We start from the raw sequence: 67,181 nt of genomic DNA on the forward strand, positions 1-67,181 counted from the left end.
TTGAGTCCTCCACATTATAGGGCTATTAGTCATGTACCAGTCATTCCACTCAACATACACTGTAGCATCACCCAATCTAACACAACTAAGTGGTTAAATCGCAACAATGGACACATCATTGGCTCATCCAAGAGTGTCCAAGTCACAATTTGTATTCATGTATTGGATTAAATTGGTTTGGATTTATCTTTATTAGTCTTGCAGTGGAGAAATTAAAATTTCGCAGCAGCAAAATTATGAAAGGAAAAGGAAAGGAAAAAAAGAAGTAGAAAAACTTAATACAAGAGCTGCTGGAAAGGCAGTCATTATCGCAGCGCCATCATGAAGTCAAAAGAACAAAATAATATGACAACAAAAAGACACAGTCATTCAATCTTAAGCACTTTCTGCACCCTCTTTGTTGTATGAAGCAGTTCTAGATGAAATAGGAGAGGATCAAAGTATCCTTTTTACCAGTGGATCAGGGACGTCATGGTGGAATGTGCGCGTCTACTACAAGCTAAATGTTGAAAACAAACACGAAGCTGTAGAATCTATTGACAAAAAGTGATATAATTTCCCCTAGCTTTTTCATGAAATAACAGTTGACGAATGACTCATTCTAATAATTTCAATTCCGGAAAGCATTTTCCTGATTACTTGTTTGGGGTTCAGACCAGCCACCTGCATGACTATTAATGTAATATAGCAAACGCGATTAACAAGTTCAAGTGGCAGTTCACCTCCAAGCATGTGGACTACCTACACAAGTGAGCTAAATTTTCTGTGCGTGTATGTGTGTGTGTGTGTTTTGTCTAAAGCTGTCTTAGCGATCTGTCTTGTACACATGTGGTTCCAATTTAAACGATTGCACTGTTCCAATGGACTCTGCGGCTCCAGTCTCTGGGCAAGACTTTTTGGAGGGCGTTCGGCGTTATATGCTGCAGGCATCGTGTTAAAATTAAAAAAAGGACCACAGTCAGAAATTTAGCTTTTTTTCCGCTCATAAACGACGATTCCATTCTTCAAGCTGATTGACCACGGCTTACGATTTGTTTCTTCATCCTTTCAGAATGTATAGTCCAGAATGATGTCAGCATGATGTCAAGATCATGAATCTGACTTGGAGTACAGAAGTACTTTGGATCTACACTAAAACGCGCATTAAGACCATCACACACACCTTCCGTATGTACTTGAATTTTATTAGATACCCTCATTCTTTCCCTCCGTGAAAGTACATGTTTTAACATGTGCCTTATATCGACATCGAGTGTAATCAACCAAGAAAAAAAAAAATCACCCCAGGCATAATATTGCTTTTTTTCATTATAAGGGCATGAGCACTGTTTCCTCTGTTATTCATATTCTGGCAATTTAATTTTATATATTTGTTTAACAATTATTATTTCAAGTGAGCCAACTGAAACCAGATTCTCATTTGAAATGCTGACCTGATTGCAGAAAGCAGACAAAATCTGCGAATACTAAAGATAATCCGACAAACATTTACCCAATTCATAATATGATATCATCGCAGATGGTTAAGGTTCATGGCAGGCTTGAAACAGGTGCGGCATTCACTACAAACAATAGTATTTGGATGACTGAGGTGAGTTGTACTCTTGGGACAGAAGAAGATCAACCAAAAAGTAAGGTGGACTTTATGAACGAAAGGGTCAATAAAACTGCTGGAGCGGAGAGTGCAGGTGGTGGTCTGGATGGGGAGTCGAGAACAAAGTTATGGGGAGTCTTGTAATCACTGTTAATATAGCTGACCACAGACCTTTTCAAAATCAGACAGTTGGGATACTGCCGCAAGTAGGACACTTATTTTCAATGGACTGAATGTTATTATTGGACTGACAATGTTTGATCATAACGCTTTAGCTCACAAACTTTTCGTCTCTGGAACATTGAATTCGTAAGCATATAGTCTTAGCTGACGAACTAATATTTGGCGGACGAACCAAACCACACGACGCCACGGTGGCTGGCGAACTAGTTTTTGGCAGAAGAACAACAAACCACATGGTCGAACAGCACTGCGGTGGCTGGCGGACTAGTTTTTGTCACCCCCTTTCTTTGAGTGCGGACGTGGTTTGTTACCGAGGATACTTTCACTATTATTGGACCGAAAAAGACCCCACCGCAGGCTATTGTTAAGAGGACACAAAAGAAAATTATGGTCGAGCAGAAGAAGGAGAGCATCTAAAAACTGAATGAGGTGTGCGTTTATGTGACTTAGTGTCCCAGTACCATTCCGCTAAGTCGACCATTGCTACCATCCTTAAGAACAAGGAAGCTATTAAGGGTGTTTCTGTGTTGTCACAGCAGCGGTCTCAGGCAATAGAAGAAGTTAAAAAAACTTCTGTTGATTTGGATCAATGAAAGGCAGCGAGCAGGGGACAGTGTGAATTAGGGTATTATTGCCGAGAAAGCACGGCAACTTCACTCGGATGTCATCAAGAGGCAACCTGGAAATAAGTCATCCATTGACAACTACCATCACAAAGGTAAATGTATATACAGTAAAGTCTCGTTATATCGATATTCAAGGGAGTCCGAAAAAATATCGATATAACCGGGACTATCGATATATCCGACCCTGTTTGCATGTAATTTTCTCCGTGCGTGCATAGAAATAGTATCGATATAACCGGGACTATCGATATATCCGATATCGATATAACGAGACTTTACTGTATATATACAATGAATCAGAATCAGAATACCTTTATTCGTCCCGCAATGGGGAAATTTGCAGTCCACTGCAGTTTATTTATTTAATTACAATACAATAGCACATTTATTATACATAAAATAAGGTAGATTTTGTGTAGTTTTAAGGCTTATTTCATAGAAATTTATGTTTTATGGGGACCTAGGAACCGATTATTCTCATTTTAATGGTTTCTTATGGGAAATAAATGTTTGGAAGACGAACTTTTCGCCTTACACACACTTTCTGGGAACTAAATTAAGTTCGTAAGATGAGGTATCACTCGATGAAAAGGTTTCTTCAGCCGTCATCTGTACTTCTTTGAAGGTGTCGGACGTTTCACTTCTTATCCAAGATGCTTCTTCAGCGAACCAAGCCCTTTCAAAAAGGGGAAGTAAAAAGGGGAGTAAAATAAGCTATTTTCATAAAACAGATAAATCCTTCACTAAACCGATATGGTGGTGTGAGGTTTAATTTGGATCGTTCGTACAATCGACTGCTTAGGCTTAGTTATGCTGATGCGGTGATACCAGAACAAATAGGGCAATCAGGCCAGTAGTCAGTCAGGACAATAGAAGCAATCAGTGGAGCTGCAGGGAGTAGTCCTCTGCTCCCCCCAACCTGAGAGCAGGGACCTATCATCGTAGAGTCCGGTACCACCACGTCTGGAAAGTAGGGATATATATATATAGAGCCAAAACTACCAGTAAGACTTTAGTTCGCTGAAGAAGCATCTTGGAGAAGAAGTGAAACGTCCAACACCTTCAAAGAAGTACAGATGACGGCTGAAGAAACGTTTTCATCGATGGATCACTCCTGTACAACTGAGAGCCTACACAAACCTCAGGTATCACTGTATTTACTTTATAGGAGCGTCACTGCAGAGCGCCGATGCGTATGTGGAACTGTCGTGGCTTGGAATTGAAGCGGATTTACATGACACAGGAGACAATCTCTTTTTCGTCAATGGATGCGACAGCTTCATGTCTGCTTTCAACATTTAGCTGGTAGCAGACGTGCACATTTCGTCCCTGATCCACTGGTGAAAAGGACACTTGTATCCTTTCCTCTTTCATCTAGACTTGCTTAATGGAAGAAAGAGGGTGCAGAAAGTGATTAAAATCGAATGACTGTCTGTGTCTTTGTGTCATCATATTATTTATTTAGTTATTTGTTCTTTTGACTTCAAGATGGTGCAGCGAGAGTGGCTGACTTTCCCGCTGCTCCTGTATTTTGTATTTCTACTTCTTTCATTGCTGCTGTGAAATGTAAATTTCTCCATTGCAAGACTAATAAAGGCTAATCCAATCCAATCCAATCTTTAATGATTACCTATTAAATACCACTGTAGAGGGACAATTATTTTATTGCACTGTTCTGCTTTATTTTACAGGGCCAAAACCACACGCACACGCACGCACGCGCACACACACACTCGCACGCACGCACACACACACACACACGCGCACACACACACACACAAACACAGGAGCGAACACTCATTCATCCCTCTTGAACATCTCCCTCCTCGTCAAAGCCCCCAAGCTAACATCAAGTGGGCGTCAGCAACCCCCCCACCCCCAACCCCTTCTCTCCCTCCCCTCTTGGTCGGTCGGTGTGTCCGCCACTGTGATAAAAGTCCGAGCATCATTTCCGACACAGAGGCGACAGAACTAGTCCATGCTGCTATTGGAACCGTGACAATGATGATTGAGTTTGCTTTTGAAAGGAGCCCAAACAAGGAGAAGCGTTAGGGCAGAGAAGTGAAGTGGCTGCACTTGTTGCTGCTGCTACTGGAGCGCTCAGGTGAGGCCGAGGGCGCCCGTGGACGCGCTCCTTTTCCTCCAAATTTGTGCGCGTCATGGAGCGGCACTCCGGACAACCACGCGGCACCTGACTTTACTTCCTAATCGTCGAAGACTCGCTTTATCCGACGTGCTTGGTGGGGAAGGGCTTCACCATGTTAGCTTTTAACGAGATTCTAAACACACGGGCAGCCTGGAATCAGCGTCGTGAAGGGTCCCGGGGAGTCTCATGCAAGTCACCACAACATCCCAGAGCCGCTTCCAGCTGTGCGTGTGTTTTGCTGCTGCTGCTGGTCACCCCGCGAGTGGATTCTTCATGGTGGTGAGTCTCTTCCCATTGATCAGATCTCTTTGGTCAACAAAACGGGTGTATAAAATATTAGGTACAGCTTTTTAGTGATTTAGCGTACGGTACTTTGCAGTGTTGTATAATTAATTGCTCTACGAGTCACATCAGACGCTCCAAAATGGAAAAACATTTCAGTACGAAATACTACAAAGCAAATTAATATATGTACAAAGCAGAATCGGTTAAATATTATATATATATTCATTACACACACTCATTGGCACAGCCCTACCCACTCTCGAGGACTTGCACACTGCAAGAATCCAAACTAGGGCGCGGAAAATCCTACTGGACCCTCCGCACCCTGCCCACCACCTTTTCCAGCTACTCCACTCAGGCAGGCACTACCGATACATGCGCACCAAATCCAGCAGACATTTAAACAGCTTCTTCCCCCAAGCCATTAACTCTTTGAACTCTTTCAACAGTAGCCAAAATGAACTGTATAGTGCAACTTAGCAGTTTTTTTTGACGACGATACTAGTGCAGCGTGTTCTACCGGAAACAAATTCCTTGTGTGTTTTACATACTTGGCAATAAAGATGATTCTGATTAAAAAAGTATATATTGTAGCGGGCATATATTCATTAAGTACACTCACACACACACACACACACACACACACTCACACACACATACATACATACATACATATCTCATTTTCCGTACCGCTTATTCCTCATTAGGGTCACGGCGGTTGCTGGAGCCTATCTCAGATTATATATATATATATATATATATATATATATATATATATATATATATATATATATATATATATATATATATATATATATATATATGACGGGTGTCACAACAGTGACTGTCCTCATCTCCACGATGCTGCCGTATTAATAAGACCAGACGCGTGGATGTGTCTTTTTATTTCTTTTATTTCTGCAACACAGTATGGCAGAAGGGATGGGTAAAGTCGCATGGGTTTCGTCTTGTGATTAACCAAAATCTCCTCGAGATTGTTCTCGATATGCAAAACATTGTAGATAACAAATCAGAATGAACAACGTGTGATCGTATAGTGGTTATTTACAGAAAAAGAGAAGACAACACAAGTTCATGTCATTTACATGATGTCTCTGAACGCATCATACGCGGAGACTCGGCAGAACACGCGGTGCGCTTGCAAGGGCGCACAGTTCAACCAGCCACGAACATTCACGGGCAAATGAAACACGACACAAGAAACTAAATATTGTACAATAAAAACGAAATGAAGCAATTATTACCTGCAACACAGTATGGCAGAAGGGATGGGTGAAGTCGCATGGGTTTCGTCTTGTGATTAACTGCGCAATAGAAAAGCACTATGAAGCACATGTGCTTCAAAGTTCCACTCGACAAAACGTGAAGTAAATAATGACACAAAAAGTAATCTGGACTCGAAATGAATAAGGGAACTAATTAGATAACACTAGACAGTACAAAAGGGGAAACAAAATAAGATATTGTCATGAAAATGCGCGTTAATCGAGACCAACAGAAAATTGCGACTCACCCTGAATCTCCTCGAGATTGTTCTGGAAACTATGGGCAGGACATGGTGCCACACCGTGCGCCGTTGCGTCACTTCCTTCATAATTTAATAATCTATGTGCACAACTCCGTTACACATATATATATATATATATATATATATATATATATATATATATATATATATATATATATATATATATATATATATATTTTTTTTTTTTTTCTTTTCCTGACAACTTGTCCGGAGACGTCGTGCTGAATATTCAGGAAGTCTTGTTTTCGAGTGACATCACATTTGGAACGCCCTTGACCGAGAAAGCAACACACAATGCATTTTGGGTACTTTGTTTGGTCTGAAAACATCATGTTGATCCGTGTTGATGGCGAAATTAGAAGGAAAACTACATAAATAATCCGATGGTGAATTGTTGTGTGTCGCGGCCAATTGCGGTTAACACGTGTCTACTTCTTCTTTTCCTTTCGGCTTTTCCCTTCAGGAGTCGCCACAGCGAATCAATGTCCTCCATCTATCCCGGTTTTGTGCATCCTCTTCTCTCACACCAGCTACCTTCATGTCCTCTTTGACCACATCCATAAACCTCCTCTTCGGTCTTCCTCTCAGTCTCCTGCCTGGCAGTTCAAGATTCAGCATCCTTCTCCCAATATAGTTGTTCCCTCTCTTCTGGACATGTCCAAACCATCTCAGTCTGGCCTCTCTGACTTTCTCTCCAAAGCCTCTAATATGAGTTGTCCCTCTAATGTCCCTATCCACCCTATCCAACCTGGTCACTCCCAAAGAAAACCTCAACATCTTCAGCTCTGCTACCTCCAGTTCGGCTACCTGTGTTTTCTTCAGTGGCACTATCTCCAGTCCAAACATCATGGCTGGTCTCACCACTGTTTTATATACTTTTCATTTAATCCTAGCTGAAACCCTCCTATCACACATCACACCTGACATTTTTCTCCAGCCGCTCCAGCCTGCCTGGACATGCTTCTTCACCTCTTTTCCATACTCTCCACTGCTCTGGACAGTTGACCCTAAGTACTTAAAATCCTCCATCTTTTTTTATCTCTTCCCCCTGTAGCATCACTCTTGCACTTGGATCCCTCTCATTCACACACATATATTCCGTCTTGCTGCCACTGATCTTCATTCCTCTCCTTTCCAGGGCATATCTCTAAACCTCTAGTTTCCGTTACATTGGAGTTCAGGCGGCTCGAATTGATACGGAAGGACTTCTTTAATCGATTGCAATCATTTATGCTTCCCTCTTCAGAACTATTTGAATCATATCCATAACTGGATGAGTAACAAGAAAGCATCTTCTCCGTGTCACGTTTTGCGAGGTGGTGATGGCGGGTGCGGATCCCAAAAAGCAGGCAGGAGGGAGCAGGCGGTTGTATTTCAGAAATTGTATTCAAATAAAGTCAGCAGGAACAAAATGTAAAACATCAAAATCATCTGAATGGAAAAAAATACAAAGTATCAAAAGAAAACCAAGATTAAAAGTCCGCCAAGATTAAACAAACATATGCACTGCACACAGTGCATACAATTGCATCCAACAGCATACAATGTGTTCAACAGCATTCAATGACATTTAACAATTACCCGACACTGAATGGTCGTGCTAGGTGTCCTTTTGAGTGTGACTGATTGGAAACGACCGGCACCTGTGCAGGTGCAGGCGGGGCTGACAGCGCCACCCGTTGGTCGCCAACCAGATCATGACACTCCGAATCTGAACTCTCTGAAGCCATTGTTTTGATAATGGAGCAAGGCAGTGACCAATAGTCACGTCACCAACAAGGGGGCGGGACTTTCTGAATATCCCCAGTTCCGAGCTCATTTTGTGGCAATTTTGGGACACTTTAAGTCATTTGTATTGGTGTTTTGCATTTGACTAAAAAGATCAGCCTGCGTGTTTTGGGTATTTTAGATGGTCTAAAACGTTTTTCTGATGTCAGTTAGGAAACAAAAAATGGTGTCTGTTGTCCTTTAGCTCATTTGTTTCAGTAGATGCCATCTTCTTGGCCACTCACCGTGGCTTCTTGCTCTCATCATTCAGAATGTGGCAACAACACAAGCGAGGTTTATTTTGGTGTGCCGATGATGATTTACAAGCCAATAAAGTCCACTTGATGTCAAGAGAGAAAGAGGAGAAATTAAGGATGAGTTGCTGCTTGGCTTGTCCTGGCCTTTGATGAGCACTCTCTTGGTCTTCCCCTCATCTAATTCGTCTCTTGGGGGGTCTAGAGCCGCTGGTCTCTATCCTCTCTCGTAAAAGCACCGCAGAGCTACGCACTTCCTGACACCTCCTCAATGACCCACCCGAGCGCTGGCTGCTCTTACGCCCCCGCGTGCGCACACACACACACACACACACACACACACACACACACACACACACACACACACACACACACACACACACACACACACACACACACACGCGCGCAGACACGCACACACGCACACACGCACACCCATATCAATTTCAGACATTATTGCGGAAAAACTTGGCTGCGGTGTTTCATGTCTGTTTTATGAAGGTTGTGTGCAGGATTGGACAGAGAGCGTGGGAGAGAAATGAGTGAAAAGAAAATGAAAGCTAAAGGGGGTCTCCGATGGACAGGGTTGATGGAGGCCCCTTGGTCTGATTTGTGACTCTGTAGTTTTTGACCGGCTCATTGGACGATATGTTAAAAGGCACATCCAGGTGCAGAGAGGTTAAGTGTCTATTTATTTGCGTGGATGAGTAAATGGATTTATCCTCCCTCCAAGACACAAACCTTAAACTGTCCAAGAAGAATGTTTTTTTTTTGCTTTTCTTTACTGCATGCTATCTACTGGGCCACCTTGAACACTGATGGGTGCTCTGTTGATGCTTGATATGTGTGTTGTACACCACACAGAAATATCCAGGCAGGCATGGAATACGGTCTGAGTGGAATGGGTGCAAAAACTCGACTTCTTAAGTTAGGAGGCGGTAGGGTTGCTCAAAGACACCTCGGCAGGAGTTTGGAAGCTGACGAGTATTTTGGTAACTACCACAGTGGTGCTTTGACAAACAAGGAGCTGAAACTTTCAAGATTTTTAATACAAAAGCCGTTAGGGCTCATCCATCATTCCATCTATCCATCCAACAATCCAATCCATCCATCCAACAATCCAATCCATCCATCCAAGTCAATCCATCCATTTATCCATCCAACCATCCAATCCATCCATCCATCCCATCCATCCACCCATCTATCCATCTATTCATACATACATACATACATATATCCATCCAATCAATCCATCCATTTATCCAATCCAATCCAATACATCCATCCACCTCAATCTATCTATCTATCTATCTATCTATCTATCTATCTATCTATCTATCTATCTATCTATCTATCTATCTATCTATCTATCTATCTATCTATCTATCTATCTATCTATCTATCTATCCATCCATCCATCCATCCATCCATCCATCCATCCATCCATACATACATACATACATACATACATACATACATACATACATACATACATACATGCATACAATCAATCCATCCATCCATCCATCCATCCAACTCAATCCATCCATCCAGTCCAATCCAATCCAATCCAATCCAATCCAATCCAATCCAATCATCCATCCATCCATCCATTCATCCATCTCCATTTGTAAAATATTTGTGTGACAAAGAGGTTGGCTTCTTTGTTTTATTTTGGCATTTCACATTTGCTCAACGGCCTTTCTGTTTAGAGGGAGCATGTTGTTCTCACGCCCGCGTGGGTTTTCAGCGGGTACTCTGGTTTCCACTTACATTCCAAAAACATGCATGGCAGGTGAATGGAAAACTCTAAATTGTGATTGTGAGTGCAAATGGATTTGTGTGTGTTCATAGTACTCCGAGATACTGTTATCTGACTGGATGGTGATGATTGATCAGTCAGTTACACATGAAACTTTTTTTTCAGGATGCATGTCAGGCTGATTGAACACTCCAAATTGTCCCTGGGTCTGAGTCTGAGTGTGAATGGTTTTTTGTCTCTGTGTCCCCTGGCAACCAATTCAGGGTGTCCCCTGCCTGGTGCCCGAAGACGGCTGGGATTGTCACGATCTGGTTGGCGACCAAGGGGTGGCGCTGTCGGCCCCGCCGGCACCTTCACAGGTCGTTAGTAGTTCCAATCCGTGGCAGACAGATTTTTACTCATTGTTTTCTTTGATACTTTGTACTTTTCTGTTCAGATGACTGATGTTTTAAGTTTTGTTCCGGCTGAATTTATTTTAATACAATTTGTCAAATACATCCTGCTGATACCTCCTGCCTGTTTTTTGGGATCCACAACCGCCATCACCACCTTGCAAACCGTGACAGGGATAGGCTCCAGCACCTCCCGCGACCCTAATGAGGACAAAGTGTCTGTGTATGTTGTGTTGTTAGCTTCCATCCATCCATTTTCTGTACCACTTTATTCGCACAAGGATCACAGGGTAGGCTGGAGCTCACCCCAGCTGTCTTTGGGCAGTAGGCCAACCAGATCAGTTTTGCTTTTTTATATCTTCATTCCATCAAGCTAATTATACCAGAGCTATACTATGGCGTCTTAGTAAAACAATACAATTGCCTACCTTCTAAAAATACGTCAAATAAATATTCAACATGAGTTGCATTGCCCATTGTGAAAAATATGACTTGCAGAATGAGAGCCTGTGATCAGCTACCTTAACCGGCACAATTTTCTTGGGAAACTGTCTTCGATCTGATTATTTTGCACCAGAGGTGTTTTAACATTCGGACATATTTTGAGGGAACTCCGAAGTCGCTGTGCAGCGACAGAAATAACCATCTGTCCTTTCTCTACTGCATGCGTTTGGCCGATGTCACACCTGAATGTGGCATTTGCCTCGTCAAGAGATCCGCCAAAACGGTTGTGGATTGCAACATGCTGGCAAGGTCAACTTCAAAATAAAAGCAAAAAAAGTCCTTCTGTATATGGACAGCGCTGCTTCAGCTACTGCTGTGTAAATCACCGCTGGTCACTCACTGGTTGAGCGGATTGGTCATTGTAGTGTCAATGCAGTTGAGCTAACATGACAGGAAATACCAAAAACAAACACACATGCTAGATGCTCAATCACAGTAAATAAAATAAAATAGCCCCTTTTTGTGCCCCATTGTTATCGTTTGTTCATGTGTCTTATTCTAATCATGGTGACCCCACTGAGTCCATCTTATGTGTCTGGCTATATTAAGAATACATTTCCATTTGTGACTCCTGATTGTTCCGTACGCAGGTACATAGGCGCACTGGGTGCCCGTGTGATCTGCGACAATATCCCAGCCTTGGTGAATAAGCAGCGGCAACTGTGCCAGCGACATCCAGACATCATGCAGGCCATCGGCGAGGGTACAAAGGAATGGATCAGAGAGTGCCAGCATCAGTTCAGACACCATCGTTGGAACTGTAGCACACTGGAACGTGATCCCACTGTGTTCGGCCGAGTCTTGCTGAGAAGTAAGTCCACATCTAGCAACGTGTCGAGTACTTCTTCTGATCATTGGATTTAATCATGGCATTTTTAAATGTATAATTGGGCCAGCATTCTCATGTGTCGTTGACTCATTCACTGCTATTCACGAATTTATTTGGGAAATTAAAAATATGACAGAGAGCGCCATTCCCGAATTTGTTCGGGTTTTGTTTTTCATGCTTGGGTGCCGATAAAGCGCTGGCCATGGCCTCTGGGAATGTTTTCTCTTTTCCACAAGGGGGCAGCATTTCCCTTTTTTCCCACGCTAGCGTTTTTTCCATCTTAAAGCAACCAATATGTATGTATTGCATTGTATTTTCGACAGCTGCCCTTATTTCAAGTTCATATAACTCTAGACCCATATAATTTAGGAATTAACTGTTTTTTTCTGATGAAACAAGAACGTCTAAGGTTTCTAATAATAATAATAATAATAATAATAATAATAATAATAATAATAATAATAATAATAATAATAATAATAATAATAATAATAATACAGCGGGACCTTGGTTTACGAACTTAATTGGTTCCCATACAGAGTGTGTAAGGCGAAAAGTGTGTATCCAAAAAATGAATTTCCTATAGGAAACCATTAAAATGAGAATAATCCGTTTCCAGGTCCCCATAAAACATAATTTTCTACTTTCTAATTTTCTAAGCCTTAAAACTACACAAAATATACCTTATTTTATGTATAATAAATGGGCTATTGTATTATGATTAAAGAAATAAACTGTACAGTACAATAAAGTCATTTTATTTACCTTTGTGATGGTTGTTAATGGCTTGATGGAATGGAGTGTCCGGTTTCCTCAGCATTAAACACTTGATGAGGAACATAGGCTTCGTTCACCATCTTGAGGAATGATCCCTTGTAGGTGATTTCTCTGTGATAATTGTATCTAGTTCATCAATTGTGATCTGTTTAGCTGGGTTAATAGCTTTTTGCATCAAGCATACAGATGACTTGTGCGGGTTATTTGTGGAGCCTGATTGATTGGATATTTCACCTTCCAGTCTACACTCTGCTTTTGAACTATCAAAGTTGAAATGGGTCAAAATTTCACTGTTTTCTATCCATTGTCTCACAATTTTACTCGTTTTTCCCCTTTTCTCTTTCTTTATTTCAAGCTCTGTCCTCTCCCTTTCGTGTGTGTGTGTTTTCTCTCTCTCTCTGTCTGCCTGTCTCTTTAATGTTTAAACCCCCCCCCCCCCCCCCCAACACTGCTGGGTTCTTGACCAATCACGTGGCTTTAACCAAAGACGCCATTTTGTTTTTTGGAGAACCGCCTCATTCTCTCTCTGTCTATAACACCAAACTCCACTATTGCGTTCTTGACCAATCACGTGGCTTTAACCGACGACTGGGGGCGGGGAATAGAGGACAAAAAAAGTCCGCTGCCATTTCCTTGTTTGGAGGACTGGCTCATTCACGAACGACACATCACTCATTGTGGCAGCTCCGTGTGTATCCCGAAAAATAGTTTGTATGCCAAGGTAAAATTTTCATATATGTAACGTTTGAAAACCGAAACGTTCGTAAGCCAAGGGGTTCATAAACCGAGGTCCCACTGTACATTTTATTTTAAGTGCCTTTCAAAGCTCTCAAGGACACTTTACAGTTACAGACAAGCATAGGTACTGCGGAAAGTTATGTCCCCTGCATTGAATGTTTATGTAGTCCAAAATTTAATATTATGCGTGTCCTGGAATTCCAGTTACAATGACAAAAACCCTGGCACTGGAGTGGACACATTTTCACACATGTATGGCAGTGAATGAGTTAAAACAGCTGATAACGCTTCCTCAGAATTTCTACGCTCATTGTTCCTGTCTGGGGCAATTGACAACGGGCCTTGGTCAGTATAACAGGCCTTCCATTGGGTGACTTGCAAAGTAGATCATGTCTTGAGAAATGTAAAAGGCATGCTGTGATTTATTCTACATGATGTAGCAGTGTTGTGGCCATAAAGCTTCTCCAAATGCTGCACTGCAGCTGAGGACAACATTCAAAGCATTGCACAAAAAGCACAAAAAAACTGTGGATGATGTTTATTGCTTCAAGAAGAGCCCATACTTTGGGGTGCAATTCTGACTAATGTTTTGAAACATAAAATACAGTAGCTTGGGCGGAAAAGACAATCATTATTGGAATGGTGGTAACTTCCCCCACACTAACCTGTTGGTTGACAGAACATTTTCCGCATTCAATACAGAAATACAACCAGTGTGTTGTGGAGAAGGATAAGCATTATTGAAGATGTAAATATTTAGAAAGAGATATTGATTATCAGACAAACGGCTTAGTTTGAACGATGAACAGCAACGCCCGCGTTCAGCCTCCCACACAAAGACCCCCACACGCCAGCCACTGCCCTCATGCAATCACCCCCCCCCCCCCCTACACACACACACACACACACACACACACACCTCACTGATGAAGTAAGACATTCCGGTCAATGCACAGTCGACAGGTTGGTTTACAGAGCAAGGATATTTGGCTCTTATTTCTTCCTTTCATTTATTATCAACAATGTAAAAAGGATATTTTGCAGAAGCACAATTTGTAAACAAGATTTGTCAGGTTGTCTTCGCCTTGTGTCATTTAAGTCTCACTCTACCGAATGAGACATCATTGTTGGGTTGACCAAGCTGAGACATTACATTTCATTAAATTACATTACATTATATATTGGTTTATATAGCACTTTAACAACAGCTGAAGGTGTAACAAAGCGCTTCACATGGACGGCAACATATACAGGAAATAAAGCAGTGACAAATACAGTAGAAAGCACCAGTGAGCAAAACCAAGACACAGTCAATAATCAGGGGAGGATTAACACACTCATTGCATCATGGCTCACCGTGTTTTCTTCTGTTTTGTCCATTTGAGCAATGCCTTAAATTCGACGTCGACATCAAACACAGGTGTTTGTTCTGTTTTTCCATTACATTGTACCAACGACGTGGGGGTCAGGGTAGGGAAGTGAGGCAGTACGAATCCTGACTGTCGCTTCTCAGAATCAGAATCAGAAACCCTTAAATAGTCCCACAATGGGAACATTTGCAATCTACAGCAGCAAAATTGAGAGGGGTGGGCTGGGGCGGGGGTCAAAGATAAAACAAAGTACTGTATTCTATGCACAAAAGAAAATGTCAGGTGACTGAAATGTACAACTGCACACAAAAAAGAATCATAAAAAGAACTGTACATAGTGCAAAATATAAAGATAGATAAAAGTATAAATAAGCATAAAAGCTCCTGCATCTGAAGAGTCATTAAAATAATTAAAAAGTTCATTTTTGTTCCATTTTAGTACAATTGTGCATGCTTTTCTTTTTCATCCCATAATTATCAAGAATGTCATAATGAAATTATATTTCCTGTCCGAATATGGGGGAAGGAATGAAAAGGGAGCATTGCGCATTCCACGCCTCCAGTGACCACGTTCACATTCGTTGATGACTGCGAGCACGCACAAAAGAGCCGTTGCTGTTTGTTTTTGTACCTCTAACCAATGTGTTTCATGACATACATGCTGCACATGCCGATGTTCAACGGTCTGTCTAGGTTCTTACATGAGTGTGTGTGACATTTCCAATTGGTCAGATAACCAAATGAAAGTATACAGTGGTGACAAAGAAGTACATTTCTTCTACCAGCTATGCAATGCATAAAAGAAGCCCATATAAAAGAAGGCTTTGGACATGCAGACTTACTTTCCATCTTAAAGAGGGAATCTTTAACTTATCCACTGCAAGATGTGTGAAATGTGTTTTAGGACTACATAAACATTCAATGCAGCATAAGAAATCTTAGACTCTCTTCTTTCATTAGAAAAAAAAGAGTTAATTCCTAAGTTATATGGGTATGGAGTTATATGAGCTTGAAATGAGGGCGGCTATCCAAAATACAATGCAATACATACATGTTGGTTTATATATTGCTTTAACAACAACTGAAGCTGGAACGAAGCTCTAACATGCAAAAAATGCTACCCCCTTGTGGGGTAGCATTTCCCACAAGGGACCCACAAGGAAAAAACATCACCAGATGTCATGGCCAGTGCTTGATCGGCACCCAAACAAGCAGAAACAATGCCTGAACAAATTCGGGAATTGGGCTCTACGTCATATTTTTAATTCCCCAATAAATTCATGAATTGCAGTGAATGAGTTAAGATGGCAAATAAAATATACATGTTTTATTGAAACATATATTTCACAAAAAGTTGAAATTGAGGCTAATTCTTGTATTTTGGGCCGTAATTCTAATTTGCAATGAAACAATACAATGAATGAAATAGTTAATATTAGTGGCACTTTGACAAGCCCCATGCTAAAGTTAGCATCAATATACTTCTGTGAGAGACAGCAGAAAGCAAGCGTGCAAGCTAATCAGCAGTGTGCAGGCTTGCTAGGAGTAACTTTGCCTCTGGACCCGGCAAGTTGACTTTCATTACGATCGTTTGGCTGGATTTTTTTTACCAATCATAAGGAACGGATAACTATTCATATTAATGGTGAGTATTATCACAAAGTTATTTTAAATAATACATTCTGATATTTAGTAGAAATCACGTGCATGTTTATTTGCACGCGTATTTGCGTGTGTGTGGCTCTCACTGAAAAACATTTCTAAATGTTTTACTTTTATGACTCTCTGAGTCAAAAAGGTTCCCGACCCCTATTCTAGGCACTATGAAAACAATACCATTACAAAAACAGGTGTGGGCACATCATCAGGTGGTTTCTTCATGCTGGGGTAAAACTGACAGTTTGTCAGTGTGGACTGGATTTGCAAGAAATTTTATGTATCTTTGTGCTCTCTCTCTCTGTTCCAGGCAGCCGAGAAGCAGCATTTGTCTACGCCATCTCCTCTGCTGGGGTGGTGTACGCACTTACTCGTGCCTGCAGCCAAGGGGATCTTAAGATGTGCAACTGTGACCCTCAAAAACGTGGTCGAGACAAGGATGAACGAGGAGAATTTGACTGGGGGGGATGTAGTGACCACATTAACTACGGGATCAGGTTTGCCAAAGCCTTCATAGATGCCAAAGAGAGGACGGTCCGTGATGCACGGGCGCTTATGAATCTCCACAACAACCGCTGTGGAAGAACGGTGAGTGTGCGATGTGGCATATTAATAAAGACACTTCTTTTAATTTTCTTTCAATAGTTTTGTCTGCCTCTGCTAAGTGTGGAAGCTGAAGGCATTTTCATAGTCTTGGCTTTTATTTTCTACACACATATAGCACTACTTCTTCAGTAGTGCTATATGTGAATCAATCCAGACTCAAAAGTGTGGTGTGATTCACTACAAATCTACTCGAGGGTACCATTAGCCAGGAAATAACTAATCGACCTTTCTTAATGATGTCCATTTTTTTCTTGTCTCGAAAATGGCTTTAACAGTAAATCTCCAACCAAATCAATTTCTTCTCCTCACTCAACCATTATGCGTTCACAAAACTGATATTAAATCAACACAATACATTTGCTTAAGCAGCTTGCTACAGATACTGCATGCTAACTTTGGTCAGCAAGTTCTTATCACTAGTGGCTAGTGATACAATGATTGGCTAGTGACTAGCCAATCATGTGCATTGGCCAACACTTTCCAGCAGGCCTTGGGTTGCCAACTCAAACTCTGATTGGTTGAAGCAACAGTTTCATGGACATTGATTTTTATGCTCCAGAACTGATTGCGAAGGTGTCCAGGTAGATTTCTGACCCTGGTAACAAATGATGGCAACATTTGTGATTGGTTATATGCTTCAATATGAAAACACTGGAAGCAGCATAATGGGGGAAACGTAATGAAAGGAAGCTGAAAGACAATTTGCAATTATTTCATAAGAAATCATGGACAAAATATAATAAACATCAGTCCTTGATTCAGATATTTACAGGCCAGAAGAGAAGGCTTTGCAGGCCTTGACGCCACTGACATTGACATTTAATTTGTTGCATGTTCCATTGTTCGTTCCGGAAGAACCGTGAATTGGTGTAATTGAAAGTCAATGTATGTAAATGTACTTTTTTCATGTAAAAGAGTCACAGTCCTTCATTGAAGTCAACAAGTAAAAACACAAATGTACTTCGCACCACTCTTTCTACATTTAGGCAGTGAAGCGTTTCATGAAGCTGGAATGCAAGTGTCACGGTGTTAGCGGCTCATGTGCGCTGCGGACGTGCTGGATGGCCATGTCGGACTTCAGAAAGACCGGCGACTACCTGAGGAGGAAATACAACGGGGCCATCGAGGTGACCATGAACCAAGACGGGACAGGATTTACCGTAGCCAATAAAGCCTTCCGGCGGGCCACCAAAAATGACCTTGTCTACTTTGAGAACTCACCCAATTATTGTCTGCCGGACAAATCAACAGGTAATCTGCTTGATCTTGTTGATAGATGAGCCCTGCCTGTATTATGTGTGTGTATATGAATGTCTTTGTTTGTGTGTGGATGTCAATCGTGGCAGTCAGATAACATAGTTGGCCTCCTGTCTGATGTCTGTGTCAGTGGAAGCTAATATCCTCGTAGCCTGGGGGACACGGTCATTCTGTGACCAACCTGACCTCTGTCAGTCTCTGCCAACACAAACACACACCTACGCACACCCACTGCTTAGAGCCTGTGTCGTTCCACCTCTGCCTAATGCAGGCAACTGCTTACGATGGCCTCCGTTTGGTCAATTGAGAGGAGGAAATGCTTGAGCAATCTTGAGGGATCAACACCTCTCTCCATCTCCCCCGAACCTGCCATCTTTGTCGATTGGTCCATCATCCCCCCCTCTTTTCTCACCTTCCCAGTGGAATTCGCAGCCTAGGGACACAAACAGCTAATTAAAAAAAAGTCACTTCTGTTTGTTGGCCAGTCTTTCTTGCTCTCTGTCTGTCTGAGCTAAGCATAGCTGGAGGGCAAAGTGGGCCTCAGTGTGAGAGCCTGTCTGTCTGTCACGCTCCACTGTCCATTAACCGTCTCACACCATACACATATACACACGCACACACACTCACACACACAGACACACACAATGCAGCTTCAAAGGGAGCAATGGCTTGGGAAAGGCAGTGTAACTATAGGCTACTCTACCAACAGTGCATAGCTGTCTATGTGTCTCTGTTGTCTATGGGCAGCTTGTTGTGATAGTTGGCAATTCAAACACAGAGCTTCTCCAATCAAACAGCGACACTAATCTCCATGTGGATGACATTCACACACCTCACACACAAACACACGCTCACACCAAGACAATGGATCATGCAGTCTGTGTATTCAGGCTTTTGATACTGCAGTACCAATATCAATTATCCATTTTCCCTTCCGCTTGTCCATATCCAAAACTGTAACAAACATATCATGCAACCAAATGATGACCCTGTTATATTTTCTTTGTTTTAACTGAAACTTTTGTATGCTCTTCAGGTTCTATCGGGACTTCTGGGCGCTTGTGCAATAAGACATCGCACAGCCCAGAGGGATGTGAGGTGATGTGTTGTGGGCGGGGCTACGACACCACCAGAGTTGAACAATTCACCCAGTGCGAGTGCAAATTTGAATGGTGCTGTGCTGTGGAGTGCAAGGTCTGCAAGGAAACTGTGGATGTACACACATGCAAGGCACCTAAGCAAGTGGAATGGTTGGACAAGACCTGATCACAAAAGTACACACCATCATCCTAGGATGGGTCTCCACCCCTTCCTCTTTGCAGGCCATCCTGCAGAAAATGACATTCTGGGAAAGTGTGTCTGAATATGCTCTGCATCCTTGCCACACCCCTGACCCCTTCTCGGTTCGTCATTGCATGGCTTATGTACCTGTTTGTGTCAAAGCGGAAGAATTCAATGCCGGTCAGTATACAGTAAATGAAACCCCTTTGGCTTCTGCTTGCAAACCAGTGGGGTCAGAGGATCAATGGTAACAAGGAACAACCAAGGGGTTCAGATGGATATGTATCAATGTTTCAGTCCTTTGGAATGTTGTTCTAGTAACCGGTTGTGAGTATAAAATGGTTTGCTGCTTCAAGAACGCTTTACATATACATTCGTACATGAACTGAGCCCTCAAATCAGTATTATAACAAAAACATCATATACTCACATATTTTCCTTTGTTTTTATTATTGTTTTGTTTTGTTTTTTTAACTCCAGCAACTGTTTTTGTCACACTGTGTGCACTTTGACCAGTGGATATTGAAGCTAAAGAAATCTTTGGCAAAAGACTCAAGGAAAATATAAAGATGGCGCTTGTCTGTGTTTTTTTTAAATAAATGGATAATAAATTGAGTCATTGTAATACTATAGGGGAAAATAGATTTTTTACATGTGTTTATTTACACATTACGAATGATCGATTCATGTCCCATCATTGGATGCAATCAGTGGCGGGCCGTGGATTTCATCGCTATGCCTTCAGTAGTGCTACATCTGAATCAATCCAGACTGAAAAAGTGTGGTGTGATTTATTACAAGTTCACTAGAGGGTATCATTAGCTAGGAAATAACTGACTGACCTTTCTTAATAATGTCCGTATTCTCTTGAAAATTCTGTCCTGAAAATGGCTCTCCAATCAAATCAGTTTATTCTCCTCATTCGGCCATTGTGGGTTGACAAAACTGCTATTAAATCAACACAATATATTTGCTTATGCAGCTCGCTACCGATACAGTGTGCTAGTTATGGCCAGTATGCTCTTGTCACTTGCGGCTTGTGATCAGAGCAGTTTTCGCAAACTATGATTGGCTAGTCACTAGCCAATCATAGTGTGCGAACACTCTGATGTTGAACAGCGCCTTCAAGAAGACGTTGGTCCACCTTTTTGGTTGCCAACTCGAAATCTTATTGGTGAGAGCAACGGTTTGATTGACACATTTGATGCGACTGTGAAGGTGTACAGGTAGATTTCTGACCCCGGAAACAAATGATGGCTGAAATGTGATTGGATAGCAGAGAAGGCCTTGCAGGCCCTGATGGTCCGCCACTGAATTCAATGGACTATACAATGACTGACAGGCAGAGTACAAAGGAGGATGGTGGGTTTCTCACACCAAAGCCACAAATCCCATTACCAGGTTAGATAAAGTTTGGACTGTACATCGATCCCAACACAAGTGGTCAATCCAGTTACATTACAGTGCAAACATACCACAGATCTTTACAAGTAGTCAAAACCAAGACCAGATAAAGGCTTTTGCAAAATGTTTTAAGGCACATCGAAACGTGAGCAAAATTACCAGGTGTTAAATACCATCTCAAGACTTTGTTATGTAACATGTGATCATGGCATTGAAAACACATCTAAACTCACCACAAACCAGAATCATAAATCATAAACAGTAGCAGTAGTAGAACAAAATCATGGGGCACTGTTCTGGTCAACGGCCGCATATGCGCTTGGCGGAAAAAGTAGCACATCTTCATTTTTGTGCTGGGAAAAATTAAGTTTAGCATGGTTGGGAATTTGAAAGATAGACCCTGTGTTTTCTCTTAGAAGACCATAACTTACCTCACAATTTAGCGACTTCTTCATCTTCAAAAGTCAAGCAATTTTGTTTTGAGGGCCCCATTGTCATACTGCTCCAAAGTTGTGCATGACGTCATTGAGGTCAGATGTAAACATCGCGGAGTCTGCCTGTGGCTCGGAACCCATGCTTCAAGTTCGGCTTCATCTCGCAGAGTCGTAAGCAAAGTCTGCAAAATTTACTCCAGTGCGCCACAAGCTAACAGCTCCACTCAGAACAAGAGACACAGATATCCATTTATAGATATTTAGCCGTATAGAATGCAAGGGCTTCATATATCTCTTCTTCATGGAGCTGAGGTATGAAACATCAAATATCTTGACAGCATTTTTGCCTTTTTCCATTTTTGAATTTCACTTGAACAGCACTTGTGAAAGGCAACCCCACCTTTCTAAGAACATTGCACTATGCCTGATTGCACTCGCCAGGTGTTGAAAAAAGTACATTTGAATTGAAAAAGAAATCACTTTTAAGCCGTTACTTTGTGGTGAAGAAATCATCATTCATTCATTGAATGAATGACAGAATGAATAAATAATCAAACACATTGGATTACTTAGCATCGTTTCTTTGCGTCGTAGTACCAAACCGAATTGGATCCGATCACATTATGTTGGATGAAATTGTGTTCAATCGCACTGAGTCCTGATGAGGAACTGGATTTATGTATGTGTAAATGATCCAACCCAAAGCCCTGTAGATCCTCAGCAGCACCATCGTTACAGCTATCTTGATGTGGTCCACGTTTTCAAAAGTGGTCCTCATGATGACTTAATTGATTTGGAGAGGAGGAAATTAAGCACACAGAGCTGTTTCTGCATAGTCAGGTTTGCCAGGAACTGTCACATATTCAAGGCATTGTGAACAGACATCCTGTCATGGTGTCCTGGCACAACTCCCGCTTCTTATTTCGGCAAAAGATTATGACTGTAAATCGCCTGGATCTCACGAAGATGTCCCCATTGTGGGACTATTAAAGGCTTTCTGATTCTGATTCTGATTCTGATTCTGAAGGGGGAAAACTGCAATCTTTTAGTTTCAGTTTGAAAGGACCATTTTGTAACACGAGAGCGTAATTTTCTTTTTGTCTTCGACGCACCTTGCATATTCCAATTAAGCAGGGGTCGGGAACCTTTTTAACTAAGAGAGTCATAAAAGTAAAATATTTAGAAATGTTTTTTAGTCGCACGCACGCACATGCACACGAATACATGCGAATGCAAACATGCATGCACATGATTTCAACAAAATGTCAGAATGTCTTATTTAAAATAACTTTGTGATAATACTCACCATTAATATGAATAGTTTTCCATTCCTCATGATTGTTAAAAAAAAATCAAGCGATCGGAATGAAATTAAACTTGCCGTGTCCATATGCAAAGCTACTGCTAGCTAGCCTGCACACTGCTCATTAGCTTGCACACTTGCTTTCTGCTGTTTCGCCCAGAAGTATATTGATGCTAACGTTAGCATGGTATATTGATGCTAACGTTAGCATGGGGCTTGTCAAAGTGCCACTGATAATCAACTGTTTCATTCATGGCATTGTTTCATTGCGAATTAGAATTTATACAATTTGTATAAAATTGTCATCACAAACCATCAATACACAGTAGATTTTGTGGGAGCACAATTTCTGAGCACGGCCAATACTGACAATTGGGACACGTTGGCCATTGATGTACGAGTGTGAATCACACATTCAACCTTTAGCCAGGGCAGCTAATTTTTCAGTGCTTACCACCTCCAGGATAAGGAAAGGCCCAAGACACAGGAGCACATGCAAACTCCACACGAGAAGGCCAGAACTGAACCCACTTTTGCAAATGTTTCATCTTTTTGCAAAAATATTTGCAAAAATGTCATCTTTTTGCATGCCATTTACTGAAAATGTCCTGCTAAATACATTTATGCCTTTCCAGCAGCTCATGTATTTTGTTTGTCCACATTTTTCAATCCTTTCATCTTCCTTCCATAACTTTGCTGCTGTAAAATGTAAATGTCTCCATTGCGAGATTAATTAAGGTAAATCCAATCCATTTTTTTCTCCATCTAATGCACAGCTAGGACAAAGATGCTGAGCCAGAATCAGATACAAATTAACGTTTGGCCTGGAACGGGGGGCTGTGACGCAATGAGGATTGTATACATACGTCATCGTGTGAGCATGTTTATCTCTCTCCTTGTGTGCGAATTTACAGACACACCTAGCAAGGTACAAACAACAGTGACCTGGAAAAATAGTTGAAATTCCACCAACATACCAAAGAATCAGGGTGTTTGAGCTGGCACGCAAGGAGTGATGGAGGAATGGGAAGCACGGGGCTAGGGTCAAATTGTCTTGTTCTCACACACGTAGACACCAGTGAGTGAAACCAGCTGACAAACGTGCATGCCGACCCAAATGATGATGCTGTGATGCGGAGAGATAGCTTAGCAATGCCGCTATATGGTAACAAGATCAAATGGGGGCTCTTTTCGACTCCTCCAACTACTGATAAACAATGCCTGAGAAGCGCAAATTACAACAGATGCTCCTCGAGGCTACTCTCAAAAATCTATTCTCATTTGCGGCCCGAAGTCAGTGGGGTTCGGCTCGTTGTGATCCAAAGTGTGACAGGCGCTTTCAAAAATGAACATTTTGCAGTCACGTCAAAAATGTCAACCATGTAACATCGCAGGAGAGATAATGGCCGACGTCAGATACCACACTTGTAAGACACATCGGGTTGCTGAAAACATCCTCGAACTATATTTGCTTGATAATTGTCTCGGTCTCTTCTGATGGAACTCTCTCCTCCAGCAGTGAGGCTGCAAGCGAGGACACAGTACAGTAGCCCCAGTCTCTCAGTAAACAGAAGTAAACAGAGCAAGCGCTCAGCATGAAATGGAGGAATACCGTGTACAAAACATTTACACTGAGCTGACATGGGAACAATATCATTTCACTTTTACAATAAAGTGCTGGCAGAACAAAAACAAGAGATGGAAAGTCAACTGCCACTTATGCCACTGAGATAGAACTTGTTTACGCTTCGGTCTCGTTCGCTCTGTGAGTTCGCGAGAATTCAATAAGCTGTTCCGAAGCCAACTACTATGAAACCCATCCAAATCTGAAATCACATTGGAGATACTGAATCTAGAACTTCTTTTCATAAGTTCATTCTCTGAAGCACATTTCTTCCAGGTAGGTGTGCCTGTGCTGGAATCTATCCAGACATGGTGCTAGGACGTTTTCTCTCCGGGAGCTAAGAGAGGACCTGACCAATAAGTGTCATTTTAATGACGTCACTTGCTTCATTCAGAAATTCATTTGTTTTCCATGATGGGATGAGAAACAGAACAGGCATGGTCAAGAGAAAAGTACTTTGGACAGTTAAGAAAATAGTACAGCCTAATAAAGGTGACCAAAGAGCAATGGCAAAAGCTTGAATGGAATGGCCAAGTCACCAAACGATTCCCCCGATCTTACCTCACAATCGCACATGGGTTCTATTTTAGCAGTACAGCACAGATGCAATCCGCTAAACTATCCATGAGCTCTCCGTTCCGTGTTGTTGGATTACGCTCGTGGACTTGAAGGCAAATTTTGTAGTTGTTGAAAACCAAACTGTAACCACGACATTGGCACCGCCCTTCCCACTCTCGAGGACTTGCACACTGCAAGAATCAAGAAAAGAGCACAGAAAATCCTGCTGGACCCTTCACACCCTGCCCACCACCCTTTCCAGCGACTCCCCTCAGCTAGGTGCTACCGATCCATTCATATCAAATCCAGCAGACATTCAAACAGCTTCTTCCCTCTAGCCATCAACTCTCTAAACAGTAACCCAAATCTAAGTGTATAGTGCCTCTTTGCAATTCTGCACAACCCTGTGGAACAGAGCATTTAGTTAGAATAATGGTAGCTCTAGCTCTGTACTTGAACCACCGTTACTGACTGATATATCTCCAGCATCAGACACTTTGAGGCGCTCAAGGACATCTGCATAATTGCACACTTGTTTTACTACAACTATGGTGACTGATCACTTTAAAATGGTACACTGATTTTCTGCACCTACTGTACAACTGTTAGCATATTTTATTCTACCACTGATCACTTTAGCTTTGTTTGATACCTTGCACATATATTCATTTGTTCGTGAGAGGTATCATTTACATTAATGATTTAGATTAGATTACAATATATTATCTGAAATTAGATTACATCAGATTAGATTGGATTGGATTAGATTTGATTAGTGGCCTCCATACTTATTTTTCATGTCTTTTTTATGATGATACTAGTACAGCGTGTTCTACCGAAGACAAATTCATTGGGTGTACTAATATACTTGGCCAATAAAGATGATTCTGATTCTGATTCTGTTTCTGATTCTCTGACATTTTCCCATGTGTTTGACGTTTGGTTTCACAGTAAACTTCAGCTGGGAATGAAAATGGACTTGAATACTCTTTTTCGGATGACTTTTTCGGATGACCACCACTGCATTTCGATTCGATCCGCAAACAGGCAGCAGCAACAGCGCTTGGTCTGCTGGTGACACAGCGTTTTTATTTGCGCCTGTCTCCAGGATCCAGAAGCACCTCCTGACAGTTTTTGATCCAGCTCAGACACCTCTCATGACTATGCGGGCCGGCACGAGATTCAGCACAGCACGATGCAGAACTCAGATGCTCGCGTGCAAAGTGTACATGTGTTCAAACATTTTCTTCCACGCATGAAAGCTGTAAAGTCATAAATCATCAATAGATGATTGCTGCTTTTTTAGGACTGCATCGATGGGGGAGCAAAAGCAGGCCAACATGAATTTTTGTACGTGCAAAGATCCACTTTGGATGAAATCCAAATGCTCAATAGATGCCAAAACACAAGGATGCTTTGGGAACAACCTCCAAAATGTGTTGTAAGACTTTATTGTGATGCAGGCGTTTGAATCGTTGGCTTTCGCCGTCATTCGTTTGACCTATGATCGGTTGTCGGAGCGTAAACAATCACTCTGGCGTGTTTAGCAAGAGTGAAAGTGCACAGCAACATCTGCTCACCACTGAGCACTCGCCCTTTTCAACCAGTCTCACTTGTGGACTGCACTTGATTCGCTTAAAATCACAATCCAAATCATTTCAAAACATGTATTCTACAAGCTAAGGTGCTTGAAATGGGTCATATTAATGGTGGACCGCCAGGGCCTGCATGGCCTTCTCTGCTGGCCTAAAAATATCTGAATCACAGACTAATGTGACTTATATTTTGTCCATGAATTCCTATTAAATAATTTCAAATTGTCTTTCAGTTTGATTTCTTTGCTTTTCCCCTGTTGTGCTGCTTCCTCCAGATGTGTGTTTTCATATTTAAGCATTTAATCAATCGCATTTCAGCCATCATTTGTTACCAGGGTCAGAAATCTACTTGACACTTTTACAATCAGTTCTGCAGGCGGCTTTGGAGCACAAAAATCAGTTGCTTTAACCAATCTGAGTTCGAGTTGGCAACCCAAGGCCTGCTGGAAGGCACGAGCAACATTAGAGTTTTCACAAATTATGATTGGCGACTCGCATTCTTGGCTAGTCACTAGCCAGTCATAGTAATCACGAGCTGCTAGTGATAAGCACATACTGGCCAGAGCTAGCATATTGTTTCGGTAGCAAGCTGCATAAGCAAATATATTGTTGTGCTGATTTAATAGCGGTTTTGTCAGCCCACAATGACTGAACGGGGAGAATAAATTGATTTGGTTGGAGATTTACTATTAAAACCATTTTCAAGACGGAATTTTCAAGAAAAAATAGGCATCATTACGCAAATTTTCCTATGTGTAGTATAGTACCTACTGAAAAAAACTCTTAAAGTACTGTTTATGATCTTCCCCAAAAAGAGCACGTATTTCATAATTAAAAATATAAAATAGAACTGTGCAAATTCAAACGACCCATCCATCATTTTGTCTCAGCCAGCCTTAATATGATTGTTAAGTGGAAAAAAAGAGAATGTTTGTGTTGTTCTTTATCTGTCTCAGTGAGTGAGTAGAGGTTGGTTGCAAGGCTATCTGTCCCTCTCAAGACACCCTATTTGTCTTTGTCACACACACACACACACACACACACACACACACACACACACACACACACACACACACACACACACACACACACACACACACACACACACACACACACACACACACACACACACACACACACACACACAGCTGCACTGGCATCCAGCAATCATGTTGAGAAATACGTAAAAGCCAAACATGGTCATGCTGGACATGATAGGGCTGGGCCCACTCCAGGATGGATAAGGACCAAGCTTCAGTTTGTGGAAAACTGCCGATTCATCACAAATTTCAAATAAACAGAGCAGAAGATGAGCGCTCCTCTATTCGGTTGGACTTATTGGTTTTGTCTGTGTGTACAAGTGCACGTGAGATTGTACGTGAGGACGGCAAAACAGCAGCAGGCTTTTCTCGAGCAGTTTCCCAAGTTAGTTTGCTCCTCCTTTCGTTCACTGTCTTCAATCCTCGGTGTCCTTTCAATGTGACAACATCCAGGAATTGAGTGTAAACGGTTATGATAATTGGCTCAACTGCGGGTGGATGTGTCTTTGCGTGTTTGTGCATGCGCGTGGGAGGCGGGGCCTCTGGGTGACCTCAGTGGCCTGGGCCGCCCGGCTATGAGAGAGCATCAGAAAGTGGGAGCATCCCCTCTCACCATGCTGATAAGATCAAGGCATTCCGAGGGCCAGAGTGGTCATTACCCCGCTCTCCATAATGTCCCCCCATTAAAACAGCCAATTGCCATGGAAAAGCAGCTGCGGCCATTTAAGACTTTTGAGCTCTGCATTCTGTCTTTGAGGCAGACACAACGCACGTGTTTTTGGGTAAACTTGGAAGCATTCGGGTGAGTTCTGTGAGTGCTGGGGCTGTGAAATGTCCTAACATGAGATTTTAAGCACCATGTCAGTGACACGATCCCGCTGACAGTGGCAAAACGACAAAACAGTGCGATGCTCTCAGCAAAAGACAAACAAGGTCAAGCAGGCATGGCACAGCCACACAAAACAGACACAAACCATTAACACTGGACAGGATAAACAAATGCTACAAATTGTTCCGAGGCTGAGTCTTTAGTTGAGACGTGCTGACCGGACAACAAACAAACACAAAACATAAACAATTACTTGAGGAGGAAAAAAGACAGCTATACTGTACATCCCAAAAGGCTTCGAAACGGGCGGCTATTGACATCTAGTGGCCAATGTGGGAAGATATCAAAACAGAGAAAACCCATTATTCAAATTTACTTAATTTTAATATTGCTGTACTGATTACCATTTTGTGTTTTTATACTAATTTGATGTATAAATAAACACTGAAAGCATTTTTGTGTTTTATTTACTTGTAATTTACACTTTTGTAACGCTCACGCTATTTTAACATGCACCACAGAGTCGCGAGTACGTAAATCTCCCGATTTCGGATTTCTGAAACTTAACATGTATGGTCTTTAGCCGGTTCTTCTGCACCCTCCATCTTTGCGCTGTGACACTTTACTTGCTAAAAACATAAAATGGTGGATTTCATGTCATTTGGGCTAGTTACGTTGCTATACTCATTACAATTACGCTTTGATCCTCTCCTCTTTCATCTAGAACTGCTTCATGTCATCACAAAGAGGGTACAGCAAGTCCTGAAGAATGAATGTCTCTCTGTGTCTTTGGATTGTCATATTGTCTCTATGCTGTCATATTATTTGTTATTTAGTTTTTTTTTGTTCTTTTGACTTCAAGACGGCGCCCCGAGAGTGGCTGCCTTTCTAGCAGCTCATGTATTTTGTTTTTCTACTTTCATTCCTTTCATCACTTTGCTGCTGTGAAATGTAAATTTCTCCACTGTGAGACTAATAAAGGCAAATCCAATTCCAATTCCAATTCACATGCCACATTAAACCATACATATTTTCAGTGTCTGCATTTGGAACACAATACTGTACTGTAACAATACCACAAACAGGAGCATTTTGGTCTACAATGAACGACATCGCCAAATTTTACACAAACTAGCCTCCTGCGCCATGAATTTAACATTTTATTTGATATGCAGTAAACTCGTTTTAATCACTCACCTGAATCATTTAATTCGCCCTTTTCGGGTTTTCGGGTGTTGCAGGGACGAGTGGATGTGAGGAGGCATGTGAGGCAGTGTCGCCTCTTGCTGGCAGATTTCTGCAAGTGAGAGAGGGGAATTGTCACAAAATAGCATTGAACAGAGTTGCATCCATATACCCTGGAGTATATTTTTCTGATGCAAGTGTCCTAACTTGGCAACTGAACCCATATGTTTTCTGTGTTTCCGCACAAGTTATACTGTACTGCATTCCAACTGAGTGTTTTGTCTTCATGGCAATGTGAAACTTCTGTGGCTCAAAGTCATTTACTTTTATCTCATCTGTTTCACTACACTGTAGGACTGTAGAAGGCAGTCAAAGCAATATCCATTGTCTCCTCTTTGAATGAGATGGATTTCTTTTTAGTCGTTATTTCTCATGAAACAAAAACAGCAACACAAACAGCTTAGTTCAGCTCCAAGTCATGGTGTGTGAGTGTGAGTGCGTGTGCGAGTGCGTGTGTGCGCGCGCGTGTGTGCGTGTATGTGCGTGTGCGTGTGTGTGTGTGTGTGTGTGCGTGCGTGCGTGTGTGTGTGTGTGTGTGTGCGCGTGTACGTGCGTGTGTGTGTGCGTGTGTGCGTGTGTGTGTGTATGTGCGTGTGTGTGTGTGTGTGTGTGTGTGTGTGTGTGTGTGTGTGTGTGTGTGTGTGTGTGTGTGTGTGTGTGTGTGTGTGTGTGTGTGTGTGTGTGTGTGTGTGTGAGGAAAACCTCTCTTCTACCACGGATTTTGACGACCGGCTCCTAGAAACGTTCGCTTCAAAGAGCTTCGAAGAGCCGGTTCGTTCGCAATGACACATCACTTTCGTTTCTGACGTGTCCTCCATTTTACTTTCACTTTCCAAAAGGAGGGCATTCATCCGTTCGTTCATTCATTCATTCCAGAAAGAGCCGATGATTATTGCCATATTTAAAAGGGCAAATGTTTAAAACGGTAGTATTTGCAAACAACTCTGCGTTGTTTTTGTTTTTCTTTCTTGCAGTTTACTTCTGCTTACCTGTTTAAATTCCGTGTGTATTACTGGGTAAGTTTCGTTTCTTCAGAATTTATTTGGAGTGCGGCAGGAGTTATTGTGGCTGGCTCTCGCCGTTTGATACTGCAAGCACCGGTCTTCCGGGCTGCACGAGGACAGGGGCAAGCTGAGGAGACTCATTTTCTTGGTTTGTCGTCATTCCGTTTTGAGAGCCACGTACACTAATAGAGGAAGAGAGAGACTAACTTGTCCAATCCAAAATGAACAAGCCATCAAAGAAGAAATCAGCCTTTCATTTTGGCCTCCAATTCTTTATGTTTCTGTCGGAAAGCGATCGATTAACCATTCGATCTCGATTTGAACTGAAAGAAATTTACAACACCGAGTTCAAAGCAAGGCGAGTGTAACAGTCCTTGTGGCGATCATGACTCCACTTTAACTCTTTTAAAGTGACATTTAACTGTTTTTCTGTCTGTGTCCTCTTCAGAAATCAAGGAATCACTGTGCCAACGTTCTCGACGGTTCTCTACTTCCTGAAACTGTCGAATAAAATCTACGCGAGAACAGATGAAATTCGTGTTAAGTACGCGGTATGTAAGAATGAACATAGCTAAGACCAAATGCCCGTCGTTTTCATGTTTTCAAATTTCACCAACATAACATTCAAACTACTGTACTGCTGTCGTGTGTAATGGTGAAATTTGAAAACGTGAAAACGACGGGCATTTGGTCTTAGCTACCATAACACACGACAGCAGTACAGTAGTTTGAATGTTATCGCCGAAATTTAGGGTTCACAGCAATGACGTTTGGTTGGGTTTAAGGCACTAATACGGAGATTGTTGAGGAGCCATTACGGGATGATGCACTTTTCTTAGTCCCAAAGATGCGGCAGTGAAGTTAGTGAATACTGTAATGCTTGTTTGCAGTTCAAGGAGCTTTTGGTGGGTATCTCGAGGAGAGACCGAGCGGAGGCTGGGCCAAGTCAAACGGTGTTCTCTGCTACGGAAGGAAAAAACAATGTTGCCAGACACGTCAGAAACATGCTCAAGTGTGACAGGTAAAATCATTGTACGATAAAATCAGTTAGTCACGAAATCTAGGCATACCGCTTGAGAGTTTAAAGGACAACCGCCCACCGTACCCACCCACCGCGATGGGATTTTAACTCAGGACCCTTTTAACAGTATTGTTTTGCAGTAATGTTTTTCAAAAGGGATAAAATGAAGACATATTTTTTGATGAACTTGATTTTATTGCCAAAACAAGTCTATTCAGATAACACGTACACTGCTGTGTATAAAGGCATATCCAATCCAATCCAATAATCTTCGCTACTTGAATTGAACACTTTACTGGTATACTTGCTTGGCGCCATTGTGTTGTATGATTGGCAAGCGGGGGATAAACAGCCTGGACCGCTGGCTTTCCAATTCAAGAGTGTTTGCTCATAATGCCTGCTACTATTTCGCTGGCATAGAATTAAAAAATAAAATCTTAATTTCACAAGTAATGTCATAACAAGAGTAAATATATAAACATATACTTTTACAATTAACCTGATTATTTTGTTTTTTTCAGCGCATAGTGAACCAACTCCAAATTGCAGCCTCTGTGATCTGAAAATTGCAGTTGATTCAATCGATGAAAAGGTTTCTTCAGCCGTCATCTGTACTTCTTTGAAGGTGTCGGACGTTTCGCTTCACTGATAGTTCTTATTGTTCTAACGACTGGCCTGATTGCCCCACTTCGACTGGTATCACCTCATCAGTACTCCTAATCCTATGTTGCCTAAGCAGGCTATTGTATGAACGATCCAAATTGAACCTCACCCCACCAAACCGGGTTAATGAAGGATTTAGTTGTTTTATGAAAATCGCTTCTTTTACTCCCCTTTCAAACCATCTATGTTATTTCGCTAAGATTTTAACCTCATTGTCGTCAAATGAGTGATTGCTAGCTTTTAGGTGCATATGTACTGCCGATTGAGGCCCACTAGTATTATCTCTGCGATGTTGATAGTCTTTTTTTGAGAATTTGTCTAGGTAACCAGTGTCTAGGTTAAAGATAGGATATAGATATTACTTTTGATATAGATATAGATATTACTTTTGATATAGATATAGATATTACTTTTGTCAAAATTAAAAAATGAGATTCAATCCTTCACAGATCACATCAACATTAAATTTACTTGTGAGGACATTAAAGAGAACCAATTAGCCTTTTTGGTTTGTAAAGTAATTATAAAAAAGGACAGAGCGCTAAAAACAGAAGTCTTTAGGAAGGCTACGCACTCTGACCAATACTTACTTTTCGATTCTGACCACCCTTTACAACACAAACTAGGAGTTAGCAGGACCCTCCAGCATAGGGCTAAACTAATACCAACAAGCGTTGAAGGTAGAGAAAAGGAGTCAAAACATATCAGGAGAGCACTCACAAACTGTGGGTACCCTCAGTGGTCATTTAACAAATGTCAGAAAGAAAGAATAGGGAATGAAACCAAAAATTCTGAAGATACAAAAAGGAGAGGAGTAGCAGTACCTTACATTGCAGGAGTTTCTGAAAAACTACAAAGAGTCCTTTGGCAACACAAAATTCCTACTTATTTCAAACCGATAAACACTTTAAGGCAAAAATTAGTGCATCCAAAAGATAGACTGCCAAATGAAAAACAAAGTAATGTAGTTTATTCAATACATTGTAAGAATGAAAATTGTAAAGAGCAATACATAGGGGAGACTAAACACATTCTCAAAAAAAGACTTTATCAACATCGCAGGGATAATACTAGTGGGCCTCAATCGGCAGTACATATGCACCTAAAAGCTAGCAACCACTCATTTGACGACAATGACGTTAAAATCTTAGCGAAAGAACAGATGGTTTGAAAGGGGAGTAAAAGAAGCGATTTTCATAAAACAACTAAATCCTTCATTAAACCGGTTTGGTGGAGTGAGGTTTAATTTGGAGCGTTCATACAATAGCCTTAGGCAACATAGGATTAGGAATACTGATGAGGTGATACCGGTCGAAGTGGGGCAATCAGGCCAGTCGTTAGTCAGAATGATAGGAACTATCAGTGGAGCTGCAGGGGGTAGTCTTCTGCTCCCCCCAACTTGAGAGCAGGGACCTATCATAGCAGAGTCCGGCACCGCCATGTCTGGACAGGAGGGATATATATATACAGGGCCTAAACTACCAGTAAGACTTTAGTTTGCTGACGAAGTTTCTTGGATAAGAAGCGATACAGCCGACACCTTCAAAGAAGTTCAGATGACGACTGAAGAAACCTTTTCATCGATGGACCACTCCTGTATGACTGAGAGCTTACACAGACGTGTTGATTCAATCGCTTTAATAAACCAGCCTTAGTGGAAATAGAATAATCTCAATATATGCATTTTGATAAGTAACGGGTGTAAAGCAGATTGTGAAGAGCAGATTGTTAAAGGAGAAACAGGAATTACAGCAAGACACTTTGATAATTTTCACGAGAAAGAAATGACACTTCAAAGTCAAAGTCAGCTTTATTGTCAAATATGCTAATATGCATGACATACAGCACAGATGACATTACTGTCCTCTCGGAACCAGCGTGCAAGGCACTTATAATGACTTTAACAAACATAATAAACACGAAAACACCAATTTGCCGGGAGAGAGGGGAGCCGCTGCGTGTTCACGCGGCGCCATCTTGGGGAAAAAAAATAACAAATAATGTGACAACACAAAGACGGAGAGTCATTCATTCTTCAGCACTTGCTGTACCCTCTTTGTAATGTCAAGCAGTTCGAGATGAAATAGGAGAGGATCAAAACATTCTTTTCAGCAGTGGATCAGGGATGTCATAGTGGAATGTGCACGTCTACTACAAGCTAAATGTTCAAAGCAAATACAGAGCTGTAGCATCTATTGATGAAAAGAGATTGTCTCACTTGCTCACGTCTTCAAGTAAAAAAAAAAATAAACGAAGGCTGTTCGGACAGATGCATCACTTTTACCATTACTCATGTAAGCTTAACCTGTCCCAGTTCTCTCACTTTTCTGTTCTGTGCCGACCACCATCAGTATTGTTTGGCCTTGGTAGGTGCTTGTGCCCCTGTCGATGTCACGTTTTTTGTACCATATCAATTCAAGACCTCAATTTATGGAGGATATTTTGATTTAAGAAGAAAATTGAAGTTCTGAAATGGCGGGACAGTGTAATTCGTCCCACTTTAATGCAGTAACCAGTCCTGTTCCTTTTTTTTTAATTTCCCGAAGGCCGAGTTTAATTTCTGATAAAAATGGCATCGTTATCAAGTCAGAGCACGAGTTTACGGATGGCTCACTTTGCTTGGAGATGGGAACAGATAAGGTATTTTTTTTTCTTGCGTTGTTTCTTTTTTTACGAAATTGTACCACTGTCACAAAAGAAAGTACATTTTTGAACATGTTTTTTTCTCTACTTCATCTTCAACAGTATGTTGTGAATCTAAATGTGGAAAACACTGGATCACAAACTGTGCAGTTTACCTACTACACTGCATTGCGCAAGCTTAGCTGCTTTACTCTGAAGGATGAGCACAAGGTGACCCGAAAGAAACCTCTTTCCCTCAAACAAGGTCTGAAAGACTTTTTTTCTTTTCATTTACAAAACATTTACCAACATTAACATAAAGGACACCTGCTCCACCTGAGGAATTTCATCAAGTCAAAACCTGCCATCTCAAAGTAATAATAATAATAATACATTTAATTTATAAGCATCTTTCAAAACTCTCAATCACACTTTATTGTCACGGGTTATGTTTTTCTGCTAATAATATATAATTATATATTCACAATATAAGATGCACATGATTACAATTTGAACTCAAGAGTGGTATGGTAGTCCCCTCATTAGTTGTTTATATTGTTGGGCAGTTGAATCTGTCTCCTGTAATTCTCACTAGACAATACAGTATGGTGTCCTTAATGTTAACCTCATTTTTCCACTTGGATCCTGATTTGCCCCCTAATCCAGTATATCTGTGTTTTGTCTCTTTTCAGGTGAAAGCTACACAGTCCAGATTCAGTACCACTTTGAATGCGCTGGGAACTATCCAGTGACATTGGTCTTTGAATTCCAGCACGAATCACCCACTACTTTCTTCTACATCGTCCGCGATATTCAGGTTCATTATCTGAACGCGCTGGCAATGGAACTGAAACCTATTGCTCCTTTTACACGCTCGCATCGTGTTAGTCCAAGAGGTGGGCAGAACTGCAAAGTTGTGAATGGAGTGCCCCCTGATGGGTAAGTCCATTATTTGGCTAGGCCGCTTTCGGCAATTCATTTAAATCTGCAACTTCAATTTGAAAAATGGCTAAAATTAATTTGGATATTCATGAAAAGGTTTCTTCAGCCGTCATCTGTACTTCTTTGAAGGTGTCGGACGTTTGGCTCCTTATCCGAAGAGCTTCGTCAGCAAACTAAAAATTGTGCCAATACCTCTGGCCATATATATATATATATATATATATATATATATATATATATATATATATATATATATATATATATATATATATATATATACAGTAAAGTCTCGTTATATCGATATTCAAGGGACTCCGAAAAAATATCGATATATCCGCTATCGATATAACGAGACTTTACTGTATATATATATATATATATATATATATATATATATATATATCCCTAATGGGATTTACCAGCACAATTTTTAGTTCGCTGATGAAGCTCTTCGGATGAGGAGCGAAACGTCTTACACCTTCAAAGAAGTATAGATGACGGCTGAAGAAACCTATTCATCGATAGACCACTTCTGTACGTTTGAAAGCTTACACAGACGAAATTCAGATATTAGTTGACAACATTGAACAAACACGTGTTGAGTTAATTCAGTTAATTTTTGCTTGTAGCGACACCACTTGAGTGAAGTGTGTCTTGGCACTTGATAGTTCGCTGTTAATTGCTGCGCGTGTGTCAGCGCGTACATGTATTTTGTATTTGACCAATAAACGCTGACGGAACCGACATCACAGTTAGAAGAAGCTTTGAACTACGACAACTGCTAAACTAGCGGAGATGACACTGACGTTTTGAAATTTCGGCAAGCACGGAAGCCACGAGGGGTGTGCAATCATTGAATGTTGATATACTGATATATTAATTCCAAAAAACGAAGAAACAGACCAGCTGCAACTAGACTCTGCTTCTAATCTGGTCTCATTGTGATACTTTTTTTTCAGGTTGTCAAGGATGGAGCTGAAAAGTGAAACACCACTTTATGTTTATCAGTTACCAAAATATTTGCTCAGATCACTCAACATGAATCCTCCCATTGCTGACAGGTTGTTGACAGCTCAAACATGACATGCACATAACAAATGTACACTTTCCTGTTCGGATTGCTTGTGACCTGCTTATTTTATTTTTATTTTTTTTTAACCTATGACAGTCCCCTGATGTCAGGTTTTTTACAAAAATGACAATATGCACTTGCACAGGATAGGAGAGGAGACCGCTCTCTGTTGTTTTTTCTTTCAAGGAAAATAGAAAGAGGACTGCACACAATTCACTCAGCTACCCTGAGCACCCCCTCCTGAAGCCATCACTTCTTATTCACTCTTGATGATATAATGATATAGAGTCGGTGTTTGAGAAATCAGCAAACTAGGCAGACTAGAAACTCTCACACCAAAATTCATATTTATTGTTTATTCTAACACCCCCTCACAATAATAATAATAATACATTTCGTTTGATAAGCGCCTTTCAAAACTCTCAAGGTCACTTTACAGTCACAGCTGCATGTGCCCAATAAACACTTTTAGGCTGTCACTTCAGCTTACTTTTATAAAAAACAGAAATGTTTCCTCTTGTAGCTTCTTCATATGCGATCACCGACTGCAGATAACTTGAGGCCAAGTAGAGTTAAGCATATTTCGGGTCTCCTGCTTTTGACTTCTTATGCATTAATACCCGCGCAGCAAACATCACGTTTGATAATAATTTCACGGCTAATGTAGACTTCAACATTCTACGCAAACGGCCCTTTACAAAATGAAATTTACGACTACTACTTCTGCAAACAAACTCAACCCGGCCAAAGATAGTCTCGTGGACCCCTATTGTCTTTTACGACAACCTTCCTCCCCTGGAAAAAGGAATGTTAATTGACCAGAAAAACCTGCAATATCAACAAACCCTCTTGTATTCAAAGCTGTTCATGCAGTACATGGATTGCAGTGAATGTAATCAAAATCAAGTGGAAACAATACTAAAAATGACACCCACACCATTTTTCTTTGATATTTTTGCATGTGCTCTTTGGCTAAGAATATAACTTGAGCTGAAGAGAAAAAAAGCATCGTAAAAGTAGGTTGAGACCGTTTTTAATGATGTCGCTTTTTTCCCACAAAAACTAGAATTTTAAACAGGATTGTATACACTTGATTGCATACAAGATCCGTACTAACACTGTCCTTTTTCATGTTTTCAAGTGCGGTGCTGGGCACTCGTTTGAGCTTTCAAAACTACTCTCAGAAGCTTCACGAGTTATTGTATTTGGAGGAATTTCAAATGCAAGTGGACATCACGCGATACTTCATACCCAACAGTGACACACCATTTGCCTGCATGAAAAGAGATCCAAGCAACAAGAAACTTCTCATTCTCGAGGTTTTCACTTCCTTCTTCACGTTGGTTTTTAGGCTACTTTCACAGATTAGTCAGTCATCTTTGTGTTTATGAGGCAGCATAATAAAGAATGCACAGTGTTGAAACTTCACATTTTAAATTCAACACTATAAATTTCCTTCAGTTTCTTATGAATTATCTCTTCGTGTAAAATACAATCCAAAAAACACAAACTGGAGGTCTCCTGTGATCAATCAATTTATGGCATTAAAGTGTTTTGCTGCCATTGCTTGTCCTAACGCAGCCACCATGGCCTAAAGTGCCGACCCACACACTGACATTGATATTGAAATTTAGTTCATTAATTAAAAGGTTTCTTCACCCGTCATCTGTACTTCTTTGAAAGTGTCTGACGTTTTGCTCCTCATCCGAGAAGCTTCGTCAGCAAACTATAACTACAGATGACGGCTGAAAAAGACTTTTCTTCAATGGACCACTCTTGTACGACATAGCTTACACAGACATATTTAGTTCATTAACTCATTTACTTCCAGATGTGCAAAAATGTGTCCACTCCAGTGCCTGGGTTTTTGTCATTTTTAGTAAACTTCTGGGACCCACAGACTATTGAATTTTAGGACTACATAAACTTTCAATGCAGCGTAAGTAATGTTAAACTCTCTTCTTTCATTTCAGTTATCTGGGTCTGGGGTAATATGAGGTACAAATGGGGGCAGCTGTACAAAAACCAAGTGCTGCCCCCTCGTGGGAGGGAAAAACATTGGCAGAGGTCTCACCAGCGCTTTATCTGTACCCCAGCATTAAAAGACAAACCCCGAACAATTTCGGGAATGGCGCTATACGTCATATTTTCAGTTCCCGAATAAATTAGGGAGTGGCAGTGAATTAGTTAAAAACACTTTTTCACCTCCGTCCACTAAATAGTGGTCAGTCTTTGCAACTGTTTCCAGCGAAGCTCTGAATTGACTGTGTGCCTTTTGACCTTTTTAGGTAATAGGTCTGTCAGAGAACCGACCATCTGTGCTACGTGGTGATCGGTTGATGGTTTCTCTTCAAGGAGAACCAGATCAGCCAAAGTACTGCGGTTATGTTCACAAAGTAGAGCGCGACTCCGTCAAATTGGGCTTCAGTTTAAAGTAAAATACTCGTTTTACATCTCGGGGCGGCAAGCTAGCTCAGGATCAAGAATATCAGGTGGCTTTTTGTATGTGCCCGTAGGTTGTTGGATATTTTTCTTGACGGCATGAAGTTCAACGTGGAGTTCACCATCAACCGGCTGATTCTGCGCGTGCAGCACAGAGCGGTGGACTTCGCAACCAAGTTTCATCTGGAAAAGGTGTTGTTCCCACCAGCCAACCTCTTCTCAAAGCAAGTCGCTAACGTCCCCAAACTCAGGTGAGGCGCGCAATGCTTCGACGATTTCCACATTGTCTGCACGCAACAAACAAAAATCAAGACAGTAATTTCATCTGTGCTGTATGTCATGCATATTAGCATATTTGACAATAAAGCTAACTTTGACTTGAGTTTTTTGACTTTTACGAACTTAATTGGTTCCCAGAAAGTGTGTGTAAGGCGAAAAGTTTGTCTGCCAACCATTTATTTCCCATAAGAAACCATTAAAAATGAAAATAATCCGTTCCCAGGTCCCCATAAAACATAATTTTCTACGAAATAAGCCTTAAAACCTTATATACCTTATTTTATATATAATAAATGTGCTATTGTATATTGTAATTAAAGATATAAACTGTACTGTATAATAAAGTCGTTATATTTACCTTTGTGATGGTCGTTGATGTAGTTGCCTCTTGATGATATCCGAGTGAAGTTGCCGTGCATTCTCGGCGATAATCCCCTCACTCACACTGTCCCCTGCTAGCTGCTTTTTGTTAATCCAAATCAACAAGTTTTTTAACCTCTTCTATTGCCTGAGACCGTTGCTTAGACAACACAGAAACACCCTTAGCCACACGTAGCAATGGTCGATTTAGTGTACTGGTACCGGGACGTTAAGTCACACAAACGCACACCTCATTCGTGTTTTTTGATGATCTATTTCTTCTGCTCGACTGTAATTTTCTTTTGTGTCCTCTTTGGCCTGTGGTGGAGTCTTTTTCGGTACCATAATAGCAAAAATACTCCACTCGATAACAAACCACATCTGCACTCAAAGAAAAGTGGTGACGAAAACTAGCCCGCCAGCCACCGTGGTGCTTTTTTGACCGTGTGGTTATGTGTTCATCTGCGAAAAACTGGTCCGCCAGCAGCCACCGTGGCGCTGTGTGGTTTGGTTCGTCCGCCGAAAATTAATTCGTATGCCAAGATTATAGCTAAAGCGTTCGTAAACTGAGGTATCAATGTAGTTGTGACTTAGGTAGCGATAGATGAGCAAACCTCTCTTTTATTTCTCTCTCGCATTACATCCAGTCGACAGACAGCTAGATGAAAAGGGAAAAGTGCCTCTCACATCAAGATGGTGTAAAAAGACAACTCAGAAAAGTGCTTCTGCTGCAGCAGCGATTGTCTTCCATATGCGAGCTCACACTTAATCAAATAGTCATCACCCTACGCTACATCTTTGTAGTTATGTGGCTTTTGTGGGACAGCTGTTAAGTTTAGGTCATTTATAAGTATCGTATTTTCCGGTGTATAAAGTGCACCGAAAAGCCTTGATTTTCTTCAAAAGATGACACTGTGCCTTGTATGTGACGTAATATTGAGCCGCAACAGGTCTCGCAACTACTGTCAGCAGCCACTGACTCCATTTACCCTTGGAGAAGAAGTTGTGAAAAACCCCAGCATCCACTGTAGAGCCTTATAATTTGGTCTGCCTTATATTTGGAAAACTTCATATTGTATTTGGAAAACTTTTTTAAATACATTGAAGGTTCACCTTATATTCCGGTGCGCCTTATGTCTGTGAAAGTACACCATTCATTGGGGCTGTGCCTTATACACCGGAAAATGCAATATCCTTGTAAGCCAACAGATGTCTTACACTTATAATTATCTAGATTTCTATATTATATTTGTAAAACTTATTCATTGAAGGTGGCCTTATACTCCAGTGCGCCTGAAACGTGGAAAACGTTTGAAAATACACCATTCATTGGGGTGCGCCTTATACTCCGGTGTGCCTTATATATGGAAAACATTTGAAAATACACCATTCATTGGGGGTGCGCCTAAGACTCCGGTGCGCCTTATATGTGGAAAAGTACGAATACACTATTTATTGGGGATGTGCCTTATATTTGGGGGGAAAAAATATATATACAGTGAGACCTCAACTTACGAACTTAATTGGTTCCCATACAGAGTGTGTAAGGCGAAAAGTGTGTATCTAAAAAAAAAACCATTGAAATTGGAATAATCCGTTCCTGGATTTGCATAAAATATACTTTTCAACTAAATAAGCCTTAAAACTACACACAACATACCTTATTCTATGTATAATAAATGTGCTATTGTATTGTAATGAAAGAAATACACTGCATTGTATCATAAAGTCACTTTATTTACATTTGTGATGGTCATTTATGGCTTGATGGAATGGCGTTGGAGGTCGAAGGTCAAAGGTAATTGCTGTTTGGGAAGAGAGGCGCATTACATAAGGACTGTAATTAAAGAAATAAACTGTGCTGTAAAATAGTTTTATTGACCTTTTTGATGGTCGTTGATGGCTTATGGAAGGAGAGTCACCTTCCATAAGGACTCTTGGTAACTTAACCTCTGGTGCTGTTCTGTCGTGTGCTTCCGCCGAAGATCACTCCGCCAGCCGTGGTGGGTGTGTATTATGAAAATAGTGCTTTTTATAAGTTTTAATTTTCATAAATTTGACGTTTGTAAGACGAAAAGTTTGTAAGTTGAGGTCTCACTGTATTTCTATAGTATATTTGGACAACTTTTGTCATTAATTGAAGGTGCGCCTTATATATGGAAAAAGTTTGAAAATACACCATTCATTGGGGTGCGCCTTATATATGGGAATAATTTGAAAATACACCATTCATTGGGACTGCGCCTTATAATGTGGTGTGGCTTATATTTGGAAGAAATGTATATATTTCTATAGTATAGTTGGAAAACTTGTAATTCATTGAAGGTGCACTTTATACTCCAGTGCGCCTTATATTTGGAAAAAGTTTGAAAGTACACCATTCATTGGGGGTGTGCCTCATACTCCGTTGTGCCTTATACACCGGTAAATACAGTACATGCATGTCGTGCCACTTGGATTTTCGATTTGAGCCAAGAAAAACCTTGAAGTTTGGTTGATCATTTGTAGCTCATCACTGATATTGTGTCCTTCGTGTGTGTGTGTGTGTGTGTGTGTGTGTGTGTGTGTGTGTGTGTGTGTGTGTGTGTGTGTGTGTGTGTGTGTGTGTGTGTGTGTGTGTGTGTGTGTGTGTGTGTGTGTGTGTGTGTGTGTGTGTGTGTGTGTGTGTGTGTGTGTGTGTGTGTGTGTGTGTGTGTGTGTGTGCGTGTGTGTGTGTGTGTGTGTGTGTGTGTGTGTGTGTGTGTCATGCATGCACTAGTTTCTATGACAGACAGCTGGAAAAGAACCCAGAGCAGTGCAAAGCCGTGTGCCACATTGTCGCTGGCACCTCCAAACCAGCTCCGTACTTGGTTTTTGGCCCACCTGGCACAGGTAAACCACATGCTGCCTGTCGCTCAAATCAAAGCAGGGTCTACACTCGGACGGTTGTTTGTCCTTTCAGGCAAAACCATCACGTTGGTGGAGGCCATCAAACAGGTTGACAAGATCCAGAAACAGTGCCACATTCTTGCCTGCGCTCCCTCCAACAGTGCTACGGATCTCCTTTGCACAAGGATTCTCCAGGGCCATGGCAATAAGAGCCAAGTCTACCGCATGTACGCCAGCAGCCGTGATCCGCAGTGTGTCCCTGAAAACCTCAAGGTTAGTAGTGGAGGGCACCTTCTCCTTCCGGGTGGTTCTGGAGTGCAACTGTCTGTATCCATTTGCTAGCATTTAATATTACTCGACAGAGCCGTTTCATTGTATTCCACATAACTTCTGCCGCAAATGGACTTACCCATGATTTAAGTTATTTGAATGATACATTCATGAGGTTGTTGTGTGTATAATTGAATGTTAAGATTGGATGACTGAATAAATTAGCCTATAGAGTTTGATGATGGGACAATTGGGTGTGAATTTCTCTTAGAAATCCCATCTCAAAATACATCTGTTTAAAATTGTATTCACAGTTTCAGCTATATTATTATAATTTTATTTATGCTGTTATTGTTCGGTTGTTTATTGTTCTGTTAATTGTAAAGTGTCTGGGTGCTGTGAAAGGCGCTTGTAAATTAAATATTATTATTATTATTTGAGCTGCAGTCATACAATCGAAGGGTAAGATCAACCACGGGATGATTGAAATAAATTTTACACCATAACCCCATGAGTCTGTTCTTTTTTAGTTTGTTTAAAGATTGTTGCTTTTATTTCATCTCTTTATTTTACTTTTAAGCGTCTCACTTCTTTCATACTTTTCAGTGTTCCTCATCCATTGCTCATTTTTAGGGCATCAGTTTGTTCATTGCTCTTAAGGAGGTAGAATTTATTTTTGCTTCTTAATTTATTTCGGAGTAATCTGCATGGATTATTATTTTATCTGTGTGGTTCATAATCCATGGTAGATCTTAAAGTGGAAACGTGTGTGTTTTTAACTTAATATTTGTTCTGTAAAATCTTTGTCCGTTTTCAACAACAAACTATCATGAATATGAATGAATAAAATGTGACTAAAGACCAAAAGACAGACTAAATCTAAAATAAGTGCCAAAAACGACATTGCATGTAAGGTATATTTAAGACAAAAAATATCAAAATATGACTCCCATACCTGTCAACCTTGGCTAATAGCTGGCCTTAAATATTATTACAATGTCCGTATAAAAGTGGGAGTACCCCGTACATTATTTGAAATTATCAAAAATAACGCTAACACAACAGGAAATGCAGACAGTTTACCACGCATGTGCACGTTATGCTTTTATCAATCTGACTGTAGCTGTTAGCATAGCTAGCATCGTGCTGTTCCAACCCTCCTTCGGGGTGTCCAGGAAGCAGCCCAGGACAGAACCACTTTGTGCCAGTTTGTGTGTTTTGCTGTGGATTGAAAAAATAATCTGTGAATGACAAGAAATATGATTCTTATTCTATTGTGAATGGCCTCCAGTGGATTTAAGATTGTAGTCTGACATATTTGCTGTGGTGTGCTTTGCATGTGAGACTGCGGTGAAATGGTCAAATCTGCTCGTCTCATTGAGTCCTGTGTGCACGTTAACTTCACAGGCCCACTCGAACCTGGTTGGAGATGGTTACATTTTTCCTTCTAAAGAGGAACTGATGGAATATCGAATCATTGTCACCACTCTGATCACTGCTGGAAGGTAGCATCAAGTCCTCACCCATTTGTTGATGTGCGCTCTGCTAATATGTTATATGTGCCTACTGTTTGGCCTGGACACTTCACTGGGTACATTACGGTAAATACAATGATTATTAAGCCAATGCACTTTGATCTTTGAAATTGGATAACATATTCATTCATTTATTCATTCAGTCATTCATTCAGTCTTTCATTCATACAAAGCTTTGGATTGGATTGGATTGGATTGGATATGCCTTTATTAGTCTCACAGTGGAGAAATTTACATTTCACAGCAGCAAAGTGAAGTGAGAGCTTTGCGTCTTAGCTTTCTCTTTAGATGAATAACTATGCAAGTCACACAACATAGCTACCGTGTTTTCGGTGTATAAGGCACACCCAAAAGCCTTGATTTATTTTTTTTTTTTTCAAAAGTTGAGTGTGCGCCTTATATGTGAAGTAATATTGAGCCACAACCGGTGTCGCAAATACTGTCAGCAGCCGCGACTCAATTTCCCCCCATTGACGAAATGGTGTGTAACACCAGTCTCTACTTGAGCACCTTATCTTGTGGTGTGCCTTATATTTGTAAAACTTAATATATTATATTTGGAAATGAAGGTGCGCCTTATAGTCCGGCGCGCCTTGTATATGGAAAAAGTTTGAAAATACACCATTCAATAGGGGTGTGCCTTATCTCCGGTGCGCCTTATGTAGATACAATATGGTGTGCGTTTTATTTGTAAAACTTTTATATATTCATATTATATTTCAGAATTTTTTTTCATTCATTGAAGGTGCGCTTTATAGTACGGTGAGTGCGCCTTATAGATGGAAAAGTTAGGAAATCCTTAATTCATTGCGGGTGCTCCTTATACAGTACTCCTGTGCCTTATACACCAGAAAATACGTCTGTGTAAGCTCTCAGTCGCACAGGAGTGGTCCATTGATGAGAAGGTTTCTTCAGCCGTCATCCGTACTTTTTGAAGGTGTCGGATAAAAATACGGTATTTGAAACGCCAATTACTGTGCTGACCAGTCAAGAGGAGTTAAACTAACGGGCATAGAGAAAAACAGCCTAATGTTTTATGCACCTCTCGTCACGAAGGCATCCAGGTGTAGTGTTCCGCATCTTCTGGTCTTTGCAGGTTGGTCACAGGAAACCTCCCCTTGGGCCATTTTACTCACATTTTTGTGGATGAGGCCGGGCATGCTACGGAGAGTGAATGTTTGATTCCAGTCGCTGGTAAAATAAATCAATAAATTACTGTCGGACATGGAGGCTTGAACTTCCTTGATGAACTTTGGTTGATACTTGCGTTCAGGGCTCCTGGACCCAGAGTCCGGCCAGCTGGTTCTGGCTGGTGACCACAAGCAACTGGGACCCGTTGTGGCGTCAAGTCAAGCGCTCCAATGTGGAATGGGTAAGTGGAGTGCCCATGCTTGCTACTCATCTCTGCAATGCATGAGCATGCAAGCTGACGGAGTCACCGCTGTCTGTAGGCATTTCCCTGTTGGAGCGAATTATGAACATTTTCTCAGAGTACCAGAAAGGAGACGATTTTAATGAACTCTTTGTCACCAAACTGCTGCGCAATTACAGGTGTTGTTTGGATCAATCGCGGGCACCATTTTGCTTTTCCATGCCACGTCTTCCAGTCAGCTGAAATGATTTTGTGATCTTTCCAAGGTCCCATCCGTCCATTCTGAAAGTTCCCAATGAGCTTTTCTATGGTAGAGAACTCCAGGCATGTGCTGACCAAATAAAGTCCCACTCCTTCTGCAACTGGGAACACCTTATAAGACAGGTGATGATTCCCATTTTGAGCCCTCTCTTTGTTTATTTACAGGGTGTACTTGAGTACACCTTTGCCGAGAATGCCTACAGTGTTCCACATGCCCCAAATCTTGATAAGTGACGTCAATCGTAAAATCTTAAAACAAATAAGTCATGATCCCATCAGTAGGGGGGCATGCATTTCATCGCTAGGCCTTCAGTAGTGCTACATCTGAATCAATCCAGACTGAAAAAAGAAGTGTGGTGTGATTTACTACAACTCCACTAGAGGGTACCATGAGCCAGGAAATAACTGACCAACCTTTCTTAATGATGTCAATTTCTTTCTTGAAAAGTCTGTCTTGAAATGGCTTTAACAGTAAATCTCGAACCAAATCCATTTCTTCTCCTCCTTCAGCCATTGTGGGTTGCCAAAACTGCTATTAAATCAACACAATATGCAGCTCGTGACTGATACGGTGTGCTAGCTCGGGCCGGTATGCGCTTATCAATGATGGTTTTTGCTCTGAGCAGTTTTTGCAAACTATGATTGGCTCATGACTAGCCAATCATGGTTTGCGAAAACTCTGACGTTGACCAGCGCCTCCACAAAGGCGTTAGTACCCATTTTGGGTTGCCAACTCGAAATCTGATTGGTTATAGCAACAGTTTTATCGACACGTTTGATGTGACAGGGCCCGCAGAACTGATTGTGAAGGCCTCCAGGTAGATTTTTGACCCTGGTAACAAATGATGGCTGAAATGTGATTGGTTAAATGCTTAAATACAAAAACACACGTCTGGAAGCAGCGCAACAGGATAAAAGTAATGAAAGGAAGGTGAAAGACAATTTGGAATTATTTAATAGGAATTCATGGACAAAATACAATTTACATCAGTCTGTGATTCAGATATTTTTTAGGCCAGCAGAGAAGGCTTTGCAGATCTTGACGGTCCGCCACTGGGTGCCATTGTATATCGAAGACATCACTCACCAATGCTGCTTTTTTTTTTTTTTTTTTTTTTTTTGAAGCCCTCTCAAACAGCAAGTGTGTCTGATTTGCCGTAGGACTTCCCACTGATCTTCCACGGAGTGACGGGTATCGATGAGCGCGAGTCAACCAGCCCGTCCTTCTTCAATCGAGCCGAGGTGCAGATTCTGATGGACTACGTGAAGAAACTGCTGCAGACGGCTGGCAAAAAGGGCTTGGCCACCATTTCGCCCAAAGACATTGGCATTATTGCTCCTTACAGGAAACAAGTAGGAATTACTCTTGTTGCATTTTGGTCAATAGACACATTCGGTTGTCCTTTAAGCTCACATGCATTACTTTTTTCACTTCACCAATGGTTTATGTATTGCAATGTTGTATCCTTGGGTGTATCAGTCTACGCAACGTGACCAAAGTACTATTGTGTGTATCAGAAATCATGTAATTAGCTTCACTTGATCTCAAATGCGCAGCCTTTTACAAATTTCCCGTGTTGAATAGGACTTTTTCAAGGGAGATGTTTTCTTTTGCAGGTGCAGAAGATCCGTCAGGCACTTCAAAAGGTGGAGAAAGAGTTCAAATTTAAGGACATGAGTCGCCTAAAGGTAATGAGGCAACAAAGCATACTTCAAGCCTGAAACAGAGGGAATTCATCAACATAAAAAGAAACTAATGCGAGAAAGTTGATGTTTTGCTCTTGGAAAGGTGTGCTGGAATGGATTAGAGTTGTCAATTGTTTGTGTCAGGTTGGTTCAGTGGAGGAATTCCAAGGTCAGGAGAGAAGAGTCATCTTGGTGTCGACAGTTCGCAGCAGCCACGACTACACAGAATTTGACAAACACTTCAACCTGGGCTTTGTTGCCAACAAGAAGGTAACGCCTAACTCGTACATGACTTACACTACTCACGTCTCCAGGCATTTTGGGCCATTGTGCAATCAAAATCATTAGCTCAAGAGGGACTGCGTCATTTTGTGTCCCAAGTCTTTGTATTTCCACACCACTGGTGAGGATTCATCATACGAATAAGAATTGTCATGCCAATAAATCAAATGTGCAGTTTCAAACAATTTCTTTACATGTGACCAAATTACAGTTTTTGCCACAAATGAATGATGAGCCAATGTTAGACCAGTGTTTCACTTTGACTGGTGATTGGACATTCCTCCCAAATCAAAAACAGTGCTCGCCTCTTGGACTTCTTGAACGGAACTAAAAAATATTTTTCACATTCTATTTATCATGACTGGGTGTTTTATTTAAGTTTCATGTCCTAGAGTTCCACTGTTCAAAAAGCATGTCATTTGGGGGTAAAGGCTGAAATGGTATTTAATGTTATTCGTTTTAGTGGGGGGAAAAAATGAAATGGTCGGACTGTCCAGCACTCAAAGTAACTAACACCAATGTCTCTTTGTCAGCGGTTCAATGTGGCAATAACTCGAGCGCAGGCCTTGTTGATCGTGGTGGGAAACCCAGTGGTACTCAGCACTGACGACGTCTGGAAATAGTATGTGGCCCATTCAAGTTTTTGCCCATTTCAACTGGCGCATATTATTGAAAACCCAAAATTTCCGTCTCCTCTTGCGCTTTTTGCCACCATGTGCAGCTTCATTAAATATTGTCAAGATTCTAAGGCAGACTGCGGCTTCAAGCCTGTGGAGGAGGAAGAAGCTGTGGCTGAAAGATATTCAAATCTCTTCCGTCAAATGAATTCTCATGGTGAGGCATCACTTACTTCATTTCTCACTTTGGAAATGTTTTCAACAGACATAAAGCCACTTTTCTTTCCCTTTCAGTGGAGGATGATAATGACGAACCACACTATCGTCCAGAGGAATGACCTGTGAGTGAATAAAAAAAAAGGCGTACAGAATCTTCGGACGTCTGCCCTATGGACCAAAAACTAAATTTGCTGACTAAAGAAATGAAAGTACAACCCGAATTAATGCAGATGACTACAACGTGCTACGTTCAAAAGAATCTTTATTGGTACCAAAATAAGCCATGTGATGTGTTTGTGAGGAATTGTCACAATCCGTCGCTTGAAGTTTTTTTTTTTTTTTAATTATAGGCACATTTTATAATCTCTCATGAAATCTCAGAATTAATGTTGGAATGTGTCCCACGTCAAATAAATGTGTATTTACTCATGCTGAGGCTTGTCATGAAGTAAATTGAGCTTAAAACATGTGAGATCCATGATTGGAAGATTATCTGTGTGAAATTAAAAGTTGTGTATTGTATATTCCACAGATGTCAAACGCAAGGACCGGGGACCCACATCTGGTCAATTAAAGGACAACCGACGTCTCCGGACAGGTTGTGTCCATAATTTGTAAAATGGCTTCAAATGACTTCTACTGAGCGTATTTTACAAAGATTCCACCGCATATAGCTATATTTGACCGTTTTAAGACTCGCGCTAAATATTCAGGAAGTCTTGTTTTTGAGTTGGTGACGAGTCCATACGTGACGTCACTAAAGGACCGCCCTTTACCGTAAAAAAGACGCATTGTAGCGGTCCTTCCATCACGTCAATGTATTTTGCTGTACTTGTTTGGTCTGGGGACCTCGTGTTGCACCCAAAAGCCATCCAACCGCTTTGCATCCAAGCGCCATATCAGGAATTGATCAGCCTGTGGAAACGGAGGTGGCCACAGGAGGTCGCCATTTTGTGCCTCTTTTTTTGGGTGAGAGATTTTCCCCCAATGTAGCCTCAAAATGGCGCAAATACATTCTTTAATCGATTGCAAACATGTATGCTTTCCTCTTCAGAACTATTTGAATCATATTCATCACTGGATGTGGAACAAGAAAGCATATTCTCCGAATCTGAAGCCATTGTTTTGATTCTCCAGCAATGTCACGAACTGGGAGTGGGACTTTCTGAAAATGCCCAATTCGCAGCTCAATTTTTTGCAGATTTTGGACACTTTATTGGTGTTTTGCATTTGACTAAAAATATACTGCGTGTTTTGGGTATTTTAGATGCTATACAAAGTTTTTCTGGTGTCAGTTAAAAAACAAAAAAGTGATGTCGGTTGTCCTTTAAGGGGAGTCTCGACCTATTCAATGGAGAGTCAGTAAGGACTTTTTTGATGGTCCTGAGGGTTAAGCGGAATCTGACGGTTGTGACTCAGACAGAAGGAGCTGAACTAAATTCAACACAAATTAGACAGAAAGCAACTTATTTCAAATGCAAATGTGATATATTTGTTGAGTAGTTGCACATAAATACAAACATTTGGAAGGGAGGAGCTGTGGGTCCTTGGCATCAAAAGATGGAAGACAAAAAAGAAAAGTGGTGAGAAACAAAGGAAAGGTCCTACAACGGTTGATGGGTTGTTGCTGTTACAGGCGTGTCAGTCTTTGAGATTGGGCAGTGGCGTCTCGACCGTCCACAGACGCCACCGTTTGAAAGGTTCTCCACATCCCTTGAGCCTTTGGGTCGACTGGCGTTTGGCAAGCCAGTTGCCCGCGTCCCCCGACACCACCTCACAGGAGCTGGCAGCCGTTCCTCTTCTTGCGCTTACGCACCTGCAGGGCGGCCCGGGTGGCCATCTCAAACACCTCCCGCACGCCGTCCTTGGTCTTGGCCGAGCACTCCAGGTAGCCGAAAGCGCTGATGCGGTTGGCCATGTCTCTGCCTTCGTCGGACTTGACCGGTTCCTGCAAGTGTTGCCGTCAGATAGAAACTCAAAATTGTGCGCCGGGTGGCGCTTATGTCGGAGCGTTTTGTTCGGGCTAACCTGTTTCATCTTGGCCAGCTCTCTGCGCGTGTTGTCGTCATTCCTGAGGTCCTTTTTGTTGCCTACTAGGATGATGGGGACGTTGGGACAAAAGTGTTTCACTTCGGGTGTCCATTTCTCTGGAATGTTTTCTATAAAAGGGAAAAATAAAATATAGAGCTGTCTTGACATCTCAAATGAACAAGAAATGACAAATGCATCACAACGCAGGGATGCATCTGGGAAATTAAAAAAGACAACGCAATGTGATACTTCGTTTTGGAGTGGTAATAAGGAGCTTAGTTCTTCGAGATTAGAGGTTTCTTAAAATTTTGCGGGTAACTTAAAAAAGTAAAATAAAGGAACAGTCCCCAACCACCAGGTGTGTGTCTTACTGGTTGTGGTCATTTCAACTTTGGGACGAGGAAACACAATAAATATACAAATAGATAGGCTGATATCTAGCGAGGCGGATAGCTAGCTGGGTTGGTGGACAGGTAGCTGGCTAGGTGGATAGCTTGCTAGGCGGACAGCTCGCTAGCTAGCTAGGCGGATAGTTCGCTCCCTAGCTAGGTGGATAGCTCGCTGGCTAGGTAGGCGGATAGCTGGGCGGCTAGCTCGCTGGCTAGCGAGCCTCGCTAGCTAGGTGGATAGCTCACTGGCTAGCTGCATAGCTCGCAAACTAGCTGCAGAGCTCGCAAGCTTGCTAGCTGGATAGCTTGCTAGCTAGGTAGCTAAATAGATAGCTAGATTAAAAAAAAAGAAATGCACGTGCCTTTGAGCGGCATTACCAGGAATGGTACATAAAATACACTTTATTGTTGATTAATATCAGACAATAATCTGCTAAAAAATGACCCAATGCCTTGCTTCCATTTCCAACGTTTGGCTAAAGTAGATTTTGAAAAAGGTGGGACATCAACATTGGGGGGTTCTGCATCAGGTTGTGCGCACAATTGCAGCATTTTGCCTTAAAAGGAAAATGTTGGCGTTTCCTGCTGCCAGTGGACTGCGCAAATCTAAACAGAGAGGTCACTGGCCTTTTGCTCAAGTGCCGAGAGAAGGAATACTAACACTGGCGTGGGAAAGAACACACGGACATGCTTGTCATTCATAACCATATAAATAAGGGGGTGGGGGGGAAAGGAGGCGGGTAGGGGTTTTCAAATTTGAAAGTGCAGTGATACCTTGGCTTACGAACTTAATTGTTTCCCAGACAAAGTGTAAGGCGCAAAGTGTGTATCCCAAAAAATAATTTCCCATAGGAAACCATTCAAATGAGAATAATTGGTTCCCAAGTCCCCATAAAACGTAATTTTCTACTTTCTAATATTCTAAGCCTTAAAACTACACAAAATATACCTTATTTTATGTATAATAAATGTGCTATGGTATTATAATTCAAGAAATTAACTGTACAATAAATATAGTTATATAAATATAGTATAATAAAGTTTTTTATTTACCTTTGTGATGGTCGTTGATGGCTTGATGGAATGGAGTGGCCGGTTTCCTTAGCATTAAACACTTGCTGAGGAACGTAACCTTATTTCACCATCTTGAGGAAAGATCCCTTGTAGGTGCTTTCCCTGTGATAAGTTTATCTAGTTCCTCATCAATTGTGTTCTGTTTAGCTTTTTGCATCAAGTGTACAGATTGCTTGTGCGGGTTGTTTGTGGAGCCTGATTGATGGGATATTTTAACCTTGCAGTCTATACTCTGCCTTTGAAAGTTGAAACTCTCACTGTCGTCTGCATGTCTCTCATGTTTACACCACCTCCCCTCACTGCTGCGTTCTTGACGTGGCTTTAACCGAAGACTGGGGGCGGGGAACAGAGGACAAAAACAGTCGGCTGCCATTTTGTTGTGAGAAGAACTGGCTCGTTGGCAAACGACACATCACTCATTGAGGCAGCTCTATGTGTATCCCGAGAAAAGTTCGTATGCCAAGGTAAAATGTTCATAAATTTAACGTTCGTAAGCCAAGGGGTTTGCAAACCGAGGTATCACTGTACGTGTGTTTGTAAGTAATGCCGCTGGTGACAATGGCGTTTCATGAGATGAATTAAGTCCAAGCACATTTGACGCAAACATTGGCCAATATGATCAGGATGCTAACAGAGCATCTCTCTGTCGTCATCAAGTGCACTCTTGACTCGACTTACCAAGACTGTCGGGGCTGTCAATGGAGAAGCACATGAGGATAACGTCTGTGTCTGGGTAGGAGAGAGGCCTCAATCGGTCGTAGTCCTCCTGGCCTGCTGTGTCCCACAACGCTAGTTCCACCTGCCGAAAGTGTGGGGGGCACAAAACAGGTCAGCACATTTCAAATAGGGGTGGGGGAGAAGACTCCAAAAACACTCCAAGCGGTGAGTGAGCAAGTGTTGTCTTTGTGATTGAACTAGGAGTTTGTTATGTTCAGGTTTTAGTTGTTTTTTCTTGCGGAGGGTGCCGATAAAGCGTTGGCCAGACCTCTGGCAATGTTTTTCCCTTCCACGAAGGGTCACCTTTTGTCCATATTAGTGCTTTGTTACAGCTTTAGCTCTATGTATGTATTGTATTTTGTACAGCCGCCCAGATTTCAAGCTCAGATAACTTCCAGACTCATAAAACTTGGGAATTGACTCTTTCTGATGAAGGCGGATAGTCTCAGGTTTCTTACGCTGAATTGAATGTTTATGTAGTCCTAAAACTCAATGTTTTGTGGGTACTGCAATTTAACTCATTCACAAATTTATTTGGGAATTGAAAATATGACAGAGCGCCATTTCCGAATGTGTTCGGGTGTTGTTATTTCATGCTTGGGTGCCGATAAAGCGCTGGCCATGACCTCTGGCAATGTTTTGTATTTTCCACAAGGGTGGCAGCATTTCCCTTTTCTCATGTTAGCGCATTGTTCCAGCTTTAGCTGTGTGTTAAACGCTATATAAACCAATATGTATTGCCTTGTATTTTGGACAGCCACCCCCACTTCAAGCTCAGATAACTCCAGACCAATATAACTTGGGAATTAACTATTTAACGGCATTCCCGAATTTGTCAGACCTTGCTTCAGTCAGACCTCTGGCAATGTTTTTCCCTCCCACGAGGGGGCAGCATTTGCCTTTTGTCCAGTTGCTCCCATTTCAAGCTCAGATAACTCCAGACCCATATAACTTAGGAATTAACGTTTTTTTTTTTCTGAGGAAAGTGAGTGTAAGGTTTCTTACGCTGCATTGGATGTGTAGTCCTAAAACTCAATATTCTGTGGGTCCTGCAATTTGATTGAAAATGACAAAAACCCTGGCACTGGAGTGGACACATTTTTGGCACATTGTCTGGCAGTGAATGAGTTCATTATAAATCAGTTGGACTGCTTCGTTTTGAGTTGATTACAAGAGCTAAATTATTTATCATTTTCAATGCAATTGAAAAAAAACTATGCAGTTTCTTCTTTTCCTTTCAGCTTTTCCCTTCAAGGGGTCGCCACAGCAAATCAATGTCCTCCATCTTTAGAGGTTTGATCCTCATGTTTGTTTTGGCCAAGCTTTTACATCGGATGCCCTTCCTGACACAACCCTCTGTATTTATCCGGGCTTGGGACCGGCACAAGAAGACTTATTGGTAGCTCTTATTTGAAATGTAATGTCAATTCAAATTTAAGCTGGACACGTGTAGGCAGGCAGCAGCAACTGTTGTCCTGCTATATGAGGCCTTTCCCCAAGCGTCATCCTGCTTTTGACCATTGTGGACGCTGCTTGCCACAGTGCGCTCATTTCAGGTCCAACCATTGACAATCATCAAACTTGTCATTTGACGCAATTGACCCCAGTTACGGCTTTCAACGTGAGCAGCTTTGTTCACATCCGAGGTGCCTGATTTTGCGGAGCAGGAAGGAGGGACAGGAAAGAGGACATGAGTCATTTGGTACAAAGGGTGGTGGATGGGGATTTCCACGCCTGCACAGGAAGGTGCCACTGATCCATTTCCTGTTGTTGGCTGCAGCTCAGCTGCACGGTTGCAAATAAAAGACTCCAGCGCTTGTTCAGATGACCCATTTTTTTCCCTATGCCCGCACGCCATGTACCTGTTTGCAATCCACTTCAATGTCGGCGATGTAGTTCTCAAAGACTGTCGGCACATAGACCTCCGGGAACTGGTCCTTACTGAAGACGATGAGCAGACAGGTCTTGCCGCATGCGCCGTCTCCCACAATCACCAACTTCTTCCTGATGGCTGCCATCTGAAAGTACAAGAGAATTCACAGCATTTATTTCAAATATGATTGTTTTTTTTCTTTGGCCCTTTTTTCCTGCAACCTTCTCAGGTCAGGGACCTATCAAAGCAGAGGTCTGGCACCGACACCTTTGTCCATTAGGGATATAGGTTCAGAGCTACCAGCACAATTTTAGTTCGCTGACGAAGCTTTTCGGATGAGGAGTCGAAACATCCAACACCGTAAAGAAGTACATATGACGGCTGAAGATACCTTTTCATCGACGCTTTTTTGAAAAGTATTTTGTTTCAATTTTAATTATGGCTTTAGTTTTTGTTAACTACAATAACTTTGCTCTTGATTAATCAACTGCTTCATGGAGCAAAACTAACAGTCGCATCAACACCATTTGCAATTTTGTGCCCTTAAATAACACAACACCCATATTTAAATGTCAGGTGTGAAGTAAACTTGGCCACCTATCTTTTGATGAATACTTGGGGCTGAAACCATTTCCAGCATACTTTTGTGATTTATTTATTTGGTTTAAACAACCCAATCTGAATTCATTGTAAGACCCAGAGCAACATGCTTAACAAAAAAAAATATTTCGTTCGGCAATTTACGGCAAGTGACCTCATTTACAGAATGCCGAGTCCCCAGTGTAATACATTGTTGATTGTCCCGTTAACTGCTCTTTGCAATTAGTATAAAGTCATTCTGCAAAATCTCTTGGCGCTGTTGACCGATGCACTGTTCATATTCAGGCAAACAATTGTTTGAGAGGCAAACCAAGAGAATAAATTAACCAGAAAATTAGAAGGATGCAGTTTAGTTCTCCCAAAGCAGGTAAATTGTACGCCGGCGTCAAGGAGTATTCTTTGTTACAAGCACTTAGAATACTGTACCTTTATTTTCTCAACCGGATTTTAAACAAATTCAATGAATAACTCAGTCTGTTTATGAATACATTTAATTCAAAATATTATACATAGACGTGTTTGTAGTCCTGTATGACAACATTCAAACTATACGAGTCCACAAATGGAATGCTCTGGAACTAATGCTGTTGATATAATGTGAGGAATGGCCAACAACCCAACCTAAGACACCAATTCACTATGACAGCAAGTAGGTGACGCCACCGTGAACAATTTAAAGCATGACTTAGCACCGAGTTTCAAACAATAAAGCGAGGCTAATCACCACCTTAATTAATTAATAACCGCATTCCGTTCATCTCCACTCCACGTCTGGCCATTCAGGCAACAACATTTTGCGCATTCTGAGCATCTGGCTCATACAGGTAAGGTCCTTTATTAATTTTGCCAAAACCCTCCTTAGAGTGCAACTTTTCAAACAATTGAATCCCCTCAGATATGTTTGAAATGTTGCTTTCCGAATCGATTTCTAACTGGCTTTGTACACGTTCCATAGGGAGCCGGCTATTGTTGCCATAAAATGACGTCACGGTTCAGAATTTGTCGCTTGTCAGGATCTAACTTCCGAAACAGAAACTAGTTTTTCATGCTTTAGGCTATTCAGTATTGTGAAATAATCATGTTTTGTTTGTGATTTTCTAAACCATCGGTTTGCGGGTGGGTGCATGTGTGTGCAAGCGCACACGTTCCATTTTAACGGGGTTATCTCCTTGGAGCATGATGGCGCTTTGCAGATTGGACGATGAGTACAGCACGTAGTGCAGAGCATTTTTTTGTTTCTTGTATTGGGAAGCATGCCGAGGCATGGCATGGATACAAACGAAGGATCTGCCCTCATGGAGCTGAGCAGCACAACAAGGGCGTGGTGGCTCAGATTCTTCCGGAGAAACATTTCAGCAACCTTTCAAACTGCTCCACACTCGAACACGAGTCTCAACGACATTTGATAGTAACCAGGCAATTAATCGCAATAGAAAAAATACACCAATTAAATACCAAGGTCAACAAACAGACGTCTTTTAAAAGTCCAAACTTGAACTTTACAATTAGATGACGTCATCAACCCAGACACGCCGTGCTACTTTCAGAGATAGCTGACCCCCGGTTCAAGGTTTCAAAGAAATCAGTTTCAACGGCAAATATTATCTTCGTGGTGAGCCGCCACCACAAGCCCCGAAATACGTTTGGCATGAACACGGGGAAAAGTTCGGCACAAGTAACATCATGTTTCAACAAGTCAGTGAGCTGTTGCTAGATAGCTAGCTAAGTGGCTAGTGAACTAAATGAGCAATCGGGGCTTCAGATCAAATATATATTGTTGCCTCGTGAACCCAGTGACGCTCTTGGCATTTTAATTGTTGGGGTTGTTCGCCTACCTCGGCTGAAGAAGACTTTCAAATATTGAGAATCTTCGTTCCACCTTCCCAAACTGGCCGAAGTGAAGTGAAGTCAAGCAGCTGGGAAGGAATCAGCCGCATACCCTCCCAGACTGCTGCGTTCACGTCTCCCGTAAAACTCTGAAAAGCATAAACGGCATGTTCTTTCGGTAGAAAACACCTTGTATGGGAGTCTCTTAGTTCCTTTTTTCATAGCTTTTATTTGCCCTTTTTTGATTATTTTTTTATTCTGTAAACGACGTGGCTCAAATAAATGACACGTGTTCGGGTGCTTATTAGAGCCTCAACAATTGGGGCACATCGGATTCTCTAAATGCAACTTCAGTGACGTGTTACAACACCTCCAAACTATTGGCTTGTGTGATTTAACTGTTCCAATACCCACCACGCCCCTTTGCGGTTCGAGTTGATATCAATTGTGTGGTTGAAATTTACGTCGTTACTTTTGACATGTTTTCCTTTTAATTTAAGTTTAACTTACCTTTTTGGGGGAGTCAAATTAGCTATCCATGTTTTATACCACTAAAAGCAGATCAAATGTTTGCATGCCATCCTATCGTGACGTCACTTGTAGTGCTCTCCACTACAGTATTCGAGTATACATGCGGAAACTGGTGAGCACGTCGGCCTCAGTGCAGAAGTGGTGAGTTCGAATCCGGCTCCGGCCTCCCTGTGTGGAATTTTCTACCGGTGCACCTGTTTCCTCCCAAATTCCGAAACACGTGAGGCGGTTTAATGCAGCGTTATAATGAGTGTGTGTGAGCTGTCCTATGAGTGTGTGTGTGAACTGTCTTTCTGGTAGGAGGTGGCTGCACTCTGAACCGGTTGCCAGCCAATCGCAGGGCACAGTGAAACGAACAACCAGTCACCGATGGACAATTTGGAGTGTTTCATCAGCTTGCCATGCATGTTTTTGGACTGTGGGAGGGAATCAGAAGACCTTAAGAGAACCCACACAAACATGGGGAGGAAATGCAAACTCCACACATAAAGGTTGGAATTGAACCAATGACCTATTGGAGCAAGTAAGATATCACATACTCCATTCCCCTAGTGTCGACGAGGTGATCAAAGCATTTAATTTACCGTTTGCTGTATTTACATGCAGGTCTTTGTAAACACATGTTGCAACGGAGAAAGGTAGGGAATCCCAATCCGATGGTTTCTTTATCGAAATTGTATTGCTTTGTGTAAGCGGGTTCGGATGATACAATTTCTGGATAGAGTTGAGGTTCTTTATTAGGACTGCCGTCTTGCTCGGAGGATGTGCCTCTCGTAGACTGGACTGACTCGCAGCAGCTCGCTTTTTTGCTGTTCATTTCCCGTTTGGGTGGCAGTTGGCGGAAAGCTCAATTTTAATTGGATGATGATGATTAATGGCCGGTGATGTCGAAACAGGTAATCCCCCTTTTAAATAAGCCTGACAATTAAAAAAAATGATGTTGAATGGACGGAAGGATTTGCCTTTGTGGAGAGAAAAAGTTATGCCGTTATTTTAATTTGCAATGAAACAATACCATGAATGAAACAGTTGGATATCAGTGGCACTTTGACAAGCCCCATGCTAACGTTAGCATCAATATACTTCTGTGAGAGACAGCAGAAAGCAAACCTGCAAGCTAATGAGCAGTGTGCAGGCTAGCTAGCAGTAGCTTCGCCAATGGACCCGGCAAGTTGACTTTCATTCTGATCGTTTGAGAAATGGAAAACTATTCATATTAATGGTGAGTATTATCACAAAGTTATTTTAAATAATATATTCCGACATTTTGTTGAAGTCACGTGCGTGCGTGTTTTCGTGCGTACGTGTATATATGTGTGTGTGTGTGTGTGTGTGTGTGTGTGTGTGTGTGTGTGTGTGTGTGTGTGTGTGTGTGTGTGTGTGTGTGTGTGTGTGTGTGTGTGTGTGTGTGTGTGTGTGTGTGTGTGTGTGTGGCTCTCACTGAAAAACATTTCTAAGTATTTTACTTTTATGACTCTCTTAGTCAAAAAGGTTCCCGACCCCTTGAACCAGGACATACACTGATATCTAGGTTGGAGTCAACAATGTACACTTGAAGTTGTAGATTAAGTACCGTACTAGATTCTCAGTAGACTGAAAACAACTGGATTAAACACTGTATTAAAAAAAAGATCTAATTCATATTACCACATGAAAACAAATAAATGCTAATGTGGTAATTGCTTCCTTATCGACTAATCTACCAACCATGAAAAAGCCTTTATGCTATTTGAACATGAACGTTCTACCAGTTGTAATTGCAGATCTCGCCATAAGAGGGTCCTCATATACAAGGTGACGTTTTTCCTCTACCACGAAAAATCATACACTGTACTGTACAGTACTGCATTTCACTTCAGTGTGTTTTATGATGACTCGTTTAAAAAAAACAGTTGACATCCTATGAAATACTGGTAAGTATTCTTCGTGCTTCATTGCTCCTCCGGAGGATACTTAGGAGGTTTTTAACCTGGATCTAAATCAAATAAAAATACTCACATTTCTTTATAAGTTGACATTTATGACCGTCATCATTTCCAGCCTCCTACTTGTGCTCGTTGCTTATTTTTCTCTGAAACAGTGCTATCAGTTGCACAAAACGAAGGTTGTTGGATTTCTCTTCTCCAAAGTGGCTTTTATCCAGACTCCCCCTGGTGTCTACTTCCTCAGTAAGTCAGCTGAGTAAAACACACTCCTGCGAACTAGAAAATATCTTGTGAGAAGTCTCCTGCTGCCTCCTATAAAATACTTTTTGAATACTGTTGCCATTGGCCTGCATAGATGATCATTCTTCATGTGTGGGTGTCGCCACTGGGTAAATTGAGGAGATTTGGAGAAAAAGAAGCGTGGCAGGTGGGGAAGGAGAGATGAGATGGATGAATGAATGAAGGCACTGTGGCCCCACTGGCAAACGGACTGAATGGATTTCAGTGGCCTCCCCCTGCACTTTGATATCTCTAATTGACACACAAATCCAAATAGACAGAATGGCCTGGACCGACTGGACAGTTTAAAACACTGTGATGCTGGTTGGAGCCATTTTTGCAAAGTTCCCTTTTGTGGGACTATTAAATACTTTCTGATTCAGATTTTTCTTTGTCCGACCTTGTCCACAAGGACTTGTGCAAACAATTGCCTCAGCAGTGTCTTGCTTCACAAAAATCAGACAATCCTGTCAAAATGCCACTGTGATACAAAAGGCGCCCCTTCTCGAAGCCACTTTCATTTACAGTACATTGAGCCCAAGTGAGGCGGCATATTAGGCAAAGATTATACAATACTGCTGTGAAATGAGAATCGAACCACTACGAGAGTAGTAAAGACTAATCCAATCCAATACGCTCCACTTTGTGTGGTGTTGTTTTTGTGATGAGTGATGTGTTGTTTGTGCCAAGCACCCCTTTTCCCATAATGAGCAAAAAGTTAACGGTTTATTTTTTTGGCTCATGTTGGTTTCTCGCGGCCCGGTAGTCGAGTGGTTAGCACACCGGCTTCACAGTGCAGAGGTCGCCGGTTCGCGTCCCGGTCCGGCCTCCCTGTGTGGAGTTTGCATGTTCTCCCCGGACCCGCGTGGGTTTTCTCCGGGTCCTCCGGTTTCCTCCCACACTCCAAAAACATGCATGGCAGGCAGATTGACCACTCCAAATTGTCCCTAGGTGTGAGTGTGAGAGTGACTGTTGTATGTCTTTGTGTGCCCTGCGATTGGCTGGCAACCAATTCAGGGTGTCCCCCGCCTCGTGCCCGAAGACAGCTGAGATAGGCTCCAGCAACCCCCGCGACCCTAATGAGGAATAAGCGGCACGGAAAATGAGATGAGATGTTGGTTTCTCCACATGTGTTGAAGAAATCAAATGTGATTGTTTTCTTTGTAAGATACACACTTCCATCATGCTGCCTATGAATGTATGAAGAACATGGGTGATAATTGAAACAGTCAGTAAATGCAATAAATTCCTGAAGCTCTTTTAAAGTCACTGAGCCTCAAGAGAGCCTCAGTGACCAGTCTTCCCCCTCATCCTGTCACAAATGTTGGCGTGCAATCCTGTTCTGGTGAATTCCTTTGTTGTTGCATGTTTTCTCCACTTGATGATGACTGTCTTCATTGAATCCCATGTGATCTTGAATGCTTTGGAATGTCTTTTGTGATCTTCTCGAGATTAATACCATACAAAAATGGCAAGGCAGCGGCTGTTGAAGCTTACTCTGGACTATTGCTGGCGCTGTAAAATGTGAGTGAATCCAAACATATCAGGGAAAACCTACTACAGAGCTCATGAACGTGCAGGCTCCGATTTAACATGATTTTGAATGTGATTGGTTAGATTTGAGCACATTCAAGTTATAAGAAGGAAAGTGCAGTTGTGTTACTACATTATCTCTCTTGTTTATCTTTATGTCCACTCCTCGACTAATTCTCTTTTTTATCAATAAAACGTTACTGGTCACATGAAGGGTGGGAAAGGTTTTGCAATGATTTATCTTGGTCGAATCACTGCCATTTAAACTGGGCTATGTAGACTTTTTATATCCACCGCATAAAGTCAGCCATTTGCTTTATTGGCCCCTCATAAAATACTTGGATGTCAAAGTCAGAAATGCTTTTTTTTCCTTCACCAAGCAAAGATGGTGCTATTTTGGGGCCATGGGTTACTATCTCGGCATAAAAAAAATCAGTGTACCCTCATTTAAGACATTCCAACATTTAATTTGATATTCAAAAATATACTTCTGAAGGATTTACACAGCTTGCCATATACAGTATTGGTCTAGTGGGAGAAAAAAAATGGCGTCAAGTGGGAATGCAGGACAAACAAGTGCCGGCGTCTTCACCATGCACCACTACTGAATGTTTTAAAAAGCCGTGGTAACAAGTGGCTCTCTTTGCACTAGCTCCCAGCTTTCCAGCCGGTGTACCTATCACCGTGCATGTATTGGATAACTGACTCCCTTCACACACAGTCATCTGATAAGTTCAAGCATCATTACTTTTTTCCCCAATTAGAACAGCAGGTGACTTAGCCAATAAATGCTCACCTGTGCATTTCCTGATCTGCCACTTCTATAGATGCGTGTTTCATCACTTTGCTGCTGTGAAATGTAAATTTCTCCACTGTGAGACTAATAAAGGCATATCCAATCCAATCCAATCCAATCATTGTACTTTGTACAATTGAAGTGAAACACAATTTCTATCCAGACTCAAAGAAGCCAACATCTTGGTCTCACAAACGTTGTACCAATGGAGACATAGATAGACGGACAGACCGAATGACAGACCGATCGACAGATAGGTAGGTAGGTAGGTAGGTAGGTCGGTCTGTCAGTTGGTAGATAGATAGTGTCAATGACATACCAAGTTTGAAATTGACTGAGAAGGCAAGTGGAGGTGTGTCTAAAATATCTGTAATGTAAATTTAATGCCTCCACTGCAACTGTGTTGTCGTTTCCACTAATGAGAGTCTGGAGCAAGACTTTCCCGCAGAGATGTGAGGCTATCAATTAGCAATGTGAGAGGAGGCTGGCCTTTCATGCTCATTGCAGCTTTGGAGGAATTAGTCCCTTTGAACATTTACATCTTGGAGTGAAAAAGGGAACGGAAAAAAGAGACAAGAGGAGAGAGTTCAGATGATACGGTAATCTGACTGTAAGACTTGGTTGTCATGGGCAGCAACTTTTTTTCTTTCACTCCAGAACTTGCTATGTCTAAAAAGGATTGTTAGTTAATTAATTCAATGTACAGTATGAATACATGGCGTGATAGTATCAGTGGTTTGCACGCCTACCGCACATTATGAAACTCAGGGTTCAAATCCAGGTACTAACCTTTCTGTACGGAGTCGCCCCATGGTTGCGTGAATGCTTCTTCTCACATTCCCTAAACATTCACATTAGGTTGATTGAAGATTGCATTGTCTGTAGTATGCTCATGAATGTGAATAACTTTCTAGCAAGTGGCTGGTGACCGGTTTTGGTATACGCAGCCTTGCACCTAAAGCCAGCTAGATAAGCCCAGAGGTCAGGGGTCGGGAACTTTTTTGACTAAGAGAGCCATAAATGTAAAATATTTAGAAATGTTTTTCAGTGAGAGCCACAATATGAGAGCGCACGCACGCACACATCCGCACGTGCGGCCACTTTTCAACAAAATTTCAGAATGTATTATTTAAAATAACTTTGTGATAGTACTCACATGAATGGTTTTCCGTTCCTTATGATTGGTCAAAATCCAGCCAAACGATCGGAATGAAAGTGAACTTGCCAGGTTCATACGCGAAGTTACTGCTAGCTAGCCTGCACACGGCTCGTTAGCTTCCACACTTGCTATGCAGCATACTTCTCACAGAAGTACAGTAAAGTCTCGTTATATCGATATCGGATATATCGATATTCCCGGTTATATCGATACTATTTCTATGCACGCACGGAGACAATTACATGCAAACATGGTCGGATATATCGATAGTCCCGGTTATATCGATATTTTTTCTGACTCCCTTGAATATCGATATAACGAGACTTTACTGTATATTGATGCTAACGTTAACATGGGGCTTGTTAAAATATCACTGACATTAGATTGTTTCATCGATGGTATTGTTTCCTTGCAAATTAGAATCAGAACCTTTTCTCTCCACACAGGCGAATCCTCCGGTACATTCAAGCTGAAGTGTACTTTGTTTTTACGTCTGACTCATTTAAAGGGGCGTTTACCTGTTTCAACTGACGCCAGTATCAAATTTAAAACAGATTCTTTTCTTACAGACAGTGTATTGTAGATGTTCAAATACCTGACATGTTTCGGCGTATACTTACGCCTTCGTCAGTAGTAGGATGAACTTGATACAACTATGACGCCAGTATAATCCAATCAAATTGCGCTTTCCGCCAACCTAGGTCAGTGTCATCCAATCAAAATTGCGCTTTCCGCCAACTGCAGCCCCAACAGGAACTGAAGAGAAAAAAGCGAGAATATGTATTTAGATTTATCGGCGAGCCATATGCAATCATCAAAAGAGCCATATATGAGTGAATGTTTGTGTTGTATTTGGCGGCAAAGTAATTATATTTTCTTCAAAAAAAATGAATTAAAACCAAGCAGAACATCTTAGACTTCAAAATATACAGTGGAGAAAGGACAATGATGTAAAGAAATGAAATAACAAGACACACACAAATGCCTATGAAGCTGAACAGCTAACCAATCAAGCAAGCATGGAAAAAAAACACCTATAAAAATTACATAAAAGAGATCCAAAATAAGACGATTTGCATCTGTGTGCATTTTCAGTCAGAAATGATAGATATGACACCGTTTCTGTCAACTGTACGCAGTGTCCATTCATCATGCGACCATGGCCCTTACGTTTCCTCGAGGGGGATGATTAGCCGCCCAACCATCCACACACACACACACACACACACACACACACACACACACACACACACACACACACACACACACACACACACACACACACACACACACACACACACACACACACACACACACACACACACACACACAGAAAGTATGATTGATGGGTGGGGGATGAGTGTTGGAGGGGCTCTCAGAAAGACCGGAGGAAATGCAAGTGGGAGCGTCAGTTCACAGGAGTTGTCGTCCGGATTGAGAACACAACAACAGAAACACTGACAGTTAGAGTCACCTTTGAGATGTTGTCTTTCATATGCTAATGGTGAGACTGCCTGCAAGTGCAAAATTGAAGTCTCTGTGTACGTTTAGTATGTATGTCTTGTGTGTAGTGGCGGACTGTCAAGGCCTGCAAAGCCTTCTTTGCTGGCCTAAAAATATCTGTATCACGGACTGATGTTAATTGTATTTTGTCCACAAATTCTTATTAAATAATCCCAAATTGTCTATCAGCTTCATTTTATTACTTTTCTCCTGTTGCACTGCTTCCAGACATGTGTTTTTGTATTTGAGCATTTAACAAATCACATTTTAGGCATCTTTTGTTACCAGGGCCATAAATCTACCTGGGCACCTTCACAATCAGTTCTGCGGGCTCTGGAGCATCAAATGTGTCGATCAAACTGTTGATCTAACCAATCAGAGTTTGAGTTGGCAACCCAATAGGGGTACTAACGCCTTCTTGAAGGTGCTGGTCAATTTCAGAGTTTTCGCAAACTATGATTGGCTAGTGACTAGCCAAGAGCGAGTCACTTTTTTCAGTCTGGATTGATTCAGACGTAGCACTACTGCAGGCCTAGCGATGAAATCCATGGCCCGCCACTGCTTGTGTGTACGATATGCTGTGACATGGCATTTAAAAGCCTACTCTAATGATACCCAATGGTATCTAGTTTAGCTGAAGATTGATATTTTAAATGTTTTTAAAAATGGTTTGGTGCCATGCGAGCAGACAATTTAACTCGTTCACTGCCAGACGTGCAAAAATGTCTCGACTCCATTGCCAAGGTTTTTGTCATTGTCACTCGAATTCCTGGACCGATATATTATGGAGATTTAGGACTAGATACAGTAAACATTAAATACAGTGTTACAAACCTTAGACTTTCTTCTTCAGAAAAAAATAGTAATTTCCTAAATTATATGGGTTTAGAATTATATGAGCTTGAAATGAGGGCGGCTGTCCAAAATACAATGCAATACATACACATTGGTTCATATAGCGCTTTAACAATAGCTGAAGCTAGAACAAAGCACGAACATGAAAAAAGGGGAAATGCTGCCCTGTTTTGGGGGGATGACGTGAGAGTCCAGCTGGATTTTGCTGCATTTATTCCTTATTCTTGAGCTGTTTTTTTACTCGACACTTGTAATAGAAGGAAATGTAACAAAACAAAATCATCAGATGCCTCTGACCTACTCTGCTTATGTATATACACGCTCGGCCTGGATGATGCTGTGCATTTTGATGCGCAACTAATGTGGTCATGCGGTGCGCCAAGCTACTCTCTGTGGGAATGCTCTATCTTTTTGAACACAGATATCCACAAAGGTCCGCTTTTGCTGCATCAAAATCCTATGTGGCGCTGGGGGGCCACCAACTGGAGCATGTTCACAAATGAGAGGCTGAGGGGAGATGTGTGCAAATGCCACTCATCCCAAAGGAGTCAAAATGATGTTTGAGGGCGTCCAAGTAGCAACGGGCTCTTCCAAGCATGTGTCTGCTATCTTGAGGACCACATGTCCACTTGAAGGCTTTTGCCAGTTAACAAATCCCACAGGCGGCCACTGCACCAATACCACTTGGACAAGAAACCACGATGAAGTCTCTAAGAGCAAAACAACATGGAGGGATCACAGATGGCCAAGTGCAAAGACTGAGAGGTGAGGGGTGAAAACAGAAGAGTGTTGCAAAGCAGAATGGAAAGGCACGAGCAGCCATATGAACTCTCGGAAACAGTCACAGATTAGTTTACTGGGAGTCATGATATACGAGTGGCCCCAGAGCTCCTTACATAAACAAGCTCACCATCAGACCTTTAACATGGATCCATTACACTGTCATCCTTGTGTAAAACTGTTCCT

At 41.6% G+C, this 67,181-nt stretch overlaps 3 protein-coding genes across 5 annotated transcripts; 2 read left to right on the plus strand and 1 right to left on the minus strand.

Moving 5' to 3' along the window:
* Positions 1-4,368: 4,368 nt before the first annotated feature.
* LOC148902877 (protein Wnt-2b-A-like) lies at positions 4,369-20,191 on the plus strand. The gene is made up of 5 exons (XM_088992488.1): positions 4,369-4,828; positions 11,653-11,873; positions 16,743-17,020; positions 18,025-18,289; positions 19,332-20,191. The coding sequence occupies exons 1-5, from the start codon at positions 4,662-4,664 to the stop codon at positions 19,559-19,561; spliced, it is 1,161 nt and encodes a 386-aa protein (XP_088848614.1). The 5' UTR covers positions 4,369-4,661; the 3' UTR covers positions 19,562-20,191.
* A 10,243-nt stretch (positions 20,192-30,434) lies between these two features.
* On the plus strand, positions 30,435-49,796 carry LOC148902878 (putative RNA helicase mov-10-B.1). 3 transcript variants are annotated; one of them, XM_088992509.1, is made up of 24 exons: positions 30,435-30,970; positions 31,061-31,163; positions 31,503-31,633; positions 34,843-34,936; positions 35,042-35,183; positions 35,611-35,857; positions 36,820-36,921; positions 38,074-38,251; positions 39,221-39,366; positions 39,449-39,625; positions 42,772-42,884; positions 42,955-43,154; positions 44,559-44,656; positions 45,783-45,880; positions 45,960-46,058; positions 46,138-46,237; positions 46,325-46,442; positions 47,481-47,672; positions 47,937-48,008; positions 48,150-48,275; positions 48,821-48,909; positions 49,009-49,121; positions 49,199-49,245; positions 49,656-49,796. In XM_088992509.1, exons 1-23 carry the CDS (start codon positions 30,834-30,836, stop codon positions 49,240-49,242), a joined length of 2,919 nt encoding a protein of 972 aa, XP_088848635.1. In that variant the 5' UTR covers positions 30,435-30,833; the 3' UTR covers positions 49,243-49,245; positions 49,656-49,796. The 3 variants fall into 3 exon arrangements, with proteins under 3 accessions (XP_088848635.1, XP_088848626.1, XP_088848642.1); XM_088992500.1 differs by lacking the exon at positions 49,656-49,796 and having other exon boundaries at positions 49,199-49,553; XM_088992516.1 differs by lacking the exon at positions 49,656-49,796 and having other exon boundaries at positions 30,436-30,624; positions 49,199-49,553.
* Positions 49,797-50,589: 793 nt separating this feature from the next.
* On the minus strand, positions 50,590-57,783 carry LOC148902879 (rho-related GTP-binding protein RhoA-D). Its single transcript, XM_088992529.1, has 5 exons — positions 57,643-57,783; positions 55,197-55,352; positions 53,296-53,416; positions 51,152-51,282; positions 50,590-51,071 (listed from the first exon to the last, which is right to left on the minus strand). The coding sequence occupies exons 2-5, from the start codon at positions 55,350-55,352 to the stop codon at positions 50,898-50,900; spliced, it is 582 nt and encodes a 193-aa protein (XP_088848655.1). The 5' UTR covers positions 57,643-57,783; the 3' UTR covers positions 50,590-50,897.
* Between the last annotated feature and the right edge of the window lie 9,398 nt (positions 57,784-67,181).

This window comes from Hippocampus bargibanti, linkage group LG01 (genome assembly GCF_051943395.1).
Source record: "Hippocampus bargibanti isolate YZ-2025 linkage group LG01, ASM5194339v1, whole genome shotgun sequence".
NCBI lineage: Eukaryota > Metazoa > Chordata > Actinopteri > Syngnathiformes > Syngnathidae > Hippocampus > Hippocampus bargibanti.

What these genes read in the sequence shown, in the direction of transcription:
- LOC148902877 (XM_088992488.1), top strand. Translation starts at nt 4,662, where the DNA reads ATGTTAGCTTTTAACGAGATTCTAAACACACGGGCAGCCTGGAATCAG. An exon ending in CGAGTGGATTCTTCATGGTG is followed by an intron (nt 4,829 to 11,652) that starts GTGAGTCTCTTC and finishes TTCCGTACGCAG; the next exon opens with GTACATAGGCGCACTGGGTG. An exon ending in ACAACCGCTGTGGAAGAACG is followed by an intron (nt 17,021 to 18,024) that starts GTGAGTGTGCGA and finishes TTCTACATTTAG; the next exon opens with GCAGTGAAGCGTTTCATGAA.
- LOC148902879 (XM_088992529.1), bottom strand. Translation starts at nt 55,352, where the DNA reads ATGGCAGCCATCAGGAAGAAGTTGGTGATTGTGGGAGACGGCGCATGC. An exon ending in TGACAGCCCCGACAGTCTTG is followed by an intron (nt 51,283 to 53,295) that starts GTAAGTCGAGTC and finishes TCCCTTTTATAG; the next exon opens with AAAACATTCCAGAGAAATGG. An exon ending in AGCTGGCCAAGATGAAACAG is followed by an intron (nt 51,072 to 51,151) that starts GTTAGCCCGAAC and finishes CAACACTTGCAG; the next exon opens with GAACCGGTCAAGTCCGACGA.
- LOC148902878 (XM_088992509.1), top strand. Translation starts at nt 30,834, where the DNA reads ATGAACAAGCCATCAAAGAAGAAATCAGCCTTTCATTTTGGCCTCCAA. An exon ending in ACCTCTTTCCCTCAAACAAG is followed by an intron (nt 35,184 to 35,610) that starts GTCTGAAAGACT and finishes GTCTCTTTTCAG; the next exon opens with GTGAAAGCTACACAGTCCAG. An exon ending in AGAAACTTCTCATTCTCGAG is followed by an intron (nt 38,252 to 39,220) that starts GTTTTCACTTCC and finishes TGACCTTTTTAG; the next exon opens with GTAATAGGTCTGTCAGAGAA.